Source organism: Chenopodium quinoa, unplaced genomic scaffold (genome assembly GCF_001683475.1).
Source record: "Chenopodium quinoa cultivar QQ74 unplaced genomic scaffold, ASM168347v1, whole genome shotgun sequence".
Lineage (NCBI taxonomy): Eukaryota > Viridiplantae > Streptophyta > Magnoliopsida > Caryophyllales > Amaranthaceae > Chenopodium > Chenopodium quinoa.
In genome coordinates this window covers 88,221-149,168 of record NW_018744718.1, presented here as the reverse complement: position 1 = coordinate 149,168, position 60,948 = coordinate 88,221, and the positions used below count along the sequence as shown (strand labels likewise).

At 35.1% G+C, this 60,948-nt stretch overlaps 6 protein-coding genes across 6 annotated transcripts; 5 read left to right on the top strand and 1 right to left on the bottom strand.

The window, feature by feature from the left end:
* The first annotated feature begins 3,709 nt into the window (after window positions 1–3,709).
* LOC110703146 (EG45-like domain containing protein) lies at window positions 3,710–4,698 on the top strand. The gene is made up of 3 exons (XM_021880891.1): window positions 3,710–3,920; window positions 4,075–4,345; window positions 4,470–4,698. The coding sequence occupies exons 1-3, from the start codon at window positions 3,818–3,820 to the stop codon at window positions 4,474–4,476; spliced, it is 381 nt and encodes a 126-aa protein (XP_021736583.1). The 5' UTR covers window positions 3,710–3,817; the 3' UTR covers window positions 4,477–4,698.
* A 9,976-nt stretch (window positions 4,699–14,674) lies between these two features.
* Window positions 14,675–20,092, top strand: LOC110703186 (B3 domain-containing protein REM16-like). The gene is made up of 8 exons (XM_021880932.1): window positions 14,675–15,117; window positions 17,182–17,593; window positions 17,704–17,850; window positions 18,103–18,293; window positions 18,379–18,802; window positions 18,908–19,033; window positions 19,253–19,431; window positions 19,556–20,092. Exons 1-8 carry the CDS (start codon window positions 15,013–15,015, stop codon window positions 19,811–19,813), a joined length of 1,842 nt encoding a protein of 613 aa, XP_021736624.1. The 5' UTR covers window positions 14,675–15,012; the 3' UTR covers window positions 19,814–20,092.
* A 61-nt stretch (window positions 20,093–20,153) lies between these two features.
* On the bottom strand, window positions 20,154–21,151 carry LOC110703187 (pectinesterase inhibitor 9-like). The gene has a single exon (XM_021880933.1). The coding sequence runs from the start codon at window positions 21,022–21,024 to the stop codon at window positions 20,374–20,376; it is 651 nt and encodes a 216-aa protein (XP_021736625.1). The 5' UTR covers window positions 21,025–21,151; the 3' UTR covers window positions 20,154–20,373.
* Window positions 21,152–27,711: 6,560 nt separating this feature from the next.
* LOC110703185 (uncharacterized protein sll1770-like) lies at window positions 27,712–39,893 on the top strand. Its single transcript, XM_021880931.1, has 21 exons — window positions 27,712–28,775; window positions 30,645–30,780; window positions 31,305–31,471; window positions 32,286–32,406; window positions 32,488–32,588; window positions 33,506–33,604; window positions 33,868–33,978; window positions 34,071–34,150; window positions 34,318–34,387; window positions 34,673–34,746; window positions 34,828–34,897; window positions 35,005–35,093; window positions 36,181–36,305; window positions 36,850–36,930; window positions 37,025–37,085; window positions 37,201–37,255; window positions 37,346–37,444; window positions 37,557–37,646; window positions 38,120–38,179; window positions 38,264–38,387; window positions 39,186–39,893. The coding sequence occupies exons 1-20, from the start codon at window positions 28,260–28,262 to the stop codon at window positions 38,378–38,380; spliced, it is 2,322 nt and encodes a 773-aa protein (XP_021736623.1). The 5' UTR covers window positions 27,712–28,259; the 3' UTR covers window positions 38,381–38,387; window positions 39,186–39,893.
* Window positions 39,894–44,574: 4,681 nt separating this feature from the next.
* On the top strand, window positions 44,575–45,435 carry LOC110703051. Its single transcript, XM_021880810.1, has one exon. It carries the CDS (start codon window positions 44,575–44,577, stop codon window positions 45,433–45,435), a length of 861 nt encoding a protein of 286 aa, XP_021736502.1.
* Window positions 45,436–47,040: 1,605 nt separating this feature from the next.
* LOC110703183 (probable inactive receptor kinase At5g10020) lies at window positions 47,041–52,554 on the top strand. The gene is made up of 3 exons (XM_021880930.1): window positions 47,041–48,540; window positions 49,654–51,168; window positions 51,607–52,554. The coding sequence occupies exons 1-3, from the start codon at window positions 47,553–47,555 to the stop codon at window positions 52,182–52,184; spliced, it is 3,081 nt and encodes a 1,026-aa protein (XP_021736622.1). The 5' UTR covers window positions 47,041–47,552; the 3' UTR covers window positions 52,185–52,554.
* The last annotated feature ends 8,394 nt before the right edge of the window (window positions 52,555–60,948 follow it).

Here is a 60,948-nt window from a genome sequence, read left to right as displayed (position 1 = left end):
ATGCACTTGATTAGTGTGGATTATTGCTCTCAATTGACATGGTTGTTGCTTTGCGGCTTGGGAATGCTCTCAATTTTATATATGATCCTAATTAAACGATGGGTTGGAAGTAATATTTCCTTTGTCCGAAATTAATAGTCACAACTCAATTGTCATGTTATTTCTTAGTGTTGGGTTGGGACATAAGTCAAAACATCGCAAATAAAAACACAGATGGAGTATCTAAGTGTCCATCAATTCGAATCCTCGAGTTACAGTGCTTTTTGGCCGGTTAAATTTCTTCATTTTGTTGCTCTTATGTCATTATGGGTGTTTATTTATTAGTTTTCTCAATGTGCTTAAAACAGAAGCTTCCTGAGAAATTTTGTGACTACATGAGAACTATGTTACCTGAACAAATAGTTCTCAAAGTAAATGGCATTTCTTGGAATGTTAACTTGAAGAAAGACAAGGATGATATTATGTTTCATGGAGATGGGTGGAAAGAATTTGCCAATGCTTACTCCTTGAAGAAGGCAGATGTCCTGGTCTTTAAGTACAATCGACGAGAATGTTTTGAGGTTTGGCTCTTTGATCAAGCAAGTTCATGTGAGAAAGAGACTTCATATTTTGTGAGGAAAGTTCAACAGCAGAACTCTGATGACGACGACAGTGAAGATACAGAAGAGAGTTTGAGCAAGAGGTTCACAGATGATACAAGACAAGATGATTACGATGACTGTCATCATGGTTCTAGAAACAGGCGTAGGAAGAACCCTGGTAGCAGGACACCCAAGAGCAGTTCTGCCAAAACTGCTCGCTCTAGAGGTATAACTTATTCGGTTTTTTTTGGTAAGGAAACTGGTCTGTCGCAAGGCTCTTCCTTAGGGTATTATGTGGAACTTATAAAGATCGGTCTCTTGGCAGTGAGGAGAGGAAAGGGGGTCTGGAGTTTTGCCTCCAAGAGCTCTTAACTCCGAACTTTTCACTAGACCAAAATATCCTGTCTTGGTACTTGGGTAGTTTTACTGTTTCATTGGCTACAGAGAAAAAAAGCCTGACAGTTTTATGTATTCATTTATTCATTCTTTATGCAGATGTTTCTGATGATCAGGATGAATCAGACGAGAATTCTGATGAAGAGGATTCCATCTCAGAAGAGGCTAGAATTACCCCGAAGAAAGCAGCTACTACTAGTTCAGCTAGAATATTGCCAACTAATGGTTCAAGGAAAAGGAATCGCAATGGTGGTAGTCGTGGTACGTTTTACAGTTCTACTACTACATAAGGGTGTGATATTGCATAATTATTTGAGAACTATAGTGCTTCATACTTGCATTGATTATATGTCCTTGTTAAAAATTACGATAATGATGTATATCTTGAATTTTTAGCTTGTTTGGTACAGAAATATAATTAGGAATCAAAGCCCTTGCTTATAATCGGTTTGAGGAATTAAAAGACTAGAATAGGTTCCCTTGAAGTGCTAGGAATCTAGGATAAATAAAAGGAAGCTCCAAAATATATGACGATTGCTTCATTCGTGTACCCTTTACATGTTTAGATCTCCCTTTCTTTTTACATGAAGAAGCAGAGAACCTGATGATAGTTGTTTCCCGGTTACATCCATTATTGTTCTTTTCCCTTCATTTTTTCCCTTTGTTTTCTTTGGTGATTACATACGCTTATACTTGTGAATCATTCGCAACCAAAAAGATATCCGGCAATGGAAGTGGATCAAGTCATTATACAGTGTACTACAAATCAAATAGAAGAGAGATAACTGATGCAGAGATAGCAAATGCTGAGAGAAAGGCCTCGTCAGCATCAGAGCAGTGCGCTAACTCGTTCACTGTAGTGATGAGACCTACCAGTGTTTACAAGCGCTTCTTTATGGTAAAATCATGTATTTAGCTAGCATTATAATTCCTAACCAGCTTGAGCTATAACTCATGCACGTTCAACGGTTTAACCCTTACACTACTTTTCTGTCATGCACGTTCAACGGTTTAACCCTTACACTACTTCTTGGGGGAGTTTGATGTGTGCTTGTTTGTTCTGTCACGAAGAATGAAAGATCTGTCCTCGATGTTAGCATATATAGAGTGGTTCCTGAAGTTGTTCCTCCAACTTTAGTAACTTAACCTTGACTATTGGACGGTTTCATGCTATATTATTATTGATGAATATTTCTCTGTTTTGTAAATTTTGAGCTAGATGGCTGATGTAGATGTACTTCTCTATCCTGCTAGTCAGGTTTACTGCTATGGTTAAAAATGTATGCATCAACTATGAACTATATAGTTATCTTATAATTAATAAAGGATAGTAGGATGTTTAGTAAGAGCGCGCATATCTAAAGTAGCAAGCCACCAATGTTGCTTCACTTTGTTCATCAGATCTTGGCATTTGCCTTCTATTAGCATTTGGTTGTCGCATTATGTGATTGAAGATATAATATGCTTTACCAATAAGACATTTGGTAATAGTTGAGTCATTTCTATCCTCTCCATGTAGAGCCTAATAGTTAAAAAAAACGTAACTTAACGGTTGTTTTTCTAGAGTGAAAAGCTAGCTAGGCAATTATAATGAAAATGATGTTGGAATGAAGTTAGTGAACTTTCAAAACTGAGCTACAATTTGCAGACTTTAACTTTGTCCAAAAATGTCTTAATTTCTACCAAATGACCATAATTCATGACCTACATTGCAATTTCTAAGGCCGACAAATTTTCATCCCTCAATTACATCATAAACTGTTGAGAAATTTCGAGGAAAAAACTTTTGAAAGACTCAATCCGTTGACCGTAGAAATCCTAGCTAGTGGAGTAGACTTTAGAGATTGAGTATGACCACTCAACTTGTTCATCATACATGTGAACAAAGGACCTTGTAAGGGGATGTTTCAAACAAGGTCATTGGCATCAAACGCCCGTTAGTGGTTTTTGTATAGGTCTAGATTGATAACAATAATAATATTTGATGTTATCTTTGCAAATTAATCTAATGTGGTACAATTAAACTAATAGTCCATATCTTCAATCAACGTAATCACCTCCACACTAATTTATTATTTAACGGCTTAGGCTATATGCACGCAAAAAATAAGGTTTGAGCTAACTATAAATTCTACTTCATATGGGATGTATTCAACAAAATGTAGTTGTAGAGCTAGCTGTTAGCTATGATAGTAGTTGTTAGTTGTTTGTATAGCTGTTAGCTGTTAACTAGCTGTTAGATGTGAGAATAAATAATTAAATATGAGTGTTTAGTAAACTAGTTGTTGACTAGTTATTAGCTGTGAAATTCTAAAAATATAGAAGAAAAATTCCAATAGCTACCTAGCTTTTCACAAAAACTAATAATATTAACTTTCCACAAAAGCTACTCCAACCACTAAACTCTACTCCAATCACTAATATTTTTTATGGAGTACTAAGTAATGGTTTGAATAAGTCAAACCACTAAAAGCTACTCAAAAACTAATGTCAAACACACCCGATATTCGAAGAATACCCGTACAGTAAATGCTTTTGGCACTGTGGTTGATACATCAACACTACTTAAGGTGCGATGGATGGAATTTAAGAACCCAAAAGACAAACAATACAGTAGTCAATTAGTGTGAAAGGCTGAAAGGCGTGTCCTAAACTTTAAGAATGAAGAAAATTATATTGACTTGCTATAGTAATACTTTGCTATATGCCTATAAATAGAGGGACAAACATTGGCAAATTACAAAGCACTAGAAGTATTATCCAAAGAAATTCAAAACATATTGTTTATCTAAGTTGATACTAGTACTAATTTAAAATTCTAGGCAAAAAAAGTGTGCAAAATGAATATGAAGGCACTTCTACTTGCAAGCTTTGTGGTTAGCCTTGCTTTCACTGTTGCAAAGGCTAATGTTGGGTTTGCTGTTTATCATACTCATAATACTCGTGAGTAATTCTTTAATTTGTATCTCTTCGATCAATAATTAAGTTTGTTTTTTCCGAATTATATTGATTTAACACTATATATGTATTAATGTATATAGTGAACGATATCATTAATTAATACTTCGTATACTATGTATGAATACTTTATAAACAGCATCGGCGTGCTACCAAAATGAAGACAAGGGACCATGGATAACAGGAGTGAGTCATGCTTTATGGAACAATAGAGGAGCGTGTGGAAGGAACTACAAGGTTACATGTATAGGGGGAGCTAATATGGCTCCGCACCCTTGCAGAGGAGGAAGTGTTATTGTCAAAGTAACTGACTTGTGTGATAGTTGCGCCGGTGATCTTAACCTATCTCAAGAGGCATTCAACGCTATCGCCGACCCTAAGGCTGGAAAGATCCGTATACGATATGACCCGTAAGCATATATTCGTAACTATTTACTCTAGTTTGGTGATATAAGTGTACCAAATTTTTGGAGTCTAAACTTCAGTATATATACACGTAAATTCTGATGATTTTTTTGTTTAATGTATTTGCAGAGTATAAAAATGCCTATTGTTGGAAAAATGAAGATAGGAGCAAAAGAGCTAAAAGAAAATGAAATGCACTATATAAAGTGATGCTTGGAAGTAGAGTTGTATGGTCAATTATCAATCAAATAAACCCTTTTAGTTGCTCTTATATCGCTATATGTATAACAAGTTACATGTAAGAAATTGTTGGCTATATGCTTATATGATTATTTATTATATCATCTACTTCGTATTATACTACTTGTGAATTTAAGTTTTGAAATAGTTTGATTCATAACTAAAAATTAAGTAGTACTTTGTATGAGTAAGGATAAATTGATCAGTAACATAAATTAAGAAATTTCCAGGTAAAAAATTGTCATCATATCAAACTTATGTATATTCAATCTCCAATCACTAGTTGTGTCCAATTTCACGAACCATGCAGTACCGTGGGTACTGGCTACCAACAATATTAACAAATTCATTGATTCATTCAAATATGTTACTATATATGTAGATTTTAATAACCAATTGAATAGACTTGATCTTGTACTACTTTTACATAAAGTAAATTAGACAATTTAATAAGTTTTGATAAGTTCAATTTTAAACTCGAATAAGCTTAAATAAGAAGTAAGTTTAGACGAAGCAAAATAAGGTTTTTTTTTTTTTTTTTTTTTTTTCCACATTTTGAAGAAAGACAAACCAAAAATAATTTGCACCCTTAATGAATATTTTACTCTACAAATCAAAAAATTCATTAGTCTCAGCTCACTATACCAATTTATTTCGCAATCGATCTCATCGTGTTAGAACATTTTTGTGGGAATTATCTTTTTAGATTTCAGTTCAACTTAAGTACACCCTCTTGTCAAAAAAAAAAAAAAAAAAAAACACCCTCTTGTAAAAAAAAACCTCTAAGCACACTATATCCCAAAATATCATGTTCATTTGAATCATTTCTCATTTTGTATGGGAATTAAGGAAAGTAATCGGAGTATAAAAATCATTTGTGATTTTTTTTTTTTTTTTTTGTTAAGAGAGCCACGAAGGCAAATGATAACAAACAATCTCAGATCTCTAGATCCGAAAAGAAAATTCTAACCACTTGAACTATCCCTCACTCTCAAATCATTTGTGATTGTGTGAAGTCCTTTGAGAATAATAATTAGAAAATGTATTACACTCCGTATATTTTGCTTTCAATTGGAGACAATAATAAACATGCATTTATTTTACTTTAAACTGTTGGTTTTATGCAAACATTACTATGCGTGTTCTGTACTGGTCTAGTCTCCAAGTCGAAAAATTAATTTTTCCGGTTTTCATTCCTTATCGGTCCAAAATCCTTTAATAATCGGTCTTGGACCAGGCCGGTTTTTTGCTTAAAATTATGCACAACACCTTTAAAAATGAGTAGGATTATCCTTAACAACCTATGAACACTTTAGTCTTATGAGATTTGAATTAGAATACGTAATCATAGATCAGTGACATAGGCAAGAAGCCTGCTAGCAATGCCCGGAAGGGGTAGGGGGATGAAATTTGTGCCTGATGAGAATTGAACCTTGCACCTCAAGAATGCAAGGTGACCTCTGAGCCACTAGTCCAAGAGATTATTCTCGTGACATAGGGAGTAATAGACTACTCTTCAAGTCATCAGATAAGTTATTGTGGTTATGTGCTTGTTTTATTGACAAATGACAATATGAGAAATTATTTGGTTGACAAAACTGTGAAAAATGATTTTTTTATTATTTATTTATTTTTTATTTTTTTTTAAGTCTCTTTAGATAAGCAAATTTTCAATTGAAATTTTAAAAGTTCCCTCAAACAAACAAATAACACTTCAATATTTCATAGCAATTGGAAATCAAAAATACACTTTAATTTCTATTTTATTTTAATTAATATAATTTATTTCGTCCCTTCGTTTTATAATAATTGCAATACTTTGAGTGATACATGTACCAATTTACAACTTTGAGCATTAATATGTGTAAATATGTATTACTATTGGCTAAGCAAATTAGCATTAATACATGTACCAATTTGCTTGGGATTAAAACTTGCCAAAATAAAATCAACATTATATAGAATAATTAAAATATACAAATGTTAGTTAAGGAAGTGAGACTCACTTAAATATTAAGCTAATAGCTAGTCATTGGAGCACAAATTAAATAGCTAAAATAATAATTAGCTTAAAAGCTTATGTGGCATGCCTAACTAATTTGACAATTAGCCTACCATTGGAGTTGCTCTAAAATTGATATAATGAAAATATGAATGAAAATCAATTCAAAAATGTTTTACATGACAACAATTTTTTTTATATATTGATAAAAAAAAAATACTCCTTCCGTCCCAGAATACATGAGACGTTGGACTTTTTTCATTATTTATATATTAGCTTTGACCATAATTTTTTACTAACATAATAAAAACATATTTTATCATAAAATATGTTGTTAGATAGGTATTAATATAAAGTTTCATAATATATTTTTTAAAATAATTTTCATTAATATTTAATAATGTAAAAAAGTTAAACTAGTGTATTGACATGTGTGCAATGTTGACTGTGTCATGTATATTGAGACAGAGGGAGTATAGTCAAAGTATATGAATAGTACAAAAGTCAAATTGTTGCAATTATTACGAAATAAAGAAAATATTTATTTGTTATGGAGTATAAGAAGATGAAAAATATCCACTCCATCTTTTTTTTTTTTTAATATATCACTTTGACTTTTGCACTATTCATACCATCTTTGATCTATTTTTCTTACTACTTCCTCCGTTCCTTAATGATAGTCCCTTTCGGTGAAATTTCACGGAAACTAAGAAACTTAAATAAGTAGTAAAAGTACATTGAAAAGGTAAATTTACATGAAGTATGCAAAAAAGTAGAGAGAGAAAGTAATAAAAGTATATGGAAATATAAAATTTACACGGGGAAGCTAAATTTGCACAAATATTGTTGCAAATTGGAGGGAATTTGGAAAAAAAAAATATTAATGGTTGTTGAAAAAAGCAAATGAAGCGAACATTTTGGGACTAAAAATTGTCTAAAAGGAACTATCATTAAGGGACGGAGGGAGTATTATAAAATAAATACGGAGTATTTCGTAAATGTTATAATTATATTATATTGGATACTACTCCCTCCGATCCATAAATTTGCAAAATTTACCATTTTAGGAAATTTCACAAATATTACAATATTTCCCTATTTTTACATATTTTCACTCTTTCTCTCTTCTCAAGTTCTAATTACATAGTTGTATCCCATCTGATGTTGCAATATTTAGGAAACGGAGAAAGTACTACTTGTATAGTTGTATATCATTAAATTAGACAATTAGTCGTAATGTATATTTTCATAAGGAGTAATTTAATTTTGTTATAATTTTTACTAATAAAAAGTTAAATATAACGGTCAAAATTACATCTCATTAAAAAATGAGACAGAATAAATGGAGCCCAACAGTATTTACTGCACTAACTAATAATTTCTTTCTGGTTATCTGGGTTCCAAACGAAACACAATTACCATTTCCAAATATGAAGAGCAGAACATGGGAAGAGGAAATATACTGGAAGAATTTTCACTTTTCTCAATTCTCTTTAACTTTGCCCACTGATTTTCATCAACACCTAGTAAGTGTATCCACGCCCCTCTTTTAAATTTTGTTTTTTGGTGGTTAGAGCTAAAGGGCGGGGTTGAGAATCGATTATAGGATCTCCTGAAATTGGGAGGGAAGCTCTAACATTAGAGCTTGAGCTATCCCCCATTCTCCTCTTTTCAATTATTATTATTGGTAAAAGATTGATTGATTTATAACTCCCTCTGTCTCTATTTGTTTGTCGTATTGGCTATTTGGAATGTTAGACACCGAGGGAAGTAGTATGCAATATATGCATGTTGCATTTATATGTTTTTAATCTTGATATGCTTTCAAATTTACACGCATTGCTTGAGTTTGTGACATAGCTCATTAATAATGTGATTTTTGGTGTCTAATTTAGTGTTAATTTTGTACTTGTACTTCCTAAGTTTTAAGGGTTGACAAATGTTGCTTTTAATCTGGGATGAATGGAGTAGTTTTATAATTTCAATTAATTCCTGTATTTTATTAGTGTGGATTATTGCTCTCAATTGACATGGTTGCTTTTTAATTGATCTGTCTAGCTGGAGAGGAATGTAAGTTGCCTTTATTGAACATTCTTATTCCAATTTTTTCAATTTTATGATTATAAATTCCTAAACGATCGGTTGGAAAAGATATGTCCGAAATTAATAGTCCAAATTCAGTTGTTGTCACATTTCTTAGTATAGCTGTATAGGTTGTTTCGTAAGTCAAAACTTCGCAACTAACTAAACTTTTTTTAGTCCTATTAAATTTCTTCATTTTGTTGCTCATATATGTGGTTTTTTACAGTAATGTGTTAAAAACAGACATTTCCTAAGAAGTTTAGTGACTACATGAGAACCAAGTTACCTGAACAAGTAGCCCTTAAAGTAAATGGAGTTTCTTGGAATGTTAACTTGAAGAAAGACAAGGATGATATTATGTTTCATGGAGATGGGTGGGAAGAATTTGCTGATGCTTTCTCTTTGAAGAAGGCGGATGTCCTAGTCTTTAAGTACAATTGAAGAGAATGTTTCGAGGTCTGGCTCTTTGATCGAGCAAGTTCATGTGAGAGAGAAGCTTCATATTTTGTGAGGAAACCTCAACAGCATAACTCTGATAATCAAGACGATGAGGAGGATCATAATGATGACTGCAGTGAAGATACAGCAAAGAGTTTCAGCGAGGGCGAGTTCACTGATGATACAAGCCAAGAAGATCACGACGACTGTCATTATGATGCTTCTAGAGACAGGCGTAGAAAAAAACCTGTTAGGACTCCCAAGAGTAGTTCTGCCAAAACTGCTCGTTCAAAAGGTATAAACTTTTCTTCCTTGTGGAACTATCAAAACCTTATAAAGATCGAACTAACTCTTGGGAGTGGGAAGAGGAAAGGGAATCTGGAGTTTCGCTTCCAAGAGCCCTTAACTCTGAACTTGTCACTAGACAAATGCATCTTGTCTTTGTACTTTTGATAGTTTTATTGTTTCATTGGCTTCAGAGAAAAAAGTCTGACAGTTTTATGTATTCTTCTCTTCATTCTTGCTGAGATGTTTCTGATGATTCAGACGAGAATTCTGATGAAGAGTATTCCATCTTAGAAGAGGCTAAAACTACTCTGAATAAAGCAGCTACTACTAATTCAGCTGGAAAATTGCCAACTAATGCTTCAAGGAAAAGGAAGCGCAATGGTGGTACGTTTTATAGTTCTACTACTAAATAAGGGGTGTAAATTTGTATAATTTTTGAGAACTATATTGCTTCATACTTGCATTGGTTATATACTTATATGTCCATGTTCAAAATTGCAGTAATGATGTACATATATCTTGAATTTTTAGCGGTACAAAAGAATGACTAGGAATCAAAGCCCTTGTTTATATTTGATTAGGGAATTGAATGACCAAGAAATAAAAGTTCCGTGATACATGTTTTAGCTTACATCTGTTGTGTTTTTTTTCCCTTTGTTTTCTTTGGTGATTACATACGACTATACTTGTGAGCCATTCGCAGCCAAAAAGATCTCTGGCAAAGGAAGTGGATCAAGTCTTTATTCAGTGTACTACAAATCAAATAGAAGAAAGATTACTGATGAAGAGATAGCAAATGCTCTAAGAAAGGCCAGGGTAGCATTAGAACAGCGCGTTAACTCATTCCTTGTAGTGATGAGACCTTCCTGTGTTTACAAGCGCTTTTTTATGGTAATGTCATGTAATTTATAGCATTATAAATCCTAATTAGCTTATTCTTAGCTTTAACTTCCTGTACATTCAACGGTTTAACTTTAACCCGTGCAATTTTCTGTCATGTTTCAGACAATTCCTTCAGAATGGGAACTTAAAAGTCAATTTAGAAAAGGCCAAGAAGTGTCTCTCAGAATGCAGGGGAAAATATGGGAGTGCAGCATTTACAAAGACAGAACTAAACTAGGTTTTCAAGGTTCAAGATGGAAAACTTTTGCTCGCGACAACTTCTTGGAGGAATTCAATGTGTGCTTGTTTGTTCCTTCTGTCTCGAAGAATGAAAGATATGTCCTCGATGTTACTACATTCCGAGTGGTTCCTGAAATTGTTCTTCCTAGTGTAGTAACTTTACCTTGACTGATGGATGGATTTTGCTGCATTATTGATGAATATTTTTCTGTTTTGTAAATTTTGTGCTAGATGGCTGCTGTAATTGTACTTCTCTATCCTACTATGATAAAGGTGATCAATGTTTATTAATTGGCGATTTTTCTGTTTTGTAAATTTTGTGCTAGATGGATTAAACATAGTAGATGTCTGGTTTATTGGTATGATTAACAATGTATGCATCAACTATGAAAATAGTACGGATGATCTAATGATCTTCTAATTCATAAATGATTGTATGAGGTTTGATCGATAAGATGTGCATCTAAGTAGAAGACTACCAATATTGCTCACTTTGTTCTTCATATCGTGTCTCATGCCTTCTATTAACAATTAGTTGTCGCATTTTGTGATTGAAGATATGTGAAATTTTTTATATACTCCCGGGTGCATGCACCGTGCACCCAACTAACCCAAGGTTAGTTTTTGCTCTTCATTTGATGATTAAATGAAAAATAATCATCAAAATGAGAACAAAATATTTATGGGTGTACAGTACACTCGGGTGTATATAACAATCTCTCGAAGATATGACGTGATTTATTGTTAAGACATTTAATAATAGTTTAGTCATTTTAATAATACTTTAGGGTAGTTTCTCGAGAGTGAAAGCTAGCAAGGCAACTAAAGTGTAATGTGCACCTAAAACACCTAAAATGACATTAACACTATATTTTTTCTGTAAAAGTGTTGGTTTATAGTACAAATTTAAAAATATTATTGTGTGCATATAAATATACCACAGCAATTAATTAATGATTGAAGAAGATTGGAAATAACTCAAATAAGTAATTGAAGCTTCATAACTTACGTACAATTTGCAGATTATAATTTAATCCAAAATACGTAGTAGCTTTATTTCAACCAAATGATCGTGATTTATGACCTTTGACCTACAATTTCAAAAGTCTTCACATTTTAATCCCTCAATTAATCCATAAACTGTTAAGAAATTTCGTGGAAATAATTTTTTTTTGAAAGACTAATCCGTTGACCGTAGAAATCCTAGTGGAGTAGACTTTAGAGATTGAGTATGACCACTCAACTTGTTCACCAATCATACACGTGAACGAAGGACCTTGTATATGGTTTTTGACATTACTAGATTGAAAAACTTTAATTTTTTGTATAGGTCTAGATTGACAACAATAATATTTGATGTGATCCTTGCAAATTAACCTAATGAGGTACAATTATTAAACTCAGTAAAAACTAGTTCCCTTTATAGGGTTTCTTCTTGTGAAGGCTCTTCTAGTTTCCCTCTAGGGATTTTTTCCTTAAGAAGGTTTTTCTAGCCTTCATTGCTAGAGGGTTTCCTTCACGCTTTTCCATTTTCTTTCCTTCTCTTTCATCTCTCTTAGCTTCTTCCTGATCTCAATTGTAAATTTTAGTAGGTGTGTTCACTAGTGATCTTACCAATGGTAAGTCCTTTTTCTTCCAATTAACTCTAATTAAAACCTCTACTTCTCTCTCATTCAATTGTGCATGCAGTGGTTCACTTTCACTGTTGCAAAAGCTAATGTTGGGTTTGCTGTTTATCATTCTCATAATACTCGTGAGTAATTCTTTACTTTGTATCTCCGCACCCTTGCAAAGGAGGAAGTGTTATTGTCAAAGTAACTGGCTTGTCACTTGTGTGATAGTTGCGCTGGTGATCTTAACCTATCTCAAGACGCATTCAATGCTATTGTCGATCCTAAAGCTGGAAAGATTCGTATTCGTTACGCCAACTTGCTTCCCAAAATTTTCCAATTTTTCAATATCTCTCTTGATAATGAATCTCCTAAGGTTGGTCTAGGCTCCCTCACCAAAATAGGTATTCTGTGTCTCCCTGATGGTTCTTGGAAACTTCGCTCTGACCTAACCCCAGAGGAAGCTTCTGCCTTGCCCTCCTCTCTTTCAGAAGGCAAAGGCATCGCTAACTCTTCCACGTCCTCCTCTCGTCTGGATGCTCTGGAGTTTGGTTTAGATGACCTTCGTCGTGACATCCACGACCGTGATTCCAAGCTGGACCAAACCCATGAACTTTTGGCTATTGTAAATGCCAAAGTTAATCAGCTGTTTCATCTCTCTGCCCTCACCTTCACTGCTACTGCAGTATTATGCCTCTTCATGAGGATGCTGCTGAGCATGCCAGGGAAAAATCTGCCAATGTTCTCTTCAACTGTGAACGCTAAGTGCGAAACCGACCCATTCTTAGACCTCAAGTTTCTGAGCCTAATATCATAACGGTTGAGGAATATGGAGTGGTGAAGAAGTATAGGCAAGAGGAGCAGCGCAAGCTTGATGAGATGCAGAGGGATAAGACCATGAGGGAGGCCCATAGGCGTTGGGCTAACAGAGCTCAAGCTGATGTTAGTTTCCAGCAGGACAAGAAGTGATTTGACGCTGGATTCAAGGCCTTGAAATTGTTTTCCTGTCTCTGTTTTTCGCTTTGCACTTTTAACTTTTTTAATGGTGTGTAATTTCTTAAAACTGTTTTCGCTGATTTTTGTTCCAAACATTTTTTTCTTCCTTGTTGGATGTCAAAAAGGGGGAGAAGTGTTATATGTGCTGATGGTTATGTTTGGATGTTTTATGTTGATGTTTTGTGTTTTGTGTTATATTTAATTTATATATATGTTATACATGCCGTGGTTTTGACTTCCATCAAGGGGGAGATTGAAGACTCCACCTTGATGTGCTTAAGTTATTCTAACTTTATGATGATGGATGTCAAACCCAAAATCCAATTAACCCATTGTGTGACAGGTTATGGGCTGTGTAAGTTGTCCAATATAGATGTGTGGATTTAAAGCCCAATACGAATATTTTGGGTTGGACGAATATTTTGGGCTGGATGTTTGTTTAGCCTATTTCACATATATATTCATCTTGTGATAATATTATGATCATATATTTAATTCTTTGATTATGATAAGATAAATATCTCTAACAGATTTATCTTTGATAAGATAATTATGTCTAACATATTTGTTTTGCAGATTCCATGAAATAAGGGATAATGATGATATTAAATGCGTTATTATCCTAACAACTTCTGTTTTCAGATTTAAATAAAGCTGTTTAAATTCCTTGAAGATAGGCTGGAAGGATATTTTTTTGCTGAAGATTAACGTTGCTTTTGAAGCCCCAAAATAGTGCATGCTGAATTATTCAAATAACATTCAAATCTCAACGGTTGCTTCAAAAATTCAATTTCAGAAATCCAGCATCTCAACTCTATAAATAGCGTGAAGCACTTCACTAGAAGGATCAAGAATTATCAAGCTTCATATTCTACGCTAAAGCAAGAGTTGTTAAACACTTTCTCTCTAGTTTATCAAATACTTTATTTTGTAGTTACATTGAGAGAAAAGAACAGGTATATCATGAGTGCTTAAAGTTTGTTATCAAAAGAGTTGATATACTAAGAGTAGTATTATAATACTCAAAGTATAGTAAAAGTAAGGTAACTTTTTATTTCTAAGATCTGAGTTGCTAAAGTGTAGCTGGGCGGCTGCGGAGAGAAGATAGGTTGATCTTTTAGGTGCTTTAGGACTCTAAAGGAAGAAATAAAAAGAAATTAAAATCCTACGGGTTGGATAACCCTAGGCAGAGACGTAGGCATATTTATTGCCGAACTTCGTAAAAATTTCACTGTGCCTTGTCTCGTTTTTATTTGCTTTCTCTTACTTGTTTTATTTCTGTTTAATTCGCAAGTTTATAATATGCCGCATTTATAAAGTCTGTTTTTAAGTTTTGAAATAAATCTCAAAGCCTTGACTTTAAAAAGTGAATCAGTTTAATCCGCCTTGAAACCGAGTTCAAGACCTTGAAATTTATATTTATGAAAAAAATTCATACTCTATTCAACCCCTCCTTTCAAGAGTATATTTACTGTTTATTCCATTACCCTATTGATCCTTCAGGATGTAATAGCTTTTTTCTAATATAAAAGTAATTTTTTTTTTCTAAAGAAAAAAAAAAAGAAAAAAGTAAAATATTAGTTCAAGACTTCAAGTTAGTTCACTTCAGTCCAAAAAAAAAGGGCCTTATTGTGTGGGGCTAACTTTTACTTTATTAATTCCATCACAAGCCCGTTATGTACAACCTTGTACTTGGTATGTATTAATGTATATGAAGCTTATTGATCAAAAAAATCTCGAGACAGCAGAGGAAATCAAGGTTATTAGTTGCATAGAAATGGAGAATTAATTATCGTATTTTCCCTATTAAATTTCTCTTCATCTTCTTAATAACTTCAACCATTTGTAATTAGGGTGGAATTTCTCTTTGTTCAACAAGATTTCACTGCAAAAAATGGAGTCTGAGAATCATAAATCATGGGAAGAAGAAATTTACTGGAAGAATTTTCATTTTGCTCGTTTCTCTCTCATTTTACCCACTAATTTTCATCATCGTCTCGTAAGTATTCCTTATTTAATTAAATTATTGCACATTATTTATTTAATATTAGGAGTATTTATTTTAGTCCATTTCTTTACTTTGATCTTGTAAAATAAACTACAATTATATTGCCAATGTACTAGTACTTTTATTGCTGATTTTTCTTCATTTTGTTTTTACCATTAGTTTATTATGATTATAAATGTGTTATTCCTCTGTTTTTCTCAAGGGTTTGTGAGTTGGCTATGGTCAAGGTTTTTTTTAAGGGTTTATCATTTATCAACTTATCACTATGAGAGGGGTTTTTAATTAGATGTGTCAAAAAGTGATCCGACTTGATCTTAAAGTAATCCGATCAATATTTTGACTTATATGGACAAAATGAATTTAGCATAAGTTAAACTTTAACTTGACCTAACCCAACTCAATCGAACCCGACCCAGTCATCTGAATTTATACCTCTAGTTGTATTCGAGAGGTTTTCCTGCTCTATAATTAGCCCTGTATTTTCCAGTGTGTCTACGTGGTCTTAAGGTAAATTATTGTTGTATTGTTGAGGGAATGTCATTCTTGTATGCATGTCTCTAATAGACTTTTCAGTGAACTGGACAACCCTCGTTGATGAATTGTAGATTCAGTAACTTCAATTGAACTGAAAAATAAGTTGGTTGATTAATTTACATACGAAGAGTATTTCTTTTTGGACATAGTTTACATGTGACACTTCAAAAGGCATGCTTCTCCAATGATACAGAAGTTAAGGTAGGTGTACAAACACTAGGATTAATGAATTGACTCACACACTTAACATTTTTTTTTCTTGACTGAAACTCTAGTAATGGTGTATTGGTGCCCATGAATTAGCTGCTATACTGTTTTACCCATATAACGCACCATTTCTTCTTGCACCATTTATCGATCCGACATCAAAAACTTCACTTTTGCAGCTTGCTCTTTTATAATTTACGTCATCATCTTTTTTATAGAAATCAGTAGCTTATTAGAGCATTGTTTAGCAAGATGAACTTGTTCATTAGGGCCTTGACACTTGAAACAAACCTCGTCCTTCATCGCAAGTTGTTCCGAAGTTAAAGATCCTTTCTTTTCTTTTAAACCCTTGCTGGAAGCATCAGAATTAGTATAGGCTGAAGATTGTTGATCTTAGGGTGGTAGATTGTCAAAAAGACTTAACCTTTGACTCCTGCTTGGTTGCATCAGAATTAGTAGATGCTCTGGCATATCTATGTTTATTTTATGTTTTTGAAAGAATTGAAAATTTTATTTAAGTCTTTTTTCATAAGGGCCTTTCTTTAGATTTGGACTCGATTGAAGCTTTGGATATAATCTTTTTTGGAATGGCGCCGAATAAGATGGTATTCATTGTATTTACAGCCTGTTCAAACTCTTAACAAGAGTCCTCTTCATTAGGGTTAGGCACAAAAGACCAACTCATATTATCAATGTGTATAATAAATACTCCGTATAACTGTATAAGATTCCTAGTAAACTAAACAAATAAGTAGATACGAAGTACATTATTACGACTATATAAGAATACTAATTTGCAACTAAGTATTTAGTGCAAAACTGCCTACTTGCTCCTGCATTATTACGGGCTGTGTACAAACAACAAATTGCTTGAATACACTTGTGAGATGAGGACTCTTCTCTATGAATCTCTATTATTTTGCTTAAGTTATAGGATTTGGATGTTTGAGCTTTACATAGTTAAGTTCAATCTATACCTCTAAAGTTCATTAATCTGATGTAAAAGATTTGAAGTAATTGATATCTATGAGAGCTTGATGAACCTTTTCTTATTTTCTATGTTGTTGGTCCTCTTTAATTTTTAGCTGCGCTTGTTATATTTTGGATATTTTTACATGTAAGGATATACTTTTCTGTTAGTTTTTGCCAAGTTCAACATCTTTTTGGGCCAGCTTACTTGTTCATTGTTCTAATTTTATTGAAGAAAATCTTCAGTACTTGCATTTCATTGCTTTTGTTTCTGTTTTGAATTTTCGGGTTAATTCCTTCATGTTACTCCTCACAATGTTGGATTTTCCAATGTGTAACAATTAGGTGCTGCCCAAGAAATTTGCTGATCACATGAGGACACATTTACCTGAGAAAGTAGCTCTCAAGGTAAATGGAGTTACCTGGCATGTAAATCTGGAAAAAGAAAAGAATGATGTAATGTTCCGTGGAGATGGGTGGCAAGAGTTTGCGAAAGCATACTCCTTAAAGAAGTCAGATATGCTGATTTTCAAGTACAATAAACATGAATGCTTTGAGGTCTTGATCTTTGATCAAGCAAATCTATGTGAGAAAGAAGCTTCTTATTTTGTAAAAAAAGGTCTACAGCCGAACTCAGATGGCAGTGATGATTCCGGTGGAGAGGTAAAAGAGACTTCGGCTGAGGAGCTCACTGATAAAAATCAAGGAGATGATGACTCTGTTGATATTCTTGGAAGCAGGCGTAGAAAGAACCGTGGTAGGGCTCATAAGGGCTAGCTATTCCTTGGGTAGAGCTACTCATAGTAGAAGTGTATGTAGTGAACTTTTCATGTAGTCATGTCTCTAAGTCTCTCTATCTCTCTGTAGATGGTTTTGATGGAGATGACGGGGATGATACTTCTGATGAAGAGAATTCCGTCTCATCAGATGATTTTACTTCTCCAAAGAAAACTGCTACTGAAAGAGTAAGAGAAGTGCCATCCAATTTTTCAAGGAAAAGGACCTACAAAGTTTGTAAGTTCTATAATTTTTGTGCATATATGTATGACATTTGTTTTCATTTTCACTGCATTTCGAATCAATAGTATGTGCTATGTAGTTTCTTGAACTTGTCATCAATGCAGAGAAGATTAGTTATGTTTAATTGAATTAAAGGCAGTTGAGACTTGAATGGAAAAAAAAAAAAAAAAAAAAAATGTGTGATTGACCCTTTTGTGGTGACTTAAACTTTTATATGTAATGCTTCCTTTTGTGGTGATTTTTCAGCTGAAAAGAGTCAAAAGACCATTCCTAAAAGAAAAAAGTCTTTCGCTTTAACATACAATTCGAATAGAAGACCGGTCACTGAAGCAGAGAAAGAAAAAGCTTTGAAGAAGGCAAGGGATACATCCAAACAATACCTTAATTCCTTCAGTGTAGTTATGAGACCATCTTGTGTCTATAAGCGATTTTTTATGGTAAGCTCATTCTTCTGCCAATTTACCACTTTGGCATCAATAATTTTTATGATTATATATTATGTTAACCTTTTTTATGCTTTAGTCGATCCCAAAAGAATGGGAACCTACGTATGTTTTCAAGAAAGGTGAAGAAGTAATACTCCGCGTGAAAGAGAAAACATGGGTGTGCACATTTATTTGCAATAGATATACTGGAGGATTTGCGGGTGGCTGGAAAAGATTTGCTGTTGAGAATTTCTTAGAAGAATTTGATGTGTGCTTGTTTGTGCCCGTTGCCTGCTCAAATGTTGGGAAATCTGTACTGGATGTTAGCATATTCCGAGTGACTCCAGTAGTTGTTCAACCCAGCCCAGTCACTACGTCCAATGTAGATGTACAGGAGATTCCAAGTGAAGATGGAAGCCTAGGAGATGATGATTCTGATTATGCCTCAAGAAACAGGAAAAGGCAAAACAACTCTGGTGCAACTCCTAAGGGCCATTACTCTGGCAGTAATCCTAAGAAAGGTATTTGTCCTTTTAGATAATAAGTTTGTTCTCTATAATGAGAAAGGTTCAAAAATTTTCACACACATGTATATATATTTCTATTCTTTCTTTTATCTGCTGAAGGTCGTTGTGAGGATGAAGGAGATGAGAGTTCCGATGAAGAAAAAACCAGCACAGAAGACTGCACGCCAAAGAAAGCTGCCGGGACTGCTAGAGTTAGAGAAGTAACCGCCAATTCTAATGGGAAAAGTAAGCACAACATTGTTATGTTTCACAGTTGTGTGGATGAACATGATGTTGGATTCCTTTTCCAGTGCTTGCTTACCTGTTAGTTCATGTTAATTCTTTTCTCCTGAAAATTTAAATGTGTTACTCGTATGTAGTTGTATCAGTTGTATGTCCTTGATCTTATTTTTTTTGGTGGTGAAATAAGCTCATGAATGATGTGATGCTTTACCAAATTCTCAGCTGGAAAAACTACCCCTGACAAAAACGGGACATTTTGTGAATCAAGTGTAAGACAAGCAACTGAAGCAGAGAAAAATCAGGCTCTGAAAAAGGCAAAGATAGCAGCAGCTCAATACAAACACCAATATCCTTTAATTGAAGTGATGAGACCATCCAGTGTTCGTAGACGATTTTTCCTGGTAAATTTTCTCCCTTTATTGCATCAAATAATGCATACATTTCATCTGTGTCAATAATCTTCTTAAGTACTTTTGCTTAGATTATACATGCCACTTCCTGATGATGTATATCATGTTCGTTCAGTCGTTTTCCAAGGACTGGAAAATCAGGCGTAAATTGAGGAACGATCAAGAAGTGATCCTTCGAGTTAAAGAAAAAACTTGGACGTGCACATTTAGTTTAAGTTCTAACAATGTTGGACTTTTAAGTGGCTGGAAACACTTTGTTCCTGATAATAAATTGGAAGAAGATGATGTCTGTGTGTTTGTGCCTGTTGGAGAACAGAATAGGAAATTAGTCCTTGATGTTATCATATTCCGAGCGCGTCCAGAGATCGATTAATGATGTCTTGTAACTCTGTTTTTTTAGACTAATAATTTGTTGTCAACATAATGGCCTCATTGATGGTCATTTTGCTACTCTGTAAGCTAGGAGAAGAAACTGTCAAATTTCGAGGTCGAGGTGGATGGCTGATTTAATTTCTCTAAGACAAGGCCTCCCTCTTGTGGAAATGAGATTTTCAATGATTTTGTTAGTGGAAACTTATTTTGTTGATTCTTGTATAAATTTTAATATTTTGCATTGTGAATGTGATACTAGCATGAAAGTAAACAGGGGAATATTAATAAGACCATAGAGAGGTAATATAAAGTCCATTGTATAATACAAGTACTATAATTGATGATTGAAATAAAGGTTTATTATAATATCTAATTGGCGTGTAACCAATCTTAGCCAATTTATAAACAAGAGGGACATCTTATAATCCCCCTCAAGGCCTCAATAATTAAATTCACCCAATAGGCCAATATGACGTAAAGTCAAGTTATCAAAGACTAACTAGTTGTATTAAAATGTAACGTTTTGTTGGATCGTACATAACAGGTAAGTTATTACACACTTTATGCATCGGCAGCAAAACTATTAACCAAAGACAAAGCATTACTTATCAACTTCACAACATAGCCAACCTTTTCACTCACTTCATCATCAACCTTCTTCCCAACCTGAACGTCGTTAAACCCTTCCATACAAGTATCTTGGTTCGTAATCGCCGCACTCATCCACGTCTGCACATTACTCATCTCAAACCTTATGTTCCTCCTTCCTCTCTCATTTCTCCGTCGAGCTCCACTACTCTTCAGAACCATCTTCATCTCATCCAGCGAGTCCCGAATTAGCCCCACGGCTCCTTTCGTCAACTCCACGCAATCTCTAACCACCACATCTTTGGCAGATATTTTATTTTTTATAGCTGTCACATAATCTGCTGTCCAATTGGCTTCAATGAGACTGATCCCTATAGCAACATAGGTTAGCTTTCCAATATCTAGGTCACCATTGTAGGAGGAGGAAAGGGTAGAGTAGCAAAGGTTTGAATAAAGGGTTACTTGACAACTACTCTTGATAAAGTCATGAAGGGTTTTGGGGTTGGATGAGATGGTGGATTCGACGGCGGCGAGGGAGAGGAGGAGGAGGAGGAGGATGGAGGTTGAGAGAAGGGAGAAGTGTGTAAGTTGCATGATTAGTGTATGGTTGGAGATTTTTTGCATGGTAGTTGTTCATGAAATTTGAGGGTCTATGATTAACATTATATAATGCAAACAAGGAGTAGTTTTTATTGGTTACATACATACATTATAGAAGTGCATTATTAATTTATTATTTTAGGACATCATTAGGTGCGTAATCATGAATATATATAATTAATATTTGCATGTCATTATTTAATTGATTGATTAATTCACATGGAAATTTATATTAAAATTGTACTAGTAGCTCTTTTTTCTAAAGGTATGGCGTGTGAGCATGAATTCCTCAAGGCCGTCAAAGGTGTGTCAATTGATCTCTCCATATAAACATAAATTATTGACAAAAAGAATATATATATAATGATTATATGTAATCTCTCTGTTTTTTCTATCAATTTAATCTATATATTTTACAATACATAGCTTTGACCAATAATATATATAATTATCAACAAGTTTAAATTATTAAAAAACTAATATCTAAAAACTATACTCCACCTTGATATAATTTTTAACAATTGCTCATATGACTCTTATGTTTATATAGCACAATCATTGATCAAAATGACGTACTTGAATAATGAGAAAGTCAAACTAAAACACTTAAAAAATTGAGAGAGTAATAATAAAGGCTTTAAAATAAGTTTGGATAAATGGACAATGATTATTATTTTAATTTGCTAGGTGAAGAAAATAGGCCAGGTTCGATTATTCAGAGTGTTTAAGACATTAAGGTGCACTTTTAGAGTAAAAAAATTATCCTCAAATTAAAGTGTTCACATAAAATTTGATTAACGATTCTAACTTTCTAAGTCATGAGTTGCAGGACAAGCTATAACCTATAACCACTAGAGTAATAGACCAAAACAAACAGAATCGTTGAAATATAAAATGGTGGATATTGATAATGGAGTGCTACCCAAATTTATATATACCAAGTATTATGAGTTGATGACACGTTACAACTAGCACTGGCGGATCTATTAAGCGGCTTGGGTGGCACGGCCCTATTAAAAATTAAATTTTTTAATTTTTTTTATTTAAGTAAAGGTGTAAATTTATAGGTTAAATATAATTTTAATACAATAAATAACACTAGAATTAGCTTTGTCATTGTGGTAATGCATTGAGTTTATGCTAAAAGTCTTAGGTTCAAGTCTTCATATGAGTATTTTATTTTTTATTTTTATTTAGTGCCTCTCCACACTACATATTTTAATACTTTTCCGTTTAAAAAAAAAAACATATATTAATACTTTCTCTCTTTTTATTTTTTAACTAATAATAATTATGTTTTTTTACGTTTATTTGTTAATGCATAACTTCAAATCTTCAACCATTTTTCTTCAAAAAAATAAAATACAATAAAAAATCTTCAACCATTAATATCTTTAGTTACCAATCAAAGCTTGATGGAGTTGGCTGGGAACTCACCTTGTTACTTTAAGGTCATAAATTCGAACCCCACAACTATACTTGCTTGGGAGTAAGGGGGATTTCCTTACCTCCCCCCTCTACTCTCAAATAGTAACCTGCAGAGCTAGGTTGACTTAACCATTGAGAGGTGCTGATTTAATAGAATCATTTATCTTACCTTAGGAAGATGTTACCTCATTACATACTTGTATATTTCACACATGCATAAAAGATGTTGATATGATTGCCAATTTGCAAGTATTTATATGCTAGCTAGCTGCTCCAATTCCATACCATTGCATTCTCTGTCATTGTGTGCCATCAGTAATAATACACTTGAACATATAGATCAACATCAACTACCTATATCTATATTATTAAATCCATACTACTTACTAGTACGTTGAATTTCGAGCTCAATCTATGTTAACGTGAAAGTCGTTCTTGTTATTTGTCTTCAATTGATAATTTCATTTAATTACTTCATTTTCAATGGTTGGTGGGAGTATTATTAAACAGACATACTTGTATATTAGTGTTTTATACTCCGTATTTCCATGATAAATTGATAATACAAAGCTACTACGTCACTCCAAGCTGTACGTGTAAGATTTGATTCTGTTATCGAGATGAATATCGGGAATTGAAGGAGAATTGTAAGATTTGATTCTAGATGCTATTAATCGGATAACTGAGGAGTTTTTAAATGTAAATTAAAAAGATAAATGTATGAAAATCCTTAGGGATGCCTATTTATGATAATAACACAAACATCAGTAGGGCATTAAGGACCCTACATAGTATAACAAAATAAGCATTATGCTCGCTCTTATACACAAATGGTGGCGGATCTTGGTGCAAAAAGTTGAGGATTCAAGGTTTGATCCTCTAACCTTTAGCTCAAAATTCTCGATACATAAGCACAATTCCACAACTTTCTAATAATATTTATTAGGCAATTATATTACTTATAACCAATAAAATGGGAAAATCTTGTGAGGTTAATGGTTGGGCCCTATCTCACCCCAATTAAAATCTGCATTTGCATAAAATTATGCTCCGTAAGAAAAAAAATAAATAAACAATTCACTTCTCTTGCTAGCTCTATAATATACCTATTTTGCAGGTAGCACTGCTTGAATCTAGCCTGCTAAAATTTACGAGACGTATAATTATACCAGTTAGTATTGGTTGGTCCCACAACCAGCCAACTATAGCTGGTCCAGCGACCAGAAATGAACAATTACTATATCAAAAATGAACATTTTCTAACTGAACATATTTCACAATTTTGTTCATTATAAAATCAATATATGTTCATTCTCATACGTCGTTTTATGTTCACTTGGGGAATAATTTACTATTGAAGAGTATATTAATGATGTTCATATTAGCAAAATATTCATAATCATAAAATTGTATGTTTATTTGTATATCACATTAATAAAAAAAAAATTAAAATTATTTATTTATTTCAATTTCCAAAAATATGAAATTAGATGTTCATTTGTATTACGGATGTTTTGTATTTCTCAATAATTAAATGTTCATTTTCATGCATTATGATGTTCATTCTTATAAAATAAATGTTCATTTTCTTTTTTAATTAATACAAATTTTTGTGTTTGTTCAGTTGTATAGAATATTCGTTTTTATGGTAAAAGATGTTCAATTAACATTAGCATTAATAATGTTAGACATTAGCATTTTGTTCATTAATTATTAAAAAACATGTTGTTGATTTATTTAATTGGTATTAAATCATATAGTTCAGCGAATTGCAAGATATCCATTCAAGAGAATTGAACAAATCAAGATATTTCACTTGAAGCTTAAAAAAATGTTGATGAATAAGCAACAACATTATATATTTTTTTTTTTTTGAGGCAAATATTCATTTTTATTTATATATGAGATGTACAATTTTTTTTTTATTTTTTTTTTCCAGTTTCATTGCCACTTTATTTTACTCTCATATTATAAATGTTCATTTTTATATATTGCAATGTTAATTTCAAGTTTCAGATATATTTTCTTTTGATTTGGAATTCAATTTTTATTAAAAAAAAAAAAAGTGTTCGTTGTTATTTAACGAAATATTCATCTCAATTTTTTGATATACATTTGCAGTTTCAATGTTACTTTTCAAATATGTTCAATTACTAAATGTTCATTTTTATTCTAATAAATGTTTATTTTTGTTGAGGAAGACCAGCCAAGTATGAGGTCGCGAGACCAGCTTAAAATTTGCGTGATTATACTCGTACGATATGTGTGTTGGCCCAACTTTCACAACTCGTATGACATGATTTGGGCAATTGGGCTAATTACATTTGTATCAAGTGTGTTGTTTTGGCGTAGTTCGTGGCGTATTTATGTGACAATTTGACAAGTTGTGCTTTTTGTTAGTTTTGACATAGAGGTCTGACTTATGTGGCTTGTAAAGGGGCACAAATTGGTTAAGAGAAGACATTAGGTATGGACTGTTGCTCGTAAATTTGTGTGCGGTAAGCTTGACTGATATATTTTACTTGTTGGCTATTATGTTTCATGTGTTGGCTGATATGTTTCATTTGTTGGATGATATGGTTTTTGTGTTGGCTAATATATTTCTTTTGTTGGCTGATATATTTTATTTTTTTGATTTTTGATAGGTTCCTTTTGTTGGCTGATATTAAACATTATTTGGCTTATATGTTTCTTTAGTTGGCTGATATATTTATTTTGGTGGCTGATTTGTATATTTTAATTGTTGGCTTATTTGTTTTATTTTGTTGGTTGATATGTTTATTTTATTGGCTTATCTATTGCTTTTGTTTGCTGATTTCATCCTTTTATTGGCTGATATGCTTCATTTGTTGGCTGATATGCTTCATTTGTTGGCTGATATGTTCCTTTTGTTGGCTAATAAGTACCTTTTGTTGATTGATACATTCCTCTTGTTGGTTAATATATTCCTCTTATTGACTGATATGTTCCTTTTATTGGCTGATACGTTTTTATTGATGTTTTTAATGTTGGCTAATATCAAACATGAATTGGCTGATATGTTTTTAATGTTGATTGATTCGACCGACCTTCAATTCCTCATCGGTCAAATCAATTGTTTCCTCAAAAAAGGCCGCTACGCTGAATGTCTTAGCTCCGCTTCCCCGTTTACCTCACTGCTATCCTCGAATACCTTGCTGCTGAGGTACATTCAAATATTTTCTCCCTTTTTACCAATTGTTTTTGAATTATTTTGGTTTTTATTTTTATTTTTTTCGGGTGTTGAATCTGAAATTGTTGGTTTCAGGTGTTGGAATTAGCAGGGAATGGAGGTGTAAGGTTGAATCTGAAAGGGAGGTGATAACAAGAAGAGCAGGATCATCCCTCGGCGTCGCTACCTTTTCGCCGCACGAAGTAATAGTTTGTGATTGGTTAATATGAATAGATGGTGGAGGAGATTTGCCTATTAGAAATTTCTTGTTTGTTAAGTTGAGGATTTAGGACGTCAATTTAGTAAATTATGATGTATCTCATATCGGACGAAATCTTCTTGACAACACTTTACAAAGGATGGTTAGTTTAAGATGATTAGCAACAAAATTTGATTCTGTAAAACACCGTCATTTTGAGAATTTTTGACATATAGAAGTTATGTCGATTTATTGAAATACAAGAGAAAATTATGCGAATCTACTAAGATATGATATATTGCTATCATGTGTCACTATATATGCTTGTTAGCTACTACGAGACTTACAAAGTATGTAAAATATATAGGAAAATTTGTGAGGAAAGTCTTTTAAGTAGACCTTTTTGTGAGGAAGGTCCTTTTATAAAAAGGGTGGGCACAAAAGGTCCTTATATTACGTTTGGGTTGTGAGCAGAGTCCTTTGACAAATTTTCCGACGTTGACCATTTTTTTTTCCGACCAAAAATAGTCACATGCACAGCACGTGACCACTTTTTCCCTTTTTCCTTTAATTTATTTTTCCCTCCCTTATAATAGCAACATACTTAGCCCATAATATCATCACGAGCAAAATGCCAATGGCCATAGCATCCAGATACTAATAGTTTAAAATTTCATCACCAACTTACAGCTTATGTGTTCATAAAGTGTAATCATTTCCCTTTTCTTTCTGGGATTGATATAAAATGAGTTCAAATAGCAGCTTCATCGATTGCGGTCCAATAATCAGTTTAGTTCATCATTAAACCTAATTAATCAATCAATAAAATAGCAAAAATTGCAGCATTATTTTGCCCAAAGTATCGCTAAACATCAATTTAGCAACATATATCTACGCAATTTCATCAAAATATCTAACCCATTGATTTGGCAGTCAACGACAAAACAAAGCAATATAAACTTTCCGATTAATATAGAACTATAAAAATATTACACCAATTGTGAGCATAATTGAGACAGCAAAACTAGGGCATTCAAATTCACTCATACCTAAAAACTTTCATGAACCATTTCAATAGAAAACTGTCATAATACAAATTACGAAAAATGAAGAATTAAAATCCAAGAAAAATTGCAAATGATGAGGTTCACCTAAAATGATCAAATGTTTCGACTGGCCTTGAATGACTTTGAATTGCCTTCAATTTTACTTTCAAGGATTACAAGTGAAGATTTGGGATTAATTTTGCTCTAAAATTAGGGTATAATAGGGGGAGAAAAGGGAAAATCGAGGGAAAAAAGAAATAAGAAAAAAAAAAACCCTCATTTAAGTGTCACGTGCTGTGTACGTGACTATTTTTGGCCGGAAAAAATGGTCAATGTCGGGAAATGGTCAAAGGAGCCTCCCCACAACCCAAACGCGATATAAGGACCTTTTAGGCCAACTTTTTTTTTTTTTTATAAATGGACTTTTTTCACAAAAAAGTCTACTTAAAAGGACCTTCCTCATAAATTTTCCAAATATATAAGAAAATCAAGGTTTATTCCCATGGTAATGCAAACTCACCCCAAATTGATCTTTTTCTTAAAAAAAAATAAAAATATTTTCCCCCTAATACCTCCTCCCAAGTGGTAATAGATGGTAATGAGAAAACATGAAGAAAAACACATACTTGTGGATGAAATTGCATTTCCATGGGGATTACAATGTTTATTTCCTTCCTAAATTACAGTTCAATACGTTTTCATTATCACAATTTATTACCAGTTAACAAACGAGTAACTAAAATCAACCCTCAGGACATTAACCAAACCCTCAAGACATCATCTCAAACAATATTTTGATCTTCTAAAATTGAACAACTATAATCACAAAACATTTAACAAATTATGTCAATCAAGAATGAGCAACTCAAACACAAAATCTTAATCAACAACAATCACAATTCAAAAATACAATCATGACACAAAATACAACGATCCCATAATTCGTTGTTCATTTCCCTACTTATATAATTCCAATCATAATCTTCGTACAAATTAAACGTGTTAATGGAGTAATGGACCCCTATTCAAAAAAATTCACCACAAAAAATTCACAAAATTCCAATCCCAAAATAATCAACAAACAAAACCTCCACTAAAACTTCCCGCTTGTGGCAAAGACACCTCCTCTATTACTCTTTAGCCAATCACAACTCTCCATAATCTCAACTCTCATCTATCTCCTCCTACGTGGCATCCTTTTGACCACCCTTTTTTTTATTTTCCTTTTTTTTTTTAAATTAAAAAATATTGTCTTCTTCTTCGATTTTCCGAACTTCTTCTCCCTGCAAAACTCTGCTCTCAACCTCTACTTCTCTTTCTCTCTCATCAAACTCCATGAAAATCGACATTGAAGCTTGATTCTAGAACCGTCACTTTCTCTCTCTACTGTAAATTAATGGCGCTTTCTCTCTCCTTGACTTCTCATTCTGTATTCGAGCTTAGTTCGTTTAATCAGCATACATTTCGCAGAATTAAACTTTATTCTTCGTCTTCTAGAATTTGCAGTTCGCGGAACCCTAGATTTCGGCTAATTCGAGCTGTGAGGGAGAATACGGTTCCGTCAACGGAGGAGAGAGAAATTCCGGTGATTAATGGAGTGGATAGCTTGAAATTGAACGGAAACGGAAATGGTTCGATTGAGAGTTACTTGAGTGGTAATGGTGGAGTGAAGGGGAGTGAGAATGGTGCTGTTAATGGAGGATTGGTCAAGTTTGTTGATGGTGATAGTATGGCGGCGGTGAAGAGTGTGGTGGAGGAAGATTCTGGTGCTAAGGTGGAAGAAGTAGTGGCGGAGAAGATGATGGCAAAAGCGGCACCGGAGAAGAAGACGATGAAGCCGGAGAAGCAGACGATAGAGGATATCGGACAAGAGGAAGCTTGGTTTAAGCAAGGCGGTCGAGATCAATTAGAGGTAGTTCATCTTTGTTCTATATTTTAGCAATTTTGAATTCTTTGTTGAGTTATTTATTGACAATTGCAGCTTATTGTATTTGTTATTGACTTATTGAGTTATTGCAAACTGGTTTACTGAATAATTTTTTGCTTGCTGTACCTTATTAGAATTATGAATTGCAGTAATGTGGGGGGCAAATTTATGCTTCTGTAGTGCTATTTTGGGAATATTACTGTATTAGAAGTTTGTTGTGAACAATGTATTACTACTAGTTTGTTGGGGAGTTGAATAAAGTGTTGTTATAAAAAACCAATGATAGTGTACCATGCAATGAGTAAGTTTAACCAGATAACCATCACCAAGATTGGGATCATTGGATTTGATTTCGGTTGTTTTTCCCTTCAAAATTAGGGAAACCCTGTAATGGTTCTATATATGATGAATATGAAAAAGGTTCTCGAATAGTTCTGTGTTGGAGATAGATTTATTGTTGCTTGAGTTGAACTTTCTTCTATTAGTTTCACTTTGTCATGAATTCTGATGTGCAAATGGGCAACGCACACTGCATTTGAACTACATTGTCATCTTGGTTGTGTCCATTTGACTATAGCATCCTGCATTTAAACCAATTCAAGTCAACCTTCTGATTTTACTTCTGTCTCTATGTTATCTAGAAGTTGAAGTAAAGGAGGATTGGTTGTAATTATATTTGTTGGAGAGCCCTTTTTAACTTTTTTACTCTTAAGTGCATAGTGGTGTAAATGTGTATTGCTCTCCATTTGGCTGAAAGACACTCCATCCCACCTCACACTCTACTTGCGAGACTTAGACTTTTCAGTCTAAGCACATGTATTTTCCTACTACCAACTTCTTTCTAGCTTGAGCATATTACTACCGCATGCCAACACCTTCATTAGATTTAGGAAAACTTCTTTGGGCTCCTTCCATGACTCATGATTAGTGACCAGATTAACATTTCTATGGTTGCCACCCAGTATCGGACCTCCCAGCAATTTAGGAAAGCCATCAAGGCTAGTAATAATGACGTGTTCTATTGTTGATTTTGTGTCTCTCCCTTTGAATATGAGAGTCTTTCATTTCCTAATCAATACTAAAGTATATTGAGGTGATTGGACAATCCTTCTCAATGAGTGAGACTCCAAAGCGTGAATAGTTTATTAAGATATACCTGCCCGCTCATCTCACCAAAATTTTATTGGGATAATCAAGCCGTTCTCCATGTAATCTAAGGGATGGCTCTGCAGTCAAAGTTCCAAGCATCAATGTTTATCTTAAACTTTTTGTAAGGATTTAATTGTATATTACCAAGAGATTTGAATTGGAGCCTGCCTGAAAATGTTATAAGAGCAGTTGCTGCATAGCATGGTAAACTGTAGGGTGAAGGCAGTGAAGCTGAGGATTACGGGAAACAATTTTTATCATAGTAATTTCATCATGCAAATAAAGGTCCAATAGGAATATGTTCTTTTTCCTTTAGTTGTACTCTTTTCACCCCATGTCCCCATATATATCACCCCATTTTAAAGTGCGGTGAAGATCTAGAAATGTGTTAATGTAGAATAAATTAATTGACAGTGTATATAAAAAGTGTTTTGCACAAAGGTAGTAAAAGTTTGGTGCTTTTGGGGAGAGAAATCGATATAACTTTTTGGAAGAGAAATTGATATAACTTGTACAAAATTACTACATAAGTACGTGTAAAAAGATATATTCGGGACACTCTGAAAATGGAAAGTGGAGGCAGTAATATACTGTCAAGATACAAGGCTGATATGTATTTCAGTGTTTAATTGCTTGTAACATGTTATTATGTCATATCATGTTTATATGTTGACATTGTAATGTAAACTTAGTTGCTTTGTGTAGGTTTCTGTTGCGCCTGGAGGCCGCTGGAGCAGATTCAAAACATATTCAACGATACAAAGGACATTGGAAATTTGGGGATTTGTTCTGACATTTGTCTTTAGAGTTTGGTTGAGCAATCAGAAGTTCTCTTATAAAGGTAAACATGTAGGAGTTGAATCTTTGATTTGGGGCTCTATATAAAGGTAAATATGTATTTGGAATGGGATGTGTGCTCTTATATCATCTGATATGAAGTGTTTCATTATGAACTGTGATTCTCAACAAGGGGCTGACTTAATTTCTTTCATCATGGATCATCATACCTGTCATCTTGTCTAACTTTGGTTGGTAGATTCCTCCTATCAACCCATAATCTCCACTCTCTCTTTCGTTTTTTGATGAGTCACTATCTGACACCTGTCTAAGTGTAAAGCTGCCATTATATTATGTTTTATGTATTATCTTATGGTAAATAGTGATGTTGGCCTATTGTAAAGTCCTTTTCTTGTTGTATCATTCTTCTGTGCACTTGTTTCTTTGGGATATCTTGGTAGATCATATCAATTTATCTGTTCACCCTTAGAGGAAAATCCTTTTTAGAAGTACATTTTTGGTACATTAGTCCTGTTGTTCTGTGTTCTTTATTCTAAAGGATGGAACAAACTTCAACCTGATTTGTAGGAGGGATGACCGAAGAGAAGAAAAGGCTGAAGCGGATGACTCTTGCTAAATGGTTGAAGGAAAATATTTTGAGGCTGGGTCCAACATTTATCAAAATTGGGCAGCAGTTCTCCACAAGAGTGGATATACTTGCTCAAGAATACGTTGATCAGCTTTCAGAACTTCAGGTGATTCCCCTGGCCAAATTTGTGAAGGAAGCTCTTGGTTTCTTACCCTTTTTTAATTATTTTTTATTATGTCATAAACTTTATATTAATTCGTTCAATAGGGACATGACAAGTTTGCTATGTTAGATTCCCATGTATGTTTAGAGTCAGTAGGATACTGCATACTATATTAGCGTCTTCATTTTCTGATGCATGGTCATGTGAAATTGTTGGCTGTAGAAATATATAGATATCGGATTCTAGTGGCTTACCTGTATTCACAGATCATTACATTTCGAATTATAGGTGTGCTTGGCAAGAATGGATATGAGAATAGTCTAGATCTTTTTATGTCCGTATAGAGTTTCAAGTTCTTTCAACTATATAGTCAGAAAGAAACCATTAGTTTGCAATTAGTTTTTTGGCAATTCATCTAAGACCTGAGAATTTAACTACTTTTTTAAGCTCTGTTCTCCTCAGTTTATTTTGCTGAAAAAAAAAACTTATCTTTGCTAAATTTAGCTTATATTATGCTACTCTATGATTTATGCTTAACTTTATTTTTAATGCTCAACCTGTTTTGCTTACATAAATATTTTTGCAAAAACTTATTTAAATAAGCCGAGGAGAACAAAGCCTGAGTTAGAGATCAAATATGAGAATTATCCATTATTAGGCTACTGGTATCTTGTGGTTTTTGTACCTTTTGAAAATTAATCACCTCCACAACTAGTCTCTATCAATTACCAATACAACTCTCTCAAAGATCTATTGAATATTGTCTATTTTGTACTGAAGTAATACTCTGTATGACCCTTACTTTATTGATATGCAGGATCAAGTTCCTCCTTTTCCATCAGAGACAGCTGTATCTATTGTTGAAGAGGAGCTTGGAGGTCCCCTAAGTGATACCTTTGAGCGCTTTGATTATGAGCCCATAGCAGCAGCAAGTCTTGGTAATTGTTAGACTTCCTTATATCCTCTTCACTGGTTGAACAAAAATAAATTAAAATAATGTGATACACTTGGTTTTGCAGGTCAGGTCCATCGAGCCAGACTTAAAGGACAGGACGTAGTTGTTAAAGTGCAGCGGCCTGGGCTCAAGGATCTCTTTGATATTGATCTCAAAAATCTAAGGGTTGGTGTTTAATTAGGTTTCTTGCTACTTGATTTAGATTTCTATTCTTACTAGCTCTTAGTGTGACATCAGCATCCTTAAACCAAATTTCATGAAGCACCAGTTATGAGAATGTTCCTAGGATAATCAAGAATGAATTCTACAGAAGCTCTCTAATTCTGTTGTTCATGAATGACTATGTTGTGCATACTGCATAGCATACATACAACTGTACCACCTGGTAGCTAAAAATTATCTTTGTTCTGTAGTATGAATATATTTTTCTAATCTTGTACTGTACTATTATATTCCCTCCATGCTACAATGTTTGCAATATGTGTAAGTTGACAGGGCATGCTGGCTCTATTGAACTAGTCTAGAATCTTAAATAGAAGCATTATAGAAATGCCTCTAATGCCTTTGGATTTTAAAAAAATGTTCCCTCTTCGTGAAGTAAACACCTAATCCAAATGGCAATGGAATTGTAGGCACGAGTTATTATAAGTTTCATGGCCTTTTACCATAATGAACTAGTGGTCTAGTGGATACCTAAAAGGCCACCATAATGTAGGTAACAAAAACAAATTTCTAAAAAGTACAAATGTAAAAAGTTCAAAAACAATTTGAAATATACAGTATACACTTAGACTGGTAAAAATACATATTAATGTGGTTGAAGTATAAATACATATTAATGCTTCCTGGTTTTGATCACACCTCCCCCCCCCCCCCTTTCTCCCCAAATGAGAATTCATTATTGTTGCAGTTGCCAGGCTGGTCAAACAACGTATGATTGACCAATGTGGGCCTTGTGAAAAATGTCTTTCTCCATTTGTGTTGACTACTTCTATGGTTTACAGTATCACTTTCTGAGCATACATGTAGGAGGCCTGACATTCATTTTTTTTTTTTTTTTTTTTTTTAATTTGTTTTGCTAGGTAATTGCTGAATATCTTCAGAAGCTTGACCCAAAATCGGATGGTGCGAAGAGAGACTGGGTGGCAATTTATGACGAGTGTGCTAGTGTATTGTACCAGGTTTAACTCCAGACTTACGAATTCATGACCCTTTGAAATTGTTTCTCTTATACAAAATAAATATATACAAAGTACATTGAAAATATAGAGATACATTGAAAATATAGAGAAATAAGGCATGTTGAGTGTTAGGCAAAATTCTATCGCAATGCTACAGAGTGCTGTTTGCATATATGAATTTCATGTTTCAGTTTGGTATTTGGCACATATATGTACTTGATGTGAGATATTTCAGGAAATTGACTAGATGTGAGATATTTCAGGAAATTGACTACACCAAGGAAGCAGCAAATGCAGAACTGTTTGCTAGCAATTTCAAAAACATGAGTTATGTCAAGGTTCCTTCAATTTACTGGGAATACACTACCCCGCAGGTTTGGCTGTGCTGCGTTCTTAAAATCTTAGGAGAGCAAGCATATTTTGGTTCACTCTGATTTCCATCTTAAGGAATTTCGGTTTGTTGTAGATCTTAACCATGGAGTATGTCCCGGGGATCAAGATAAATAGAATTCAAGCTTTAGATCAGTTGGGAGTTGATCGCAAAAGGTAAGAGTATAATTTATATTTTTATAGTGCATTGAATGGTATTAAGTCAAAATAATTATCTCATAGCACCTCTAGGAAAATGGGTAGTCCATGGAATGATGCTTACTGCTAGAGAACTCATTTGCTTTTCCACAGATATTATCATTATTGATTTTTTGGTCTTTCAGGTTAGGTCGGTATGCTGTTGAATCTTATCTGGAACAAATACTTTCTCATGGCTTTTTCCATGCTGATCCAGTGAGTACTTTAATTTGTTTCTCTTTTCCTTCAAATCATAGACAAGGACTGCGGTGATTATCTTTTCAAAATAAACAATCTTTAACAGTAATGTCAAGAAAATAAAACAATGAAAATATATACATTATCTGTTGAGTGTTTCAGAATTCTCCCCCATTATTCTATGCTTTGAAGGAATAATGGTTAAAACTTGGATGTTTTAATGCTTCTAAGATATTTATCATTGTTACAGTTCAAATTTGCTTTTAGTTGAAGACTTTAAGTGCTTTCTCTTTTTCTTGGCAGCACCCTGGAAATATTGCTGTTGATGATGTGAATGGTGGAAGGCTGATATTTTATGACTTTGGAATGATGGGAAGGTAAATATCTGAGAATACATTATTCATCTACCTCTGAAATTGTGTTCATGCTTAACAAAAAATTATAATTGCACCTTGCAGTATCAGTTCAAACATTAGAGAGGGCTTGCTCGAGGCATTTTATGGAGTCTATGAGAAGGACCCAGACAAGGTTTTTTATTTTAATCATGTTTCTTGAGATTTATACCCAAATAGCCAATGATCATGCTTTGTTACCATCTTAATATTTTAATTTTATTGAATATACCTTGTTTGCAGGTTCTTCAATCTATGATTCAAATGGGCGTTCTAGTACCTACTGGAGATATGACTGCTGTGAGACGAACGGCGAAATTCTTCCTTGATAGGTACTATATACTAGACTTGTATGAAATTTTTTATACATATCTAATACACATAACTATTGGAGATTGTATCCAGCTTTGATGGGACCATGATACCCATTTTTACCATTATGCACTTGACATTGATATGGGCTTTTAGTTCTGTATGAGCTTACATTGCTGCTTTGTGTGATCTGAAGACTAAGAATTTTATGCAATTATACCCAATTAGGAAGTTATTGTCTTGCTGGCTAGTGCTATTATGTAAAAAGTTAGTGTTCTTTTATTGGCAAACCCCATTTACTACCTTACCCCACAGTATATAGTCATTCACACATTTTTCACTCTTACACCCACCCACCATTTTACATTATCTCTCTTATGTTATCCAACTTTTTCTTACATTCAATAGTATTCACCACATCAACGCTCTCTTTCCAGCTGCCTTAACATTTGTGCAAATAGTAACTTTAAAGAACTTTTGGGAATGGAGGTAGTACATGATAGCTTGAGGGCATGACATTTATGACCTTATCCTTCTTTTGTTTGGTGACACCATATTTGTTTCCATTTAAAATTTGATAAACTTTTGTATGTACTCATTACTTTTCCCCAAAAAGAATTTATGATTAAGACTGGTGCACGGCTAAATGGATGCTTTAGAATTTAGATAAGCGCATTACCCTAGCTTACCATTTTAGAAGTGGATGCATCTTGATTAATGTACCTTATCAAAATGAGGAGTTTTGAGATCTTGACCATAGTACATAATCCCTCCGTTATTTTTAAGCGACACTTTCCCTATTTGAAAACTTTATACCAATTTTGATTATATTTCTCTCTCCTTTGGTCCCCAGTACTACATTATATATTATTTCTCTCTTCATGGTCCCCACTCATACATTCTTTATTATTTCTCTCATCTCACATCCTAACATATAATTCTCTAACAAATTATCTACCTATACACCCTATATATTTCTCCTAACATTCCGAGCAAAGGCTAGTGTGTCACTTAAAAAAAAAAAAAGGAGGGAGCACTTCGTATGAAAATCCTAAGTTGAGGTTTTTTTTACCATTCAATCATAGTGACTGAGTTTCGTTTATGTAGTTTCGAGGAACGTTTGGCGGCTCAAAGAAAAGAGAAGGAAATGGCAGCAGCGGAACTTGGATTCAAAAAGCCATTAACCAAGGAGGAAAAACTTCAAAAGAAAAAGCAAAGGCTAGCTGCAATTGGTAAAATTAATTCCAATAACACTATTTACACTGACCATACAACTACATATTATTTTTCCTTTCTCTGGTTTTGAGTTTTCGCATATGCGGTCTGGCTCTGCTGCAAGTTAGGATGTGACAAATCTGACAATGTCTCCCCCCCCCCTGTAATTTTGGATGTGACATGAACTTCAAAAGACTTTTACGCTGTTGGACTTTTCCATATTTGCCATACAGTTCCTATTGCTCATTACTCAAGCGCAGAAATGTTATTTTCTGAATTAAAATCTATTACTATTACAGAAAGGGGACTTTTTTTCCTAGGAATCCTGTAATAGTACATGCAAGTATGTGACTATTTATTGGATGGAAGGAGTATTATGTTCATCCATTTAATTTTTCTTTTTATAATGTTCATCTCCTAACTAATTCACACCATGCCCTTTAAGTGTGAGAACCTGGATGAACCATCTAGCCGAAGAAGCTCTTTGAAATTTGTCCTTGACTATTACTGAATGAGTCCTAAATTGTTTGGTGATGACTAATGTGGGGCATAATTTTTCAGGGGAAGATTTGTTGTCAATTTCTGCAGACCAACCTTTCAGATTTCCTGCTACATTCACGTTTGTTGTTCGAGCATTCTCTGGTATTTGACTTCAATTCTCTTCTCATTATTATTTTTGACCGAATAACTGAACCAAATAAATTGAAATCCTTATACTTTATTGGTCGAATTGCAGTTTTAGATGGAATTGGGAAAGGGCTTGACCCTCGATTTGATATTACTGAGATAGCCAAACCGTAAGTTTTAATGCAAATTTTATGAGCTATTCCATATCTTTATTCAGGGAATTTATTCTTGGGTGGGGAGGGGGGAATTGTTTATCAATTGCTTATTCACATCCTTGCCTTGCAGCTATGCTCTAGAACTGCTCAAATTTCGTGAAGCTGGTGTTGAAGTTGTTGTGAAGGTAAATTTATTTATCAATTCGTATTTTTTGCATCCACCGAACAGCGTTTACTGTTGTCTGACTCTCAATATATATTTCAAATTTGTCTAGGATTTCCGAAAGAGATGGGACCGGCAATCTCAAGCATTCTACAACTTGTTTAGGCAGGCAGATAGAGTTGAGAAGCTTGCTGAAATTATTGAACGACTGGTAGTTACCTCATTGAACTTTGAAACGATAAGACTTACTTTCATTATATTAGACGTGATTTCATGGTGGCTTTTTATTTTTCACCTCTAACATGGCCTTGTATTTACAATAGGAAAAGGGAGACCTGAAGCTTCGTGTTCGAGCTCTGGAGTCTGAGAGATCTTTCCAGCGTGTAGCAGCTGTTCAGAAGACAATAGGAAGTGTATGTCATCTGGTTGAATATTTATTTTTGGCATGGTTAGAAATTTTAATGACCTAAAAATAATAAGTAAATAAAATACAAGGCTATAAATGCAATTAGATAAGCCCCCACCCAACAAGTTCTCTCTCTGCTGTTGGTGAACAAATGAAAACTCTTAAGATTAATGCAACATCATTAATTCAAGGAAAATGTCTAGACTTTTCTTTCTTGAACGTTGTTTCCAATTCTGGAGATATATTACATATATACAGCAATTTGTTTGGTGAAAGAACGTCTTGGTTCTTTAACAAACTTGTTTGAACTGTTAGATTTAATTAAGCTGCAAAAAAAAAATTTAGTGTTAGTATTACAACTTACATATCTTTCACGCTGGTAACTTGTTTCTGAATCAAATTAAGTTGAGTTGTTCTGCTTTACCTGGTATCACAGAGATAATAATAGATCATTATTATCTAATTTGATGAATTCAACAGGCTGTAGTTGCTGGAACCTTGGTGAATCTAGCCACAATTTTGTATCTCCACTCAATTCGAGTAAGTGAATATTGTTCTTTCTGTGCGTAGCGTGGATATTTATGTAGTTATGAATTTAAATCATTAAAATTTGGTCCGTCATAGGTGCCCGCCATTGCTGCTTATACTGCGTGTGCACTTTTCGGCCTTCAAGCTTTATTTGGTGTTCTTAAGGTCAAAAAATTGGACCAAAGAGAGAGACTGATTACTGGAACTGCTTGAACAATGGGTAAGTGACATAATTTGCATTTTGGTCTCTGGGTCGCTCTTTGTCATATCTATTGTTAAGTCACCAGAACCAGGCTATGAATCACAATGGCAGAAAAGGTTTTTTTTTTGTTTTTATACCAAATTACCAATAGCAACATTTGAGGAGATGATCAGTATAATATAGCCAATAGATTTTAAAGGGAACTGTGTGCGTTATTATGTACTTTTGGTACTTTTTAACAATGCCTATGTTGAATTTGCAAGAGCCTATGTTTTGCCAAAATCCTAGATGATGATCTTCAGTATCATGAACTTTATCTTCTTTTGAACACGAAACTTCAATATGGGATTATATCTCACCATCATGCTTCCACAAATTCCTTCTAGGTGTGCTACTTCCCTAATTCCCTTCTTAAGAACCCCACTGACAATGGGACAGTGCACTGTACAATTTATCTGCTACGATTTGAATTTTTGAACAGACAAGACTGCGAGCCAACCGACCCTTGCCAGCCTTCTCAAAAACCAATCATAGTTGTCTTCACACTGTTACAAATTTTGCTATGGCCATGCTTTTGGTAGTCTAAGAAGCTCCTACTGGTCTAGAAGTCCCTTGTTTGGCTTCACTTAATTAGCAATTTATATTGGTAAAATTACTTCATAAACTGAAATCTTGGCATTTCTTATCTTTGATACACATTTGCAAGTCTGTTTTCATTCAGGGAGTCATGTTTGATCTATAGTCTTATACCATGTTACTGTCCTATCTTTCTATTCATCAAGTGTAGGCTGACAACACTGTTCAAACATTTTGTAGGTTGTGGTTATGCACATATACACAGACCCATGAACGAAACCATATTTAACCACATCATGGGTTCCATTTGGCCTTTATGGCCTAATCAGCCTTCTGAATAGCAAAGCTGCTGTCAAGGCTGCTGATTCTACAATATAAGACACTTTTTTAATGGAGTTACTGTGTGCTTTAAATTAAAACTTCTCGACTGATTCATAAAGACACAGATCGAACATGCTTACTCTCCAACTACAGCATTGCGCCATTTTGTCAGGTATATAGCAAAGCAGGTCATCAAATACATTGTCAGATTGATCTCTGAAGGAACATCCAAGTCCAGCTTTGAAGGATGGTTCTGGTAAATTTTAATCTAAACTTTGAAGCATTTGTAAAAGTAAAAAATAAAGGCTTGTAGTTTCATTTACATCATGCTTGCGTTCCCACAAGCCCTACCAGGTTAGTTAGACCAGAAATTTTTGTCCTTTTAGTGGTCAAAGTATATAATGTATAAATTGATATTGTGAAATTATGTACCAGTACTAGCTATGTACACTAACTGTAAAGTAGAGAGGGTACTTCATTCTTGAGTTCGCGGCACATGATATACTGTAATATACCAATGTTGTATGAGTTTGGCTTGCAGAACTCCTGCTGTTGTTCATATAGCTACTGCACGCCATTGGGCGGATAATCTTGCAATTAAATACGAATATAATTGAGGTTGGAATAGCTATGTGAATTTATGGTAAGTAAAACTGCTGTCCTTATCTATCGCCTTTGCTCAATTCATTTTGTACTGTTATTTCCTGTCTTTTCGGTGATTGAATCGCTGTAATTTTGCTTCCTCGTGCTCCGCTTCGAGATCGGAGCTAAGCTTTCCAGCTTCTTGATACCCTTATATGCCTGTCTTTTGTTTCTTGTCCTCTTTGTTAATACTTTACTTTACCTGAAAGTATTAAGGAGAATGGCATAAATCTTTGTTTATTCTTCTTTAGTTGTACTTGTATGTTCAGCTTACCTATTATTGGTTTCATTATTCTATGTAGTTGCTTACTAATCTACACAAACATCCATGCTATTGCCTATTAGCTTCCCCCAACCCCAAAAACTAAAAATAAGAATTGGTATTATCAAGCAAATTCCATATAATGCATGTACCTTTACCATTTTTTAAATATAATAATATTCCGAGTCGAGTTATATCTTAATCATTTTTCCTTTAGCTATTCTCTTTTAATTATTTTTGGAAGAATGTATTCTATCATATGAAACTTATTGCATTTGGAATAAATCATATAAACTGAGGTGTTCTTTATAACAGCATTCTAATATGCTTCAACATTAATAGGGAAGTTTCCCAGATAAGTTGGATCCAAAAATCCACATTCAAACAGTTGTCACATTTTATACACTTTGACCAAACCAATCAAACTGTACTGATTTAAGGGGAACCAAGTAAGCTGTTCGTCATTTAAATAATCACCCCCATTTTCCATTACTTGTACATGAAATAGGCAAATAGCATATTTGATGTGGATTTTCTTCGTTACATGTTTTTTGTCCATCATGCTACTACAATTATTGTATGACAAATTGGCTGGGAGACCGTTAGTCGCGTTTATGTACCAAAATTGCGTTAGAGGTACATGAAGGACAAATGAATTAGAACTCCCTTCCTCTAGATCTCCAGAAGTAATGGTCGCGCAACATGGGCATGATTTAGGTTGGATTTGATTAGCTCACAATGTGTCAACCACAACTCCACAAGGCATATAATTAATCTTTTCTGCATCTTTCAAAATGCTCAGAAGTAGTTGTTATTTGAGTAATTTTTTATCTTACAAGGTATTAGTATAATGTGACTACTATTTTCAGACGGAAATAATGTACTTATTCCAACTCTTGCTTGTGCTCTAAACTTGCTCCCTCTCTCTTAACAATGAAGAAAAATGTGGTTTAGTGGAAGGCATGCTGTATGTGCAATGGGGAAACAAATCATTTAACAAGCAGATTAATTATATTGTGTGTTTAATATCATCATTAGTGAGTTCTATACTTAGGTAATTATTTTGGTATTATAATTAAAGTACATCAAGCAAAAAGTTATACCACGGCAATCAAGTAGATGATTTTTTAAAAAAGGTGTTCTTTATATTCTTATAGAAATTCATCCTTTCCAGGTAAAAGTTTATTTTAGTAAGCTCTCCTTTTTCTTTTTTTGCCCCATTAATTAAACTAAAGAATACTTGCAACATAAAACTAGACTGTAGACTTATATACCGAGAAAAAAAAAATATATAAAATACAAGTACATTATATAAAATCCTAAAAGCTACACTTGCATTTCTGTTTTCTAAACAAGAGGGCCTAAAATACAAGAACGTAGTGTATTGAAGGAGAATGAACTACACTAGGATGCAAGCCGTAGTAGTCCATGAACCCTCATCTGTTCAAGAGGTCAAGGGTTCGAAATCAGAAAGAAGCATAAAAATTAATTAGTTACGGCAAAGATTGAGTGTAAATGTAATCTTCATGCTCAAAAACACCATCATCTTGTTGCCCATTTTCTTTCCTCTCAATGTTTACCTTGCCATGCTCATCTTTGCCCTACATCAATAGGAAAAAATCATGTATATGTGTGCGTGTACGTGTAAGAGAGATAGAGGAGATGAAGCATCAACTTACCATAGTAATAGAACCATTGGAAAGCATGAACTCTTTTGTCTCTAATCCTTGCTTTGATTGGCTTAGTGAAAGAAAATACATAATTAGCAAAAACAAGAGAAAAATACTCATTGCCTTCATTTTTTTTTTCTTAGGAATATAGTGTAAATATTATAGATGTAGAAAGTACAAGACAAAGCAAACTTTGAGGAAGCTTTATTTTGAACTAGTTTTATACACCATTTTCATTATATAATATGGTAGTTTATTTTTGTTTAATACTTTATCTCTTAGTAATGTCTATAATAAGCTTTATGTACAAGTATATAGTAGATTGGAAACCTTGCTGTTTTTGAATGGTTCCTAGATTCCACTGCATGAAGCTCGAGCGTCAAGAATTGGGTTGGTTTCTTTCTTCTAAATTATTAGAGGTAATGTAAAAAAAGAGAGGAGATTCGAAGTTCCCAAGGTTTTTCATGCGATGTTGAATGCTATTGGTTTAAAGGATGATAATGTTAATTTGAATTGAGAATGCTTTGTAAAGCACAATGGCTGTGGTCAGCAGCAATCTCAATCTTAATCTCAGTTTACAGATTCTTAATTAGTTGTTTCGGGTTCATTTAGTGTTGTTTGAGATAATTTTTTTTATCCAATAAGCCAAAAAGACCCCAAATGAATAACAAAATTTTCTTGAAAATACGTAGTTATAAGTAGGGCTAGCATTGTATATAGGACCATGCATAACCTTACTTTATCCTAGCATAAAATAAAGGTGTGAGTATTTTTATGACCTTGTGATGAGTTTGGATAAGGTATAGGTGTGAGTCACATACGGAGTACCTCCCAAAGTTGTGACTTGTGAGCTTAATTACATTTACAACTTATTATATGTATTAATGTATGCATTATTATGTGTCTTTGATGAATTGTAACATCATGACTATTCCCAAAGACGAGGCTAATATTATACTTGCTAGCTCCTTATCAATTGTATTACAGTGTCAAGTTGATCATTGGCCGTGTATTTATTTATTTTTCTGTACATTACGTTCAAAGGATGACAATGAGATTGAAGAATATAATAATCTAAGTACGAACTATACCTTACTACTTACTAGACCAGTATATATATTTAAGAATGTAATGAACATGTATACATATGTGTTAATTGTGTAGTAAAGATTTTTTTACAAAAAATAAAATAAAAAATGCAATGAAGTTGGACATTATGAAGAAGAGAAGTACGGGGCGTAGAGGTACTATTGCTATGAAGTTGGACATGAGCAAAGCATATGACAGAATTGAATGGATTTTTCTTGAAAAATTGCTTCTTAAGATGGGGTTTGCTAATAGCTGGGTGAGAGTAGTCATGGAATGCGTTACAACTGTGTCTTACTCTTTCATCATCAACTGTAATGTATGTGCTTCCGTGACTCCTTCCCGCGGACTGAGACAAGGTGATCCCCTCTCACCTTATCTTTTTATTATGGTGGCTGACGCTTTCTCTGCTCTACTCAGGAAAGCATATGATGACAGACTTATTCATGGAGCTGGTGCTTGTCGGAGGGGGCCGAAAATTTCTCACCTTTTCTTTGCAGATGAAAGTTTACTCTTTGCTAGGGCCACTCGAGAGGAATGCTCGAAGATAGTTGATATACTCAACATATATGAAGCAGCTTCCGGTTAGAAAATTAACTATGAAAAATCGGAGGTCTCTTTCAGCAAAGGGGTGTGTGTGTCGAAGCAGGAAAAGTTGAGAAATGTTATGAATATGCGTCTTGTTGATGTGCATGAGAAGTACCTCGGTATCCCGACCATTATTGGAAGGCCGAAGAGGTTGGTTTTTTGCGGCTCTGAAAGACAGGATATGGAAAAAGCTCCAAGGTTGGAAGGAAAAGCTACTATCGAGGGCCGAGAAAGAAGTGTTGGTGAAATCAGTTATTCAAGTCATACCGACGTACCTGATGGGAGTTTACAAACTGCCTAGGCACATAATTGATAGTATCCGATCTCTGACTGCGAAGTTTTGGTGGGGGCATTCGGGTCCGAGAAGAAAGGTGCATTGAATTAATTAGGACTCAATGTGCAAACCGAAGTGTCTTGGTGGTATAGGCTTCCGTGATATGGCTGTATTTAATGAGGTACTTCTAGGAAAACAAGCTTGGTGGCTTATTACTTCTCCGGAGTCTTTGTTTGCACGTGTTATGAAGAGCAAATATTACCCAAATAGCGATTTTCTCAATGCGTAGCTTGGGCTTAATGGAAGCTACTCTTGGCGTAGTATTTGGGGTTCTAAGGGTCTTGTGAAGGAGGGGTTGATTTGGAGAGTTGGGAAAGGTTCAAAAATTAAAATCTTTATGAACCCTTGGTTAGCCGATGAGAATGGAAAATTTGTGTAGACTCCAAGCATTGAGGGATTTAATTATGTAAGTGAGCTTATTGATGCAGGAACTAGAGAATGGAATTATGAATTAATTTCTGAAAATTTTAATGAGCGTGATACTCAATGCATAATGTCTATCCCCTTAAGTGTGCGTGCTCCGGAGGATGATTTGACATGGGCCTTTTTTGAAAGATGGCTTGTACTCTGTCAAATCTGCTTATTCGCTTGGCAAGTCTTGTGATCTGGATTCATTTCATCAGACCTGGGTAGACATTTGGAGTATTGATACAATCCCGAAGGTGAGCATTTTCTATGGAGAGCTTGTATAAACTCTCTGCCAACTAAAATGCTGCTGTTAGACACATGAATGATGTGTCCTGTTGCCCGTGGTGTTCTGATGAGGCCGAGACCATACATCATGCCTTCTTCTCCTGCCCAGTCGTTGCTGATCTGTGGTGTGCTTGCAAGTGCGATATGCTAGTCCCTGTCGATCCTCATGAGGAGGTGAAGGAAATGCTGCTAAGATGGAACAAGTTATGTTCGAAGAAATGCCTGGCGGGTGTTGCTTTACTCTGGTACATTTGGTGTCGAAGGAACGATAGAGTCTTTAATAACAAAGATGTTCCGCATTTAGTGGTGCTCGAGAGGGTGCATAGGCTGATTGAGGATTGTGGGAAATATGCCTCTAAGGTGTATGGTTCAGTAAGTAAGAAGCAGAATCGCAAGAGCTCGAAGACTTGGCTTCCTCCCCCTACCGACTTCATAAAAGTCAACTGTGATGCTTGTTTGAAAGAAGTTGGTTGGATGGGACTTGGGGTCGTGGCCAGAGATGTTGCAGGGGTGGCTGTATTTGTTGGTACAAGACGCATAAGGGGCTGTTGGTCCCCTGAAATCGCAGAGTGCAAAGCCATTCACTTTGGGGTGCTCCTAGCCAAACGATATGGGTACAAGAAAGTGATAATCGAGTCTGATTGCCAAGTTGTTATCTCTCGATTGTCAAAGGCTATTTCCTACATCACAGATTTGGATTCGATTTTGGATGATGTGTTTTTTCTTAGCGCTGACTTCGATTTTATTTCTTGGTCGCATGTTTTTAGAGATGGGAATGTTGTAGCCTATCATTTAGCGAGTTTAGTACCTTTTGGATGCGAACAAGTATGGGAGAATCATTGTCCTCCTGTTGTTTCGTCGTATGTACTCATAGACAATTTGTCTATTAATTAATGAAGGTGCTTTCTCGTGGTTTTTTTTTTTTTTTTTTAATCAAAGATGGAAATATATAAGCTTGAGCAATTAGAAGAGAAGAAGATATTCAACCTACTCACAATTCACAAATCACAATTGTCATATTAAATTTAAGCAAAAATTGACTTTGTCATCTCAAATTTCATCAAAAATAAATGAGCCTAAGTTTGCGCTCATCGGTTGGAAGAAAATTAATGGATAACTTTATTTAAACGATGTATTATTATTCTTATATTAAGAAATAACTCCTCAAACTTTAAATAAAAATATTGGACAATTTATGTGCGGTTACATAGAACGTCATCACCTCGTGACCTAAAAAAATTCTAGTCCAGCTTAATTCTTATCACCTTATACCATGTCCATTTTCTAGTAGCATTCATTAAAAAGCAAAAAGGAGAGTTCCATTCAATACTTATAAGTAAACATTGGGTCTATTGATCTCATAAAATTCTAAGTTGATGCTAGCTTGGACTTGGCTCATTGAGAGCTTGACTCGAGCTTTTGATGAGCCGAGTTAGAGAAATTCATGAGTAAGTTCTGCAATTTACATGCTACTTTGGACTAATACATTTATTTGAGGCAATTTATATGCTACTGCTTTGGACTAAGGCCCTGTTCACTTCACCTTAAAAAAATAATATTCAGTTAAATAATTTCAGTTTAGCAAAAATAAGTTCAGTTCAGTAAAAATAAGTTTAGTTTTATAAAAATAATTTCAGTTTAGTAAAAATCAGTAAACGTAAAGAAGAAATATACAAAAAAAATCAGTAAAAATAATTTCAGTTTAGCAAAAATAATTTCAGTTCAGTAAAATTAATTTCAATTTAGCAAAAATTATTTCAGTTCAGAAAAAAATAAGGTAAAGTGAACGAGACCTAAATTGCTCTAATTTTCTCATTTTTTGAATAAACAAATATCTTACATAAGTTAATTCGAACACCTTATTTGCAACTTTCATTTTCCCCAACTTCAAAGGTTTTAATTTCATAATCAAATGTTGGACAATGACCCAATCTAGAGATTCTACTATGCAATTTGTTTCTTTAAAAATTTTAAAAGTATTGATTATTACTGAAATATCCCAAGGATATCATAAAAGAAATCCAAATCATACATCTCACATTACATATATTTAATCTTACATTATATATATTGACTACATTATTATAATTTATATCTAAATGGACAAGTAGCAATTTATACTTTTTTTTTTGAGGCAAAATAAAAATATTGCTTTTAGTATCCGTTAAAATTCATGCTCTTTTTCTCTCTTAATTTAATTTCTTTTTTGCAAAAAGGATTAAATATCAATATAGACAATAATGTATTAATGTTGACAATGACAATCCTTCAATAAAAATGTTGATATTGATAGAGACAAATACACAAATGTCAAATTGTCTGAAAATTCTGAATTTAGTAAAGAATATTATAAAAATCAATTTAAGTTTAAAAAATTTACAATTAAAATTAAAATAAAATTATTTTTTTAAAAATTAATTAATTTTTTTTTTAAAATCACCTTATTGACATCTCATGCCAATTTTGAGCACATTCAGCGGCACCCCTCCTCCACTCATCTTCTTACAACACATCATTTCTAGAGAGAGAAACTCCACCTTCTTTCTTAGAGAGAAAAACTCACCTTTTTCTAGAGAGAAAATAATTTTCAGCTTTCTTTTTTAGAGAGAGAAACTGTGTTGTGTTGTGTAGTGTGTTTTTTTACAGAGTGTAGCAACCTCACTCCAACCCATCCTTCTTCTCTCACTACAATCCGCCATTTTTATACCTTCATTCATTCTCTCTCTCCTCCCATTTCTCCATTTTTATCACCCCCTTTTTCTGCAATTCGACGCGCAAAAACCCTAATTTCTCTCTCCTAAAAAAACCTCTCAAAAGTTTCCCCTTTTTCTCTCTCCCCCTTTTCAATTCAATTCAACCCCATTATCATTATCATCATAATTTTACCATTTTTATCCCAAATTATGCTTTCCCCATTTTTTCCCACCTTCTTCTTCCTCTCAATGTACAGTCACTCTTCAATCTAGCTCCAATTTTCTCTCTCCTAGGGTTTTAATTTCAGTAATTTAACGATGTTTTTCAGTAGTAGGAGTAGTAATAGAAGTAGTATTAACAATGGTGGGTTAATTTTCCCCATTTTCTCTCTCCTAATTTTGATTATTATCACTCCATCTTTGGTTTTCTGCAACTCCGATGAAGTTCGAGCTCTATTAGAGTTCAAGAAGGGGATCCATGAAGACCCACTTGGGAAAGTCATTCCGACATGGAATGCAACTGCTGTTGCGACTGCTTCAGATCTCGATTCTTGCCCTACCTCCTTTCATGGCGTCGTTTGCGATGATGCGTCGAACTCCGTCGTCGCCATTTCTCTTAATGGTTTGAATCTCAGTGGTGAGTTGAAGTTCAGTACCTTAATTGGGCTTAAAATGTTGCAAAACCTAAATCTTAGGGGAAATAATTTTACTGGTAGATTAGTTCCTCAATTGGGTTCAATGAGTAATTTGCAAATTTTAGATCTGTCTGATAATCGGTTTATTGGTCGGATCCCAGAAAGAATTCATGATTTATGGAACTTACAACATTTGAATTTGTCGAATAATCGGTTTTCTGGGGGTTATCCTACCGGAATTCGGAACTTACAGCAACTTAGGGTTTTGGATGTGCATGCAAATGAGCTTTGGGGTGATATTGGTGTGTTTTTCTCTGAGCTTAGGAATGTGGAGTTTGTTGATTTGAGTATGAACAAGTTTTCCGGTGGACTTCCGGTTGATTCTTCGAATGTTTCGAGTTTAGGGAACACGATTCGACATATGAACTTAAGTAGTAATCTGTTGGGTGGCAAGTTCTTGACGGCTGATACATTGTCATTGTTTCAGAGCTTGGTGGTTTTGGATTTGGGGGATAATATGATTGGGGGAGAACTTCCGTCTTTTGGGTCGTTGTATAATTTGAGGGTTTTACGACTTCGAAACAATCAGTTGTATGGAGAGGTACCTGGAGAGTTGCTTGCTACTTTGATTCAATTGAAGGAATTGGATCTTAGTGGAAACGGGTTTTCGGGTAAGCGTTTTCGGGTTCATTTGTTTTGCTATCAATTTATGGCTATATGTTTAAGTTTATTTTTGCAATATATAGAAAATCGATTATGGCATTGATGGTAGAGTTATTTGTTTGTGCTTCAATTCACTCTATATTGCACTAGTCCAATGTAGCTTTGAACCATCTTTTTTAGTAATAGCTGAAATTCAATTGGTTTTATTTGCATGCAAGTGAAAGTAGTGAAGATCTGGGATGTGAAGTTTGATGAGTGTTTTAATTTGCCACTCTACTTGGTTCAACTAGTGTGTTGTCTATATTTGTGTAGGATTTGTTATAGTGAGATGGAGAAGTAGTTTAATTTTAGTTGTTGTCAAGGATGCGGAACGCACTAGCCCTAGATCTGCATTGGGGGTTTTGTTTTAGTCAAGGGATTATGAATTTATGAGCAGTCATGATTTTAGAACATGCAAAATGAAGATGTGCTTGTGCCTCTCTGTTTCTTTCTTATATGTGATTCCTACTTCCTAGTAGTCTTGGTATTGCTTCACTTCCTATCATTTGTTTGTTGAAAAATGTCATCTGAAGAATAGTTTCTTAAGGAAATTAGAACTGGTAGAGTTCTTGTTAAAGTGCCAGCTCTTTCCATGTTTTCACTGCTGTGTTACAATGAAATTTGGTCGATGTGCCAACCTCTTCCCTTTCTCTTTTAAGGGCTCTTAGAAACTGAGCTGCTAAATGATTATTTTAATCAATAGCATATGCTATTGATTTGAAAATCCTGAAAGATGGTGGACATTTTATTTTTTATCTTTCCTTAAATTGGCAGAAATTTTACACAGTAATTGGTCTAATTACTGATTTTCCTTGAGCTACTTGTTTATTACATATAGTTATTTTATTTATTTCATTAATTCTAAATTACACTTTGTGGTTATTTGGTATACAGTTGAGCCCAACTCTTGTAGTGTACAATAATGTGATGTGCTAGTATGCTACATATGACATGAGTTGACGTTATGAATCACTTCAATAAATTCCCTTTGTTGTTCTGTAACTAAATCATGCGTCATGCATGGCCTCTGGATTCTTTCATATCATATGAGTCTCTGAAACGCCTAGTTTGCCTGCTAACAGGCTCTATTCGTGGCATCAACTCAACAACATTGGAGATACTTGATCTTAGCTCAAACAGGCTGACTGGTAGCTTCCCAGAGTTCAGTTCTCAATCAGGTTTGACAACTTTGAGAATCAGTAACAACTCCTTAGAAGGTAGCTTGCCCTCTGAATGGCGTCAGTTTGCAAAATTATCTAAGATTGACCTGAGCATCAACAACTTGGCGGGGCGAATCCCACCTGCTTTATTTTCATTGAACTTGAGAGACTTAAATCTTTCTAAAAACCATTTCAATGGAGCAATCCCCTTCCCAGAATCTACTACTGTTGGTGAATTTCTGGCTCAGCCTGTTTTTGCACCGTTGGAGTCCTTAGATCTTTCCGACAATTCATTAGTTGGTGATCTATCCAAAGATATAGGACTCTTGGGTAGGCTGAGATCACTGAATCTTGCAAAAAATAGCTTATCAGGACATATACCTAATTCATTAGTCAATATAGATGGGTTGGAATCCCTTGATCTGTCAAGCAATCAATTCAAGGGTCACTTACCTGGTAAGCTTCCTCCAAATCTTAAGTTATTAAATGTGACCTATAATGATCTGTCCGGTACAGTCCCTGAAAGCTTAAGATCATTTCCACCAAGTTCCTTCCATCCTGGAAATGAGAAGCTATATATCCCAGGTGATGAAGGATCACCAGGTGGTGGTTCAAATTATGTATCTGGAAAGAATGGGCATCGTGGTTCAAAGTCTAGTATCAAGATTGCCATTATTCTTGCCTCAGTCGGGGCTGCTCTCATGATTGCATTTGTTGCACTAGCTTATTATCGTTCTCAGCTTCATGGGAGTAGCAAATACAATGGGGCAACAACTGGAAGAGATGTTAAAGTTAGAAGATTTACTCGGCCTTCACTTTTCAAATTTAATGCAGGCCCTGAGCCTTCAGATACATCATTGAGTTTTTCTAATACTCATTTACTAACTTCAAATTCAAGAACATTGTCTGGGCAGGCTGAACTTGTGCCAGACTTTGTTGATCGTGCAGCAGCTGCATCTAGTACTTCCTATGTGAAACCCAATCTCCCTGACAACCCTATAGTGACATCAGCACGGAAGTCTCCCCCTGGTTCTCCACTTTCGTCTTCACCTCGTTTCTTTGAGACATTTGAACAACCTGTAACATTGGATGTCTACTCACCTGATCGGTTTGCTGGAGAGTTGTATTTCCTTGATACATCTCTTGCATTTACAGCTGAGCAGTTATCTCGAGCCCCAGCTGAAGTTCTTGGTCGAAGTAGTCATGGTACGTTATACAAGGCCACACTCAATGGTGGACACATGTTAACAGTGAAGTGGTTGAGGGTAGGATTGGTGAAAAATAAGAAAGAATTTGCTAAGGAAGTCAAAAAAATTGGTTTGATGAGGCATCCTAATATAGCTCCAGTACGAGCTTATTACTGGGGACCCAGAGAACAGGAGAGGCTTATTTTATCAGATTATATCAATGGGGATAGCCTGGCACTTCATCTGTATGGTAAGGCACAACTAAGCTTATATACTTGTGATTTTATAGCCCGAGCATGCTTGAACTTAATGTGCCCATGTTGCCATGTTAGTTTTAGTTTCAGCATTGCACATTATAAGTTCCTTTATTATTTGCACATTATAAGTTCCTTTATTGTTTCTAGTCTGGTTCATTCTAGATGATTTATATTGTGAATAGTAGTGAAGTTTTGATGTAGGAGAATTATTTACTCTATTATGCATAAAAAATTCCTTTGTTCTCCTCCTTTGTCATTTCGCATGTGAGTTATTTTGAAAAAATTGTTAATATTATTACTTTTTAGAAATTGGGTGGGATGGTCTAGTGGATTGGTATCTTACTATCAAGGTTTTCCCCCACTTTGTTTATACATATTCCTTCTTTCTGCTTGTTATCTCCTTAAAACTTAGCTTCATTTGTCCTATGCAGAATCCACACCGCGAAGATATTCTCTTTTGTCATTCACTCAAAGGTTGAAAGTTGCTGTTGACGTTGCACGCTGCCTTGTCTATCTTCATGATAGAGGTATGCCTCATGGAAACCTAAAGCCAACAAACATAATCTTAGCAGGGCCTGATCTCAGTGCATGGGTGACTGATTATGGTTTACACCGCTTAATGATGCCTGTTGGAGTCGCTGAGCAGATTTTGAATCTCGGGGCACTAGGTTATTGTGCTCCTGAACTTTCCAATGCCTCCAAGCCAATGCCCTCATTGAAAGCCGATGTGTATGCATTTGGAGTTATTGTTATGGAAATTTTGACGAGAAGAAGTGCAGGTGACATCATATCAGGGCAATCAGGTGCTGTTGACCTCACAGATTGGGTTCGACTCTGTGATCAAGAAGGGCGGCGCGGTGATTGTATAGATCGCGACATTGCAGGGGGGAGTGAACCCTCGCAAGCGATGGACGATATGCTCGTTATATCCCTTAGGTGTATTCTTCCTGTAAATGAGCGACCTAACATTCGACAAGTCTTTGAAGATCTCTGTTCAATAGCTGGTTGAAAAATCTCTGTACATGGTTTCCCAGTAGCCTCTTACCACAGACTTCCTTCTTGGGTTAGTTTTATTCTTCCCCCCCAGCCCCTTTGGTAGTCTTCTCACTTCTGCAATCGGTTTCGGAAGGCTTGAATGTGGGGTGATTGATCTCATTCTTTATTTCAAATTTTTTCTTGTGTAAAGTTACGATTGATCCCATTGTTCGATTGACACATTTTTGAGTTTGATGAAGATGGTGCACTGAAAGCTGGCTGCAATTTTTTTTTGGGTGCCTTCTTTCACCATCCCTTGCTTAATTTAATGGTTACTAATGTCATTATTCACATTTCTTGTTCAATTAGGGTTTGTATTGCTTGCTTTTACAAGTATTAATTAATTTATCCCCACGAAGTTTTTTTATTTTTTTATTTTACTGTGGCTGGAATTTGAGTGTATAGACTATAGACTATGGAGCTATTTTTGTTGCAGGCCAAATTCTATTGGTTGAACTGTATTTAGCATCATAATATTCAGGGGCCATTTGGTTTCCATGGGGTAATCGGAATGGAATGAACAAAGGGAAAGAAGAGGAATGGAATGAAAAATCCCCAAATTTACTATGTTGTTTGTTTTGTATAACAAAGGGAAATAAGCCACCATTCTCACCACCACACCTCGCCGCCCCTCCCCTCCCCCCGAAAAACTTCCCCCTCCCCCGAGAAACTCTCCCATCCTTGCAAAAACCCTAAATCTAAATTTTTGAATTTGATTTTTGGGTTTTGAATTTGTGATTTCTACTACGATTATTTTCTGATTGAGATTTGCTTGTTGAGTGAGTTGATCAATCGTCAACAATGGCGCTATAATTGGCACTGAAGCTGCTATATCATCATCATCTCCGTCGGTATTCTCCGCCAATGAATGTCGTCTCGTTTACGCTGATTTTGTCGGTCTTTCAAAGAAGCATTCTTGTCGCCAAAGAATCGTTGGAACTTGCCAAAATTTTCTAGGGTTTCTGTTTATTCGTCGGCGATTAAGGCGATTGTTGATGGCGTTTACCGTGTTCATTCCTCGGGATGGGGGAGGGGAGGGGCGGCTATGGACGGGGGAGCTCCGGCGAGGGACGGTGGAGGTGCGGCGAGGGTGGCGATGGTAGGGTAGGATGGTGGTTGCTGGTCTGGGTATGGTGTTGGACTGTTGGTGTGGTGGCTAAGGAAAGGGAATGGAAAAACTTGGGGAGGTGGGAAATCAAGTTGGAAGGATTTGGGGTAATAGAGAGGGTAAAGGGAATGAAAAAAAAGTGTCTAACAAACAACAACAATGGGAATCAGGGCCGTTGATTTACATTCCGTTTAATAAATACCCCCACCAAACGACCCCTCAATAATTAGTTTTGCCTAATACGGAGTATAACTGAGGACATAAGAGATGGAGGGATGGTTATTACCTCCATCTCCTCCCCCCCTCCAAATGGTTGGGGGTTCGATTCTCATCCCCCCATTCCTGTGATAGGGTGAGGGACCTCCCGTATAAAAAAAATAAAAATAAAATTCAAAGTATAACTTCTGCTAAAAAAAATTGTTCTTTGATGAACTTAACTTTAGTTGATGAAAATTATTTGTATTGTGGACTGAAATTGACAAGGTAATTCATTATTTTTATTGTTGCGTAAAGAGAGCATCAACGGTAGTGAAATAAAAGGGATTTGATCTCAAACCATGCAAAGTTGTAAGTTTTAAAAAAACAGTTTTAAGTTTTAAAAAAACAGAGTAGTCACTATTGTTTGCCTTTCAATCACATATTAAAGGGAAAAATTATGTTTTGTTTTTAAGGAAAAGGTACCTACAAGAATGCAACAACGTGAACATAATTTGGCTTCACATGAGTTATTGGATTCTTTTTTTTCAATGGGATTGGTATCAAATATTCTTTCACTTTGTCTTTGAGTTTCGATTACATATGTTACAACAATCGAAATATATACTCGAACGAGGCAACTAAAATAATGTTATTTTCTTTTTACATAGAAAGCAACATCTTTTGAGGGTGAATTATTTTTATTTTTTTTTAAAAAAAAAAATTGTACTAGCTTTCCAACACTTCAAGAGTTTAAGTATTTTTTTTCCTATGAAATTTACAACTGTTCATACCATAGAGTAGATTTCAATAGTTGTCTTTATTTCACACACACAAAAAAAAAAAAAAAATAGTTGTCTTTATTTTCAAGTTTTATACCTCGTGAATGTTACAGCTTATATGGGTTACAAACAAATACAAGTATGGTTAGACCCGTGCTCAGATTCATTTTTCTCCAAATGATCCAATCTTAACTTGGATCCATCATCGGGTCTAGATTTTGAGGATTTATACTTGTGAAAACGGATCTGGATTCATTAACCTGAATTGGGACTAAGATCCACTGCCATCTCTAACTCTCTAAGCATGGGTCTCCCTATTTTCAACTCTACATTCAACCCGAAAGGAGATGGGATGGAGGATTTGAATTCATAACCTGTGTTAGTTCTTAATACTATGTTAGTTGACCAATTCAACTAAAAGGTTAAACTGAATTAAAGAGCTAATTCAACCAAAAGATTAACCGTATCCAATTGTTAAACAAAATTTATTTAATACGTCATATTTAAAACAAACGTTACAAGAAAAATAAATCTAAAGTGCAAGATAAATTTATCATTGTTGTTAAATCCCAGAGGAGAGTGGTCGTAATAACAGATGTAGAAGCATTCGCAAACATGTACATCGTCAGTTATGCATTTTCCCCAAGCATGGAGGCTTTCTGGGTGCTTTTTCCCACAGTAAATGCCACAAGGCACCTTCGAACATTTGAAGGGTAACGCTGCCACCTTCTCATCCTTGCATATTTTCGTCCATTTGTAACACTCACCTGTTACGTATGCGTAAACATTCCAACAATTAATAATTGATTTTATTATGACTTTTATATGATGGATATGTTCACAACAATGTTACATGCATGCCAGATTATTGCATTAAAATTTGAGCATTTTATTATTTTATAGGACTGTGAAAGTTGACTCGGTGAATAACACATCACATTTATTCTGACAAAAATTGTAATATGTCAAAAAAAAAAAAAAAAAAAAAAAATAAAAAGGTCAGATTTTTGCTGGTATATATATTGTATTTCGTATGTAGAGAGCATATTGCTACCATAACCAAAGAACTTTTACCAGCCAATGACAAAGTTTGTATCTCACAACCACTCAAACCCTATTAGTGACACTTTGGGGGTGGGAATTCTATTGAGGATATATTTTGTGGGATATATTTTGTGGAATATTTGGTATTATCTTTCATATTGTTTCCTAATTTCTAGTAACCTAATTAAGGTATCTCTAGGAATTAGCATTGTATATATATGTTTTGCTCCAATTAATGAAAGGTTAAGCCGTAAGTTTATACAATTCTACATGGTATCGGAGCCTTGATTTTTTTTTTTTTTTCTCTCTGTAAACATCAATAATGGCCGTCGGGGATGACACATCTCCTCCACCGGCACCTACAAAAATTGAATCAAACTCCCCTTTCTACCTTGGACCGCAAGATCGGCCCGGGGATTACATCACCTCACAACGTCTAAAATTGGACAATTTTCACGATTGGTCTCATGCCGTGCGACTTGCTCTTTGCTCTCGCCGGAAATTTGGTTTCCATGATGGTAGTATCACCACCTTCGAGCCGCCATGTACGAAGGATGATTGGGTAACAATTCAATGTATGTTAGTTTCTTGGCTCATGAACACAATCGATCCCGAGGTAAAATCTATGCTTTCACATTATGATAATGCTAAGAAATTGTGGGATGATTTACATGAGCGTTTTTGTCTCGTTAATGGCCCTAGAATTCAACAGATTAAATTTGAAATTAATAGATGTGAACAATTGAAAAACATGACAGTTGCGGTTTATTATAGTAAATTAGCGGTTTTGTGGGATGAACTTGATAGATTGGAACCCCTAATTTCTTGTAATTGTGGGAAGTGCTCTTGTAATGTTGGGAAGCAACACGCACAGCGGCGTGATGGGGATCGTCTCCAACAATTTTTGCTCGGTTTGTACTCTGATTATTATGCTGCTTTGCGTTCTACATTGCTCTTGCAAGATCCCTTGCCCTCTTTGAACAGAGCATACCAACAGGTTTCACAGGAGGAGAATGTTAGAGGGATTTCTCGTACAAAGGAGGATCCTGCTCCTGCTCTCGGGTTCGCTGTACGAACTGCTGCAGGGAGGGGTCGTGCAGGTGGCGCCGGTGGTTCTGACAGGCAGCTGCCAGTGTGTGACAAGTGTAAGAAAGTGGGTCATGAAACCGTGAAGTGTTGGTCCGATAAAATTTGTTCTTACTGTAAAAAACGAGGCCATGAAGAAAACCGCTGTTATGACAAACATGGCTGGCCGGAGGGTGCTGCTGGCAGCCAGGGGGGGCCACCCGCAGCTAGTCGTGGTCGGGGAGCTCCGGTGAAGGCTAATGCAGTTTCGGGTGGTGGCTCGAAGTCGGAGGATACAAGTTCTTTTGCTTCGGGTCGTTTATTCTCTAGTGAACAATGGAAGGCAATTACGGGATTGATGGGTAATGCTACAATTTCTGATAATCGTTTGAGTGGTAAGTTTGATGACACCTCTTGGATTATTGATACAGGAGCTACACATCACGTAACTGGAGAAAAATGTTGGCTTTTTGACACAAAAAGCTTCGAGTGCCCGGTTGGTTTGCCCAATGGAGACACGGTGTCGTCGTCTCTTATTGGCTCTGTTTGTTTATCGGACAAGATTACTCTCACCGGAGTACTCTATGTCCCTAATTTGAGTTGTAACTTGATTTCTGTTTCGCAACTCAACGATGACCTTAATTGTACTGTCCAATTTAACCCTTATATTTGTGCTATACAGGACCACACGAAGGAGCTGATTGGAACGGGGACTAGGAGAGACGGATTGTATTACTTTAGCAAAATGGATTCGGTGCATCATGTGAGCGCTGCAAATTCAGAGTTGGAGTTGTGGCATCGTCGTATGGGTCATCCTTCTGAGAGGGTAGTTAAGTTGCTTCCCACAGTTAGTAATAAAGCTTGTTTAAATAAAGGATGTGAAGTATGTATGCGTGCTAAGCATCCTAGAGATAGTTTTCCTTTGAGTGACAATAAAGCATCTAGAATTTTTGAAAAGATACATTGTGATTTGTGGGGTCCGTATAGACATGTTTCGTCATGCGGTGCTCGTTATTTTTTGACAATAGTTGATGATTACTCTAGAGCCGTTTGGATTTATTTACTGAATGATAAAACGGAGGTTTTCCGTAAGTTCTTGATGTTTGTTGCTATGGTGGAAAGACAATTTTCTCAAATCATAAAAATTGTGCAAAGTGATAATGGTACGGAGTTTAATTGTTTGCATGATTTTTTTGATACTACGGGTATTATTTTCCAGACCTCTTGTGTGGGTACTCCGCAACAAAACGGGAGGGTTGAGAGAAAACATAAGCATCTTTTGTCTGTTGGGAGAGCTTTGAGATTCCAGGCAAACTTACCTATTTATTTTTGGGGTGAGTGTGTACTTGCCGCGGCTCACCTAATTAATCGTACTCCTACTCCATTGCTACAAAATAAAACTCCATTCGAAATCCTATTTGATAAACCCCCTATGCTTGGTGCCATTCGTACCTTTGGGTGTTTATGTTTTGCTCATAATCAGAAAACTAATGGAGATAAGTTTGCTAGTAGAAGTCGGAAGTGTGTTTTTGTGGGCTATCCTTTTGGGAAGAAAGGGTGGCGTTTGTATGACCTTGACTCCAAAGTTTTTTTTGTGTCTCGGGATGTTAAATTTTTTGAGGATGTGTTTCCGTTTGCTACTCCGGACAGTGTTAACATTGAGCCTAATGACTTTGATTCTCAATATGCTATTCACGATGATTTTGTTGAGTTTGAGGAGTGTGATGGCAGTGTGGAACGTGATATGCCCAATGGTGTCCTTGAGGGCAGATATTTGGGTGACCATGACCCTGCGAGTGCAGCTACGGCAGACCACCAAGGTCTTGCTTCAGCTCACCCGCAGGAGGAGGCTGTGGGCGCGGGTTCTTCAGCACAGCAGTCCTTAAGCCATGATGAAAATGGCAGTACAGGGGCAGCAGATCAGCAGCCCTTGGGGCGAGGTTTTCGGGACAAAATTCCCTCGGTTCGTCTTCGTGATTTTGTGACTCACTCAGTTTTTGCTAAAAATCCGTCTCCCTCCATTCCGTCTTCCAATACTCCTTCAGGTACTCCTTATCCTTTAGCACATTATATAAATTGTGACAAGTTTTCTGTGAATTATTGTAAGTTTATGGCAGCTATTGTTGGTGGTCATGATCCGAAATCTTTTAGAGAGGCCATGAAACATGAAGGTTGGAGACAATCTATGCAGGAAGAAATTAGAGCCTTGGAAGATAACGGCACTTGGACCTTAGAGCACCTTCCTCCTGGCAAACGTGCTCTAGGGAGTCAATGGGTGTATAAGACAAAGTATTTCTCTACTGGTGATATTGAACGACTTAAATCTCGTTTGGTCGTTTTTGGTAATCATCAGCAGGAAGGCATAGATTATGGTGAAACGTTTGCTCCAGTTGCAAAGATGACCACGGTTCGGGCTTTTCTTGCAATTGCAGCATCAAAGAACTGGGAACTCCATCAAATGGATGTGCATAATGCTTTCTTGCACGGTGATCTTGCTGAGGAGGTATACATGAAATTACCTCCCGGGTTTGAAGGTGCAGATCCTTCATTAGTGTGTCGCTTGAGGAAGTCCTTGTATGGGTTGAAACAAGCACCGAGGTGTTGGTTTGCAAAGCTAACAACGGCTTTGAAAGGGTACGGCTTCATTCAATCTTACTCTGATTATTCTCTTTTTACATATACTAAAGGCACAGTTCAGATTAATGTCTTAGTATATGTTGATGATCTTATTATTTCTGGTAATCATTCCGCTGCACTTGTTGGTTTCAAGGCGTATCTCAGTGATTGTTTCAAAATGAAGGATCTAGGTCCTTTGAAATATTTTTTGGGGATAGAAGTTGCTCGTAGTGCTTCAGGTTTATTTTTATGTCAACGAAAATATACGTTGGATATTATTTCTGAAGCAGGTTTATTAGGGGCAAAGCCGAGTGGTTTTCCCATGGAGCAAAACCACAAGCTCGGTCGTGCCACAGGTGAGCTTCTTGCGGATCCGGAAATGTATCGTAGGCTTGTTGGTCGTTTGATTTACCTTGGGGTAACTAGACCAGATTTAGCATACTCCGTTCATATCTTGTCTCAGTTTATGCAAGCGCCACGCATTGAGCATTGGGAAGCAGCTCTTCGTGTTGTTCGTTATTTGAAGGGTACCCCGGGTCAGGGTATCTTGTTGAGTGCTACTAGTGATCTCACCTTGGAAGGTTGGTGTGATTCGGATTGGGCGGCTTGTCCCCTAACTCGTCGTTCTGTCACAGGTTGGTTGGTGTTTTTGGGGCATTCGCCTATCTCTTGGAAGACTAAGAAGCAACCAACTGTGGCGACATCTTCTTCAGATGCCGAATATAGGGCAATGTCTGCAGCCACTTGTGAGCTCAAGTGGCTTAAGGGTTTGTTGTTGAGTTTGGGTGTGCAACACCCTCAGGCGATCAAGTTATTTTGTGACAGTCAATCTGCTTTGCACATCGCAAAGAATCCGGTCTTTCATGAGAGGACCAAACATATTGAAGTGGATTGTCACTTTGTTCGAGATGCGATTGTTGAAGGCTTGATTTCTCCATCTTATGTTCCTACAACTTCTCAATTGGCCGACATTTTCACGAAGGCTCTTGGGAAGTCACAGTTTCACCATCTTTTGTCCAAGTTGGGCACTCATGACCCTAGTGCTCCAACTTGAGGGGGGGTATTGAGGATATATTTTGTGGGATATATTTTGTGGAATATTTGGTATTATCTTTCATATTGTTTCCTAATTTCTAGTAACCTAATTAAGGTATCTCTAGGAATTAGCATTGTATATATATGTTTTGCTCCAATTAATGAAAGGTTAAGCCGTAAGTTTATACAATTCTACAAATTCCCTTACCCTCCCCCCCAAAGTGTCTAGCCTGTTAATTTGGGGTGGAAGGATTTGTGAGAGGTTTCGGCTCTACAAGGCCTTCTCCTTACCGACAAAAAAAAAAGAACTTTTACCGGAAACAAATGAAAAACCTTAACTGGGAATTTCGTATTCATTTACCTGTTTGGAAGAAAATCATAAATGCCATGAGAAGGTACAATGTATGGTTTCATCTTTGGTATAGATAACCTGTGTTGTATATGCTTCGTAATTTATAATCAAGCAACAATAATAATATTTTTCTTTTTTAAGAAAAGAATTAGAAAAAAAAATAAAAAAAAAACTTTTACATGGACTATGAAGCGAAATCCTATGAGGATATTGTGAAAGGTATCTTGGAGATATGTTTGTGAGAAAATTGGTGGACCGAAGTGTTATTTGTGTAATAGTCATGTATGTTTTTATAGGAAGACATTACACTTAGGGGTTGTTTGGTTGTGAATAAGAAAAAGAGTGTAACAAACAAAAAAGTTGGGAAAATGTGGACTAAATAAAAATAAATTATTTTTATTTGATATTAAACGAGGATTAAATGTTACATAGCTTTTGTATGGTATGAGATGAAACTGTATCTTGAATACTTAATAGTTAATACATTGACTAAACTGCTCGCCCATATTATTTCTTTCTTATTAAGACAAAAATGTATTTT

Coding starts and splice junctions, on each gene's coding strand:
- LOC110703051 (XM_021880810.1), top strand. CDS start 44,575: ATGAATGATGTGTCCTGTTGCCCGTGGTGTTCTGATGAGGCCGAGACC.
- LOC110703186 (XM_021880932.1), top strand. CDS start 15,013: ATGGAGTCTGAGAATCATAAATCATGGGAAGAAGAAATTTACTGGAAG. Junction 18,803..18,907: donor TGGCAGTAATCCTAAGAAAG/GTATTTGTCCTT, acceptor TATCTGCTGAAG/GTCGTTGTGAGGATGAAGGA. Junction 19,034..19,252: donor CGCCAATTCTAATGGGAAAA/GTAAGCACAACA, acceptor CCAAATTCTCAG/CTGGAAAAACTACCCCTGAC.
- LOC110703187 (XM_021880933.1), bottom strand. CDS start 21,024: ATGCAAAAAATCTCCAACCATACACTAATCATGCAACTTACACACTTC.
- LOC110703185 (XM_021880931.1), top strand. CDS start 28,260: ATGGCGCTTTCTCTCTCCTTGACTTCTCATTCTGTATTCGAGCTTAGT. Junction 33,605..33,867: donor GTGCTAGTGTATTGTACCAG/GTTTAACTCCAG, acceptor GAGATATTTCAG/GAAATTGACTACACCAAGGA. Junction 37,086..37,200: donor ATTACTGAGATAGCCAAACC/GTAAGTTTTAAT, acceptor CTTGCCTTGCAG/CTATGCTCTAGAACTGCTCA.
- LOC110703183 (XM_021880930.1), top strand. CDS start 47,553: ATGTTTTTCAGTAGTAGGAGTAGTAATAGAAGTAGTATTAACAATGGT. Junction 48,541..49,653: donor TAGTGGAAACGGGTTTTCGG/GTAAGCGTTTTC, acceptor GCCTGCTAACAG/GCTCTATTCGTGGCATCAAC. Junction 51,169..51,606: donor CCTGGCACTTCATCTGTATG/GTAAGGCACAAC, acceptor TGTCCTATGCAG/AATCCACACCGCGAAGATAT.
- LOC110703146 (XM_021880891.1), top strand. CDS start 3,818: ATGAATATGAAGGCACTTCTACTTGCAAGCTTTGTGGTTAGCCTTGCT. Junction 3,921..4,074: donor TTATCATACTCATAATACTC/GTGAGTAATTCT, acceptor CTTTATAAACAG/CATCGGCGTGCTACCAAAAT.